Below are 72,089 nucleotides of genomic sequence, written 5' to 3'. Positions count from 1 at the left end.
TTGTGGTTTGCAAAATAGGAGTTTATACGTGCAAGATTCAGAGCTCTTTGGTGGCAAGATGCAACTTTGAAAGCGCATGGAACTTTACAGAAGTATTGCTTTCAGGACTCATTAAAATGGCAGTGTGGCAGCCTTGAATGCTGCTCTAAAATGAAATCATAATAAAATGGTTAAGTCTGATGTTGTGATTAGCATCAGTAACAATCATTAAACTGGGTAATGAGGAATGATAGTGGGAGCTCAGGAAATCCATGCCTTGAGGAAATACGTAGCACTTGGGTGGAAACTGCCAAGTTCTCAAGTTCTTTGAGCTTTCCTGCTGGTGACTGTATGCCTGGTCTCTGCTGGGCTAGGGAAGCTGGGAAGCTGCTTCTTGCTTTGCGTGGAGGCAGACATGGCAGAAGGGGGCTTCTGTGCATCATGTCATTTGGAAATAGTCATGTTAGCTAGTGTCAGTGGGACTGTGGCCGGGTTTTCATTTAGTTCTTTCACAGTCCACCCACTGGAAACAGCATGTATCCACATCTGGAAGCACCCTGCTCACTCTTGTTTTCCACCTTTTTTTTTTTTTTTTTTTTTTTTTTTTTTTTTTTTTTTTTTTTTTTTTTTTTTGGAGAAGGGTAGAAGCAAATAATACCCCATCTCTTTTCATGCAGAAAAGTGTTGCTTGGTTCTGTTAATTAAAGACAAGTAACGAAAAGCAACTGTATCTAAGTCCGCTTACTCATCTGAGCTATTTTTTTCCTCTGTAGCAGCAAAGGTAGTTTAAACAACAGGAGAAAGATAAATGGGAGTTTCTTTCAGAGCAGACAACCATTATGACTTCACTGTACACATTCAGTTGTAATCTAAGGAGTCAGACAGTTCAGTCAACAATCAAAAATTCCACATTAGGAAGAAAAAGTTTTTTCCTATCTAGACTGGACAAGCAGCTCATTAGCAGAAATATTGTGTGGTTTAGATATTTACTCTTAAATGAAGAAATAGAAATATTATTTAGACTTTATTATTAATGTTAAATAAAAAATTCCGTACTGTGAAAATGTAGAAAAGCCTACTAAAACAAATCCAAATATATTTTAAACTTTCAATTAGAATATCAGGTTTGCATTTTTCAGTGGCTAAAGTATAGATCAGGTGTTAGTTTCCTTTACATGCTGACATCCTTTCTTTTCTATGTTTTCCATTTTCTACACACAGAGGCAAATGTCCATGCACACACACACGCTCACATAATGATGTTTAGCCACCAACAATATTTGATCTGGTCACAACTGCTGGGAGTGTTCACTTGTGACTTGCCTGGCTGCACTGCCTGCACACTTACTTGCTCCGTCCACACTTGCTCCATGGCCATCAGTACAAGCTGAACTGTTAGTGGAGGAGAGGACTTTCTCTTTTTTGTGTGTGTTTAGATCATAAGTAATTATTCATTATAAAAAGACCTTCAGTAGAAAATTAAGAATTTTAAGTGCTTGATCTAGAACCCAAAATACTTTGTCTTAAAAAGAAATTTGCCCTCTAAAAATTGAATCTGGTGTATTTAACTTTATGTCAGCTGGTCATGAGGAAAACCTATGGTAAGAAGTCATTTTGGCTGATGAGCAGCTGCTTCGCTTAGAACACAGTGTTTGGTGTTACAAAGCAGTGTAACATTGTAAAATCGTATTCTAGTATGACTTAGTGGAGACAAGTCTCAAGTGCGTAGGTAGAGCTCCAGATAGACAGAAGCATACTTTTCTACCTGCTTGGGTCTTCTAAAAGATTGTGATGTTTGGTGATAGGAAAGCACCTATTTAATGATTTTATTTAAGGATGAGTATTGCCCTGTCATTGGCTCATTGCCAGCCGTGGTTTCTTAGGATATTGATAACCCAGGTCTCCTGCCTGGATGCCCAGGTTTCTCAAACCAGTGTTTATTATTCATTGGTCTCCAATGGATCCTTTCTGTCAGAAAGATGATAATAATACTTACTGTCCTGGTTTGGGCTAAATCAGAACTAATTCTGCTTTAGTGCTTTAACTTTTCAGTTAAGTCTCCTCTAACTAACGGCACTTTCTGAAACAGCAGCATGTTTTTCCAGACAGTGACTGCTTCTAGCAGTGATAAGGCCTGATGTTTATAGTTCGTACCGAGGAATGGTGTACAGAGAGGCCCTTGCTTATACTTGTTCTTGTAGTGACCAAGGGCACTGCTAAATCTTGTACTCCATGTTGGGGTGCTGGGAGTGAAAAGGGTCACAAGCACAAAAAAGGTCATACCCACAGGGAGGAGCGAACTGGACAGGTGACCCAAACCTGACCAACAGAGTATTCCATCCCATAGACGTCATATTCAGTATAAAGCTGAGAGATCACGAGGGTCTCTCTCTCTTCTTCGATGGCCGACATCTGAGGAGGACTCTGTCTGTTCTTCTGTTGTCGATCCCAATCTGTGCATCCCTGAATCCAGTGCCTGAGTCCAGCTCCTGCATCCCGTCCCTGTCTGCTGCCGAGTCCAGCCTGGGACTGCCCCAGTGCCAGCCCTGCAGTGTGGTGGTGACGTATCATCATCAGGGTGGGGGGAGTTGGGTTCGGTATTGCTTTTGTATATATTTGTACATATTGTATATATTTCATTATTTCCTTATTCTTATTATTAGCTTTTCTTTTATTGTTATTATTTCATTAAAGATGTTTTAGTTTTCTTTTCCAAACTGTAAAGTCTCTCTCCCTTGTTCTCTCTCCTTTTCCTTTTTGGGAGGGGAGAGGCGTTGACAGAAAGTGTCTGTCATTTGTTAGTGGCCAGCCCAGCCTCAAACCGTGACACTTACTCATAAGTACTTTCATCATTCAAAAAATGTGCTGATTAATATGAATATGCTATTCACTGTCACGATTTTCCAAAGAGCAGTGTGGCTGGCTGTGAGTGCCTTGCCTTCCAAGACTGGTCCTGTAATTACTGCTTTTGAAATATGACTGGAGAGTGGAAACTAAACAAACTATAGGAACAGTTTTTATACTTACAGTAGTTCCACTGCCTGTAGTTGTCAACCCAGTCAGAATAACCATTAGGATAGGTAATAGCATCTTCTACTATATTGTGTTATGCTCAGTTGTGATCTATGCTGGTTTTATATTACCAGCTAGACTGAGGGACATTGATGTTGTTTTGTTTCAAATATAGGAAAGCATTTAAGAGTGTGCTTAGAAAAAAGTCCATTTTCAAGTGTCTGTCTGACTAAGTGTGTTTTTCTGAATCGTAGTCTTTAAAGAGTTCAGCCTAAGGCTGCAAACAGGACTGGTATTTTTGGATTCTAAATTATTTTTCAGAAAAAAAGAGCACTGTGAAAATCATTGTTTATCCCACTTGATGGAGTGTTATACTCATAAATCATGATTATTTTCAAACTCTTGGTTGAGACTATTTTGTTTTCACAGCCAGAAGCAGTAAAATAATCAATCATGTAATAATGCCATGGATAATTATCATATTGCTTGGTGTTCTTTGAGCTACTGCAGGTGTGTTCAAAGCCTCTATTGGTTGTGTTTAAACTGTGATTTTACAGCTGAGGTGGTGAAGAGCTTTGGAATGTACCCACAATTGCTTTACTTTTTTTTTTTTTAGCCTAATGCATTACCAACAAAGACCAGTTGTTATGAAATCCAAAATGACTTGTGTTTTTTCTATGGTTCGAGGCTTTTATATGCTCCTCAATACATTGCCTTGGACTGCTCAACATATAGTTGTACAGAAAAGCTGTGTTTGTGATAGCTTGTAGACTTAGTTCCATTGTTGCTAAATAAGAAAGGACATTGAAATGCATTTGTGGTGTAAAAAGCCTAAAGTATATTACACTGTAAATACCATGGAATTAATTCTTATTTATTAAACATTCAGACCAGTTTTATTGGCATAATTACATCTTAATTTGTTTCCAAATAGTGGTTTAATTTCCGCCTGTCTTTATTAGGAGCAAAGCTAGCGCTTTGCAGTGACAATAGGGTGTCTCTGCCACAGTGTGTGGGAATAAGGTTTAAGTCTGGAATTCCATGATTGGTAGAAAGTGGCATAAATCACTGCAGTCATCAAAAAACTCCCTCCTACCTTTTCTCTGCCCCAGCTTCTTGCTTCCATGCTGCTCCCTTACTTGTGCTGACGCAAACACTCATGCAGCTGCACTGGGAACCACATCAGGGAGCTAACCTTTCCCCCTCCCAGCCCCTGGGCAACTGAGGTACAAAAGATTAAGGGATTTTTACTGCAGACATGAGACTTGGGTGCCCACATACTTTTGAAAATCCTGGTAGACATCTGTCTGCATCTTTTGGCCTCAGATGCTTTTAGCAATCTGGCCTAAGGTGACTTGGCCAGGACTTTGCAGGAAGTTCCAAAATTTGAGAATAGGATTGGGATATTCCTTTGTGCAGGCTGGGTTCCTGTTTAATGATCTCCACTCTGTGTTGTAAATTAAGAGGAGCTGGACTTTATTGCAACTTTATCAAATGAGTGTTTTTGCTGTTAATTAATGTAATACAAAGCTTATCACCTGCCGAACTTGGTTGTGCACTGAAAATGGTGATGTAAAATGAGTATCTTCTTTTCCATGGGTGCTCTTTGTTTTACTGCACTGTTGCAACAGCTGTCAGTGAGGGTTCCTCTGTGAATGAAATCTGAATAAAACTTTACCTTTGGTTTGTCTCACTAACATTTCTGTGGCAAATATGTGCATTTTTAAGTGGTAAATATGAGTTGCAAGAGGAAGAATCTAAGTTATTTAATAGCTAAGCTCAGTGATGAAGGTTGTATAATGAAAGGGTAGAGGGTGACGGTGTAATTGAAAATGTAGCCCTCTGGTTAATGTAAAATATGCATTAATAGTACAAGGCATTAAAGTTAATCGAAGTATTTAACAAAGTCTGTGTTTGAATCCATGCTAATAATACTTTAAATTACTTACCTGATTTTGTTCTTTTCACACTGACTTCATAGTACTTGGTGAGGTGCTTAGCTGATGACTAAAAAGATAAACTGCGTCTTCAGTATACTTTTTTCTGTTTTGGAGGTACGTTGCAGCTCTGTGTGGAATTCAGGAATCATTCCTTTTCTGCAGTTTTTTGCTGATCCAAGCTGATTTCTTTTACTGTGTTTTAGAGTGGTTTGATGGTAGGTTAAAAAGGTTTGCTTTATTAAATGAGGAAGTTCCTGCAGGAATCTTGTGAAATTTGTAAAGCAGTTTTTCATCATGCACTTGACTACTAGTTTTCCAAAACAGACAACTAGTCTGTCCTGGATTGATCTGTGAACACAAACATTCATAGTAACAGAGATTAATGCAATATGCAGATTCCCTGTTTATATATTTAACTGACAAAAGGATGTCAAAGTATAGGATTTTGAATCTCTGTTAAGATGTGTTTGAGAAATGAGGTCTCACTGTGCAGAATAAAGGTGGTTTAACATTTGTGTTGTTTAGAATTTTATTTTAAATCAATGATAAATTTTCTGTCCAAAGCAAATAATGAAGCCCTTTTCCTTGCTGCAGATCGTAAACTTCAGATCTGCCTTTGTCCCCTAGTCTAGTTCCCACATTTTGCAACAGAATGTTTTTCCTGATACTGACTGAAATGAAACCATTAAATATAGCTGTTAGGTAAAATAGAAAAAAATCTAGAAGGAAAAAGTCACACTAATGGCAGAAGAGGTTTGCTTCAGCAAGAAGTGCTTATAAATTGTGGAGATTTATTCTGTAAAACTCAACGCTGGCTTTTGTAAAAACTTTCTTATCTGTGTTTTCTACCGGCTTTCTGAAGGTTCTGTGACTTGGAGGCTTTTGTTGGTTTTGCTTTAAATATACTTGTTTAATGTGATTTTGATGTTATACCAGAGCAGGCTTAGAAAAGCTTACTCCCTTTCTAATGGTCTCATGGTGAGTGCTTTTTATTACTATGAATTTAGCTGAAAGTAATTTTAAAGAATTTTGGATGGCTAAAGAATAAATTTAAATTAACTAGTTAACATACTACCCTGTGAATAGTATGCTTTGCGAGCTGACAGCAAGCTAGGAAGCGTCTGTTTTTCAGACTTCACAGTTGTCCAAGAAGAGCAACTGCAACAAAAAGTGCAGATTATTTCCCCCATCTTCAGGTATTTTTATGTGAAGCTGCAGCAGTTAAGCAAGTATGTGCTGTGGAGGTTCTAATATGCCATCACTGTGAAAGGGGCGCACTGATTTTATGCTACAAACTGCATCTTTTGTAGACTGTTCACCAGCCTTTACAGGTCTGCCAAGCCCACTCTGCAATTGGTTGCCAGGGGCTGCAGATGTTGGAAAAGAAATCTCAATGAAAGGCCCTGATTCAGCAACCCAAGCAGCCTCCCTCCCCCAGCCAAAGTAATCAGATTGGCAGCTGAATCAAAGGGTACAGTGGGCCCTTTGTTTGGCAGCTCCAGAGGTTAGTAATTGACAGAAGGTCAACAAAGTTTTATGAAGAAAAGAACAGAATATTAGAGGGTATTAAGCTGAAGAGAGAGAGTTTGGGAGTTTTATGTTATTGGAAGAAAGTTAGAACCCGAGTCAAAGGTCACAGCCGCAGGAAGCGAAGGCTGCATATTGCTGTTTAAATCTGAAAATAGTTTCAGCTCCAGAAACAGGATTATTGATGAATGGAAGGAATGGCTGAACAAAAATCTGCAGTTTCCCTAATAGTAGCTATGTGCAACTGTTAGTGTTGAACGATTTATTTGTAAGCTTTGGGATTTAACATACAATGGTAGAAGGATGGTTGTTTTCCTCATAGAATCATGAGACTGGAAAAGATCTTAAGAGGTCCTGTTTCACCCTGGGAGAAGCATTAGCTGTATCTGTGCAGTATCATATGCAACAGATGCTTGCCTAATCTGCCACCCTGGAAAATTTCATTCACTGAGACCTGTACATTTGAAGAATGCTAGCTCTCAGTCCATGCCTAAACTCCTTCAGACTAAGCAGGAGTAGTAGTCATTAATTTTTTCTTTTTGTTGGTCATGGTTTGCGGACCATCCTCATGGCACTAGTTGTAGTATTTCAGTTTTACCCACATCCATCTTGAAATGGAACACAAAAAACTGGAGAAAGCACTCCAGGGCCTTACTAGTGTTGAGTAGACTGGAAGGATTACTACTATTTATGTGTACCAGTATGATGTTTTCAATAGCTTCAGACTGTTGACTTCTGTTCAATTCCAATCCATGTAAGCCAAGTCAGTGTTGGCTTCTATACTAGTTATTACTCATTTCTCTGCTTTATTGTAAATGCTTAAAAATTACCTCTTTGTTGCATTATTTTTCCAGGAATTGAAGTTAAGCTGGTGGGTCTATAATTCTCTGTCACTCCTTTTTACTCTTTTTAATAAATAATAGGAACTACGTGTGCAGTTTCCCATCTTTTAAGATCTCATCTGTGCTCTGCAAGAACTGAAAGACAGTTATTAACACTGCAAAGCATTGCATCAGCCAGCCCTTAACTACTTGAAATTAGTCAGGCACACTCCTGTTGAAAATACCTGACTTTGTTACTTTCTTCCTGTGTGAGGCTGAGGCCTTGGTTTGTCCCTGGTATCAATTATGATAACTGGCTCCTTGTGACTAGCTTTTGATGAAGATTAATGCATTGTTTTGATGTCTGCTTATGGCCATGAGCATTTTGAAATCTGCTTATTGCAATTACCTCTCAAGTAATGAATGATCTGTGAACTCATAACAATTTCAGAGGGAAAAATTTAGCTCTTTTACAATGAATGGTGTATGTCCTATGAGTTGACATTGTGATCAGTTGGGCGATTTAGTTTTCAAATATCAGAAAGGGCATTCCTGTCTCAATAATACAGGATGTTTGCTTCTGTATTTTGTTGGTCATTGGTGCCTAAAATGGAGGAGTGACGCTGCCTGCACTGGATGTTGTCAGTAAGCAGATTTTCCTCATATTTTCAGGAGAAGGTAACTGACAAAAGAATAGGTAATTATTTATATTCGATTTAAGAGAAGGATCTTCTATACTGCTTGCTTTCTTGCTGTGGTTTGCTATAGTAAGTCAAAGGAAAAGAGTGTAGTTTGTACATCAGGAATACGGAACACTGACTTTAAATATGGTTTCTTTTTCTTAGTTGAGATTTTCCTTAAATTGAAATAGCTTCCCTTATTGCCCTGAAAAGTTAAGAAATCCTTTTCATGTGGGCGAGCAGTTTAAAAGAGTTACTATTTACAGTATCTGCATTTCACTTGACTGTGTGGTCCATGAAAAAATGGATATTCCTGTGGATCTGACACATGGCACATCCATTGGCCCATACGGGTGATTGGCATTCAGGCTGAGTTCTGGTTTTGTTGAAATCTTATCTGGTCATGCAATGGACAAGGAGGACAGACACTGGCGATCTTTCCTACCTGACACTTTCGCTGCACATGTAAGTTGCAGAAGTGGGTGTTCAGAAATAAGCCGTGATACATTTAACGTCTGAGCAAGTGAAAAATGTGAGTAACCACACTGGAGCAGATGAGAGATCTGTGCAACTCTGTGTCTTGGCTCTGCTGGCAGCAAAAAAGGAGTTGCTGAGGTAAAAGTGTAAGAAGAGGTCTGGCATACATAGTACTACCTTATGCTGGGTATTTACCTAGCCTCCAGGCATTTTGAGCTCAAGGACTTTGTTGTCCATGAATTAGTTAGGTCTGAATGGCTTTTTCTCCATGAACTTGCCCAGTCTCACCTGTAGCCCATGTGAACTCTGCTCACAGCCTAACTTCATCATGTTTGAGAAAACTTGATCTTGTTTTAGCTTTGTTTTGAAATAGCTTTTTGCTTTTTTTCCCTGATGCTGCCATTTCTTTTAATGAGAGATTGGCCTATCCTCTCTTAAGATTATCATGATTCCATAGACCTTTACTATCATTGACCTCAGCCATCTCTTTCCCAGTTCAACAAATCCTAGCGGCTGTACAAAATCTAGTTTACAACTTCAGTTATTCTCACTGCTCTTCTCTGAAACTCTTCGAACTCTTCTGAACCCTTTTTGAAAGAAGAGGACCTGAAGAGCATGCAATGTTCAATGTATGGGAGCAAGCCATTGATTTACACAGCACCATACTGATGCTTTCAGTTTTACCCTTTATTCCTTTCCTAGAAATGCCCAATACTGGCTGGATTTGCTTTTCTTACTGCTTCTGAGAACAGAGCTCAATTTTGATGGCACTAACTATTTTGAGCCCAAGACCGTAGTCACAGTCAGTTCTGAACGAATCTTATATTAAGAATAAGCTTTCCCCACGTGCAGCTCTTTCCATTTGTCTCTATTATTCTCAGTCAGGTCTTTACTCCAATTCCCTGTCTGCTTCACTTTTTTTGGTAGCCTTGAATAAGAGAGTTTGATAGCCCGTATACCCTTTAGCCATTTCTTTTTTTGTCTTCATTCCAGGAACATCTGGGCCACCCAAAGCCCTCTGCCAGGAACTCTTTCAGTCTTGGATTGTAGAAGCCTGTGCAGCTAGCTGTTTTCTGTACATACCTGCAGAGTTGTCCAGTCTGCTATGGGGGTTCCTCATACACTAATGTTCATTGATAAACTTTCCAGACACCGTGGTGATTGATTTGTCTTCACTTAGCTTCATATTTATGTAGAAGCATGCTAGTTAGCATTGTTCTTGTCTGTGTGAGTTGATAATATCACATGTAAGGTTCAAATATTGAGCATTTCTCTTCTGAGCAGTTTTTAATTACAACTTTTTTTGTGGGTTGCTGTTCTGCCGGTTTTGTGTTTTGCAAGTCTACCTTTTTTCTTAGTAGGACAATCCTGTATTTGTAATATATATGAAAAAAAGATATGACTATCTAATATCTTTGCTGCATCTAAAATCAGTTTAATGAACAATTATATCTTTTCTAGTAGTAGCTGCTTACTGATCAAGACTGACAGTTAAAGTTGAACACCTAAAATTACATCGTGGATTTTTCTCGCCTTGAGGCAGTGTAACATCACGTAAAAATGCTGCCAGAAAAAAGATACAGAAAGTAGGAAGAAGAAAAGCAAAATGGAATACCTTCACTGAAATATTTAATAAACAAAGTGGGAAAAGGGACATAACTTAAAAATCAGAAGTGGACAGGAGCATAGCTGTGTAGGGGTCTTCAAACAAGAATAAGACTGCAGAGTTGGTGATGGCACATGATGAACAGTGCATCTGCACTACAGTGAGAGGAATTGAAGAAAAAATGACAACAAGAATTATTATCTGTGAAGAAAACACCATGACTTTACTCCTAGCAGGAAAAATGTACTAAGTTATTAATGCAAAATCAGAAAGCACTGAGAATGATATTCAACAGGAATACACAGCTTTTTACTTGAAGTTCTTGGCTGTAGGATTTTAAAATTTTGTTTAACACAAGAGGAAAAGGTTTTATTTGGTTGTAGTGACTTGTTGGTCATCTGATCCAGAGGCATTTGTAGTGTAAAAAAACTTAATTTTTCATATTGATAATAAATTTTTGGTGTTTTAAGCTGTGAAACTTTAGGGTTAAAGCTTGGAATTCATAATAAATGTGGTCCAAGTGGAATTTTGCAGATTGCAGAAAATAAACGTTTCTTTCATAACAGCAGGTTTAAGTGACAGATCTGTTTTGTTTTCATAATTTACAAAGTACACAAATGATTTTCAATTTTAAATTTTCCTAGTTATGGAGACTTTACTGGTCGGTGCTGTCTATGGTTTATAGTTTTTCTCTGGTAAAGGACATCTGGAGATTAATGTTTTTTCCAGACCTAAACATATCAAGCACAAGAGTAAATCACACAAAACTATTATTGAAGCATTTTTAAATCAGAAAATGCTTTTGTTTCTTTCCATCTTTGTTTTGTAAAGCTTTAAAAAGTTAAGAGATGCGGGTCTGGGAAGGAGGGAAGATATTTCCATGCTCATTTGTCCGAGCTTCCAGTGTTTTTTCCTGTTGTGAATCTCACTAAATGACTGAAGAAATGTAAACAACTATTTTAAAGTTGAACACGGGGTATTAAACAAAAAGTGCCACTCAGATCTTGGGCAGTCTGGAGTTTAGGGGTCTGAGTGTTAAGCAACCAAGTGTCTCTAAGAATGGGCTTCTACAAATAAAGTTTTCTCCTGTGAATACTGGTGAATTATGATCACCAGAACTAGCCAAGTGCAGGTGCTTGTGGACTGAAGGAACAGTTACTTTTACCGCTCTTTTTTTACTCTAATGTCTTGTCTTGGATTTATTTTCTTTGCGGCCAGCAAATGTTGCTGTCTTGTTCTGAACTCATTGTGCAACATAGAGGAGGTCAAGCAGAAGCAAAGGGAAGAGAGGTGAATTTGCCTTGCTGCCACTTGGTAGAAATAATGTGTGATGTACCTCTGCTGAAATTTGACGTGCATTCATCAGTTCACACTGAATCAAACAAATCGACAAAACTTCTGTACAGTAAAAAGTCAGGCACTGAGTTTGTAAGGTGCCCTCAGGGGTGTGGAGACACACTGGGATAGGATTTACAGTGGCAGTTTAAGATGCCACCACCTTGGCCACCCATTTCCATTTCTCCCACCAGTCTGCAGGTGAAGACTGTGTATCATTTCCATTAGTCAGTGCTGGGAGTGGCAGAAGATGATGTCTGCCCAAGCCTTAGCTGTTCAGGTTTGAAAGAGTGTCTTACCAGGGGTACAGCACTGGCTTCACCGTCACTCTTAATTGGGGTGTCTCGGAATGAGCACACAACTCAAGTGGAATCAGTAGTACTGACAGGCTAGGATCCTCAAGCGGTAGGAGATGGAGAGATGAAGTAGTGACAAGGTGGCAGTATTGTGACAAAACAAATAGTTTCAGACCCTGAGGTAGAGGATGTCTCTGCTGTGTTTCACATGGTAAACTTAAAGGCAAATTAGCTAAATCTTCTGGTTTCAAATAACGGGCAAAAGCCTAAAGGAAAAATAAAAATTAATGACAGTCTTGATTATTTTCTTCTCTCACAATGTGGTGGAAGATAGGGATAGGGTTACTTGTTTTTCACCACTGTGACTAGCAGTCAAAGTAGTGCTGTAGAATTTAGTCTAAAGGAAGGAGAATGGGGACAAAAGGAAGAGGGAGAGGCCTTTCCCTAGTATCATTCTACCCAAAACATTACCTTCGACACTCCTAACAAATCTACAGCAAAATCCAGATCTTTCAGTTTAGATCATAATGACCTTAGATTCCAGTACTCTCTTGGTGATATGCTGAGGTGATCAGGAATTTGGATGACAATGTAAATCAGGAAGTACAAAAATATAGGGGATGTAATTTGAGAAGTTGTTTTAACAAAAGCACCCCTGTAGCTTTATCTGATTTATGAGTTCAGCTCTGTTTCTTACAGCATCATATTTTCGAAAATGAGAGCAGAAAGGTGAACCCCTGTTTTATATGGTCAGGGTTTTCTAAGACATGCAATAGCAAAGGAATGTGGAAATGCGGTCTGCAGCAACTGCTGGCTAAACATTGTTTCTAGCTTGTTGTGATATATGTTAGACACAAAGAGGGAGGGCACACAAAAGGATGTCCATCTGTTTTGTCCCCCTTTGGAATACTTGGGTAGTGGTTATTGTATTTTCAGTTCTGGGAGATAGCTTTTAGGGACATGGCTGAGCATAGGATAAGAAAGTCAGCAGAGCTGATGAGTCTGACCTCTGGAAATAGAATCTGAATTACTGTAATTTAACTTCAAAAGCAGATTCATGCCATTTTTTAACTGAGATTGTCAGTAAAGCTCAGGTACTGCTTAATTTGCTGGGCCAGCACTGCTTTTGGGAAATGTTTGCGTTCTTTGTAGAACTGTGAATTTTATTCTGGTAAAAACTGGAAAGTCATTTTTAATGCTAGCTATATTTGCCAAGCACGAGGTAAATCTACAAGGTAAATTATTGTGAAGTTTTCTAATCTGCGATGGATAAATCCTGACCTTGTTAACAAGTGTTTCCTATGTGCTACTCTGGAAGCAGATTCTGGATTGAATGAGTTTGCTGAACTTACTGTTGCGATGCTGTTTAAGTGAAAGATTAACTCAGAACCTCAGTTCAACAAAATTATTTTTTTGTCCTAGGTGAAATGGAAATTCCAGATTCACATGACCCCTTAGGTCATGCAGATGGACTTGAGAGACCAATTCCAACACCTAAAGGTAAAATTAATTGTAGTTACTTTTTCTCCCCCCCCCCCCCCCCGTCCAAATGTAAGCATACTTTAGAAGGGATCAGAAAAATCCTGTTATTATATGTTCACTTGATTTACCTGTGCATATAAGTCTGTTAGAAAGGCAGCCTTGTGTGACTTAATAGTTGTGATTCTAAGCAGGGATAGCAAGGTTACAGGGGTTTAGAAAAATTAATTTTTAAGCATGTTCAGTCCACTCACACTGAGGGATTAGATGTTTGACCTAAACACAGAGGGCTATTATTACTTTCCTAGCACATTCTCTGTCACAGTGGTGCCATGAAAATGATTTAATTTTGTACAGTGACACGCTTGGCATCTATAGGTAAATCTTAAGTATTGGTATCTTTAAATATCTTTGGTTTGCGATAATTAAGTCTAGCCCATGGCAACAGAAGAATACTTACTTTTTAAGTAGCTCTGAGCATTAGTGGTTTTTTTTAAAAAATAGACTGTAATGGCAGAATTTCTAGTAACTTGTTAATTAGCATAAATTTTTATGATACTTTATCACTTAAACTGCAGATCCAAATGCTATTCTGGGATGTGAAAATGCACGTATTTACTGCAAATTGTGATTCCAATTTCAGTTTGGTGCAGCTTCCTAAAGCAGGGCATTTTCAGTGTTCTATGTGAAGAAACATGTTTTCTCGGTTGTAGTACAGGTTTTTTTCTTTGTATGGATGCACTGCTGTAGTAAAGTCAACCCTTATGCTTAGAAAAAATGTCAGATAATCTTGAGCATGAAGAGCTCAGTCTGTTTTCAGCCTTATCGTTAGCATTCTCAGCAAGATGAGCACATGTTGAAGCCTACAAAGCTCTGAGGAGCTGGTCAGATGTTCTTCTTGGAGCTTCTCTTTCAGAGGAGCATAGGTTTTGAGCGTAACTTGGAATATAGTCTCTGTTGTCACAGATATCCAATGTAGTCTAATCCTTACTGTGCTTCACCTGAACACTAGTTAGATTTCTTACCTTGACTATGCTTATTAGAAGCTTTTTTTTCAGAATCTTCCATTAATTTCTGTCCTTACTTGGATAAAAAAGGACATGTTTATATTTGCACATCACTAATCATGTTCTACTGATCCATCAGTGTGGGACTGTGTCCCTCCCATTTGGGCAGAAGACTTGGTGTACTCCTCAACCCTTTTCCACTTAGTGAAGCTCACAAATTATTTTAGACAATGAAACTTTGTCCTCCGTGATAGGAATAAGTTTCAGTAACAGTCATTTGTGTCAGCAGCACTGCATACTACAGTTGTTTTTTTCACTCCATAGTTACGTACCCACTCCTTTCAATGAGAAAAGGTCTGTGTTTAACCTTTAACTGTATCTGACAGACTTGTTTACTTGGCAAGTTGGTCCCAATTTGCTCTTTTGTTATCTCTGAGCTTTTAAAGTTACAGACATAAAAAGAATTTTTTTTAATGTGGCATTACTTGGTTAAATTCTTGCTGAGGAAGGAGTTGCAGTTACTTCCTTTTTTTGCAGGGCCACAGGCAATACCTGTCTAAGGAAGTAATTAATCACATCTCAAACCTTTCTACATCATAAGAATTTTGTATTTCCTTCAGGAAAAAAAAAAAAAAAAGAGACCTTTATTCTTATATGACTTATTGGAATAGAATCAGTTGTTAGTTTCCAGCATGCCTGGTCTGGAAATGGCCTCATTTTGCTCCCCTTTTATTTTTGTGGCTACAAAATTCTTCAAATAAGCAAAAACCCCTTGGTTGAAATTTTTTGTTTCTTTGGTTGGAATGTTAACCCATATGTTTCTGTGTCATAGTGAGGTAGCAGGTTTTGTTTAAAAAAAATCATTGGGCAGTTCTACTTCAGAGTTGAGACCATTAGAAAGAGTCCTTCAGCTTCTTCCATCACATCAACCTTCTTTTCTTCCTTGAGAAATGTTTAGTTATTCTAATTTGGTTATGACCTCTATTTTTTCTGATTGTAGAATAGACCCACATCAGGCCTGAAAATAATAGTAAATAGGCTTTAATGATGCCCAAAGTTAAAGCCACTTTAGAATTACTAAGCATATTGTTCACCCTCTCCATTAAATGCTCCAGAAGTCTTGAAAAATGGTTCTGTCTCCAGAGTAGTAACCAGATTAAGCAAGGTATTATTAATAACGCGCCTTTTAAAAAATGTTGCAAGTCTCTTTCCTACAAGTGAAGCTCACCTTCTGATAGTTGATGGGATAGGACCATGACGCTGAGAAGGCTTTGATGAGAATTTTATCTTCCCCTCCCTTTGAGTAAGCACCTGAACCACCAGAAGAACGCTTCCTCTGAGCAATGTTTCACTGAAAACCAGAACAGAACAGTGAGCCTTTGCTGCAGAAGAATTCAGGTCTGCTTTGGAATAAGATCAAAACATTTGAACATATCTCCTCCCAGTCCAGTAAGTCTTTGCAAAGATGATCGTTTCTCCAATGTTTATTTCAATCGATCGTCTCTTGATGTCTTTCTGTTTTGCAGCAAACATCTAACAAACTTTCCCTTTTTCCTGAAAAGTCTCTTTCCCCTGGTCAAGAGGCAGAACACCGTCAGCTCCATGCTCCTCTCCAGCAACACCCAGGATTGCTGCCTGCTGGGTCTTGTGCAGCTCACTGCCCACTTTCCCGCTCTTGGGCAGCTTTTCCTGGAGGTGATGCTGGGGAAGGAGCTAAGTTCCCTCTCTCTCTTTCACTGCAGCACATGGTTGGCCAGGACAAGGCCAATAGGGAGCTTTCCTTTCTGAAGCCCAGAAGAGAAAAAGTATGTATCTGTTAATCACAAATGAATGCAGGAGTTGTGACACAAGCTGAAAACATGTTTTTCCTTAGTGATGAGCCCTGTTGGTGCATCATCACATAGGGCTTACTGCTTACAATTTTGAACTCTTAAAACAAGCCTGGGAAAGGTATAAAAGGCTAAAATACAAACTCTTCATGCATAGATGAGCTGCCAGTAAAATCTTACATCATAAATAATGTCTGGTGGTGGGAATGTTAGAGGAATACGCTTTAACAGTTAAAAAAATGCATGAGTAAGGGCAGCCTGCAATAGCTGAGACATTGACTTGAGTTGCTCCAGGAGACATGATGCCTCAAGCCTCTGACCTTAACTGTGGTTTCTGCACAAGTCCATCTGGGAACTTAATCTGGTTCATGAGGTACCTATATGATAAATCCAAGTTAGGACTGAACTATCCTGGTTGCTTTGAGTTGACATAAGGTAACATGTCAGAAATAATTCATATGTATTCCAAAAGTGGTGGCTTTCTATCTACACAACTGGTGACCACAGTCCACATCCTAACTGCACTGTTGTGTACCCCAGAGGTCTGCTCCTAAACAGGCAGTGGCCTAGGACAGGTGGTGCCTGCCTCTTCACGGTCTCATCTGGACTTCAGAAAATAAAAATCCAAAACCATTCCACCCTGTAGAATTGGATTCCTGGGCTAGATAAGATCTTCAGTCCTTCAACTATGAGAAAATACTGCTCAAAAATAGGTTTCCTTCTGCTAATAAGAGAGCTTGAGCCCACTGATTTTGGTGTGGGGGACAATGTGCAGACTGTGGCAATATTTCAATGCTAATTCCACTTCATTCTTAAATTTGCTATAATTTGTTCCGAAGTACATTTGAAGTGCATGTGATCCAAATCACTGTAAATGCTTTTGGCTGCACTATTGTCCATTGAGATGACAAATGGTATGGAAGATGGGGCGCAAATAATGGAATTAAATTAGGCTGTAAATTCATCTGGAACTATTATGCAGCAGTATATAACTGTGTCGTTTCCTTAACTGCTCGTGTGTATTTTCGGAGAGCTCCCAACATCCCTTCCATTTCCTAACCTGGCTCCAATATGTTGTAGATCATGTACCTTCGTATTGTAGTTAAATAAAGCAGAGGAGTAAAGAATTGGGAAAACTGCTTTGTATTTAGGAAAATGCAAAGAAATCATGAGTCTTGGACTTCTATTTCCCCTCCTTATTAGGATGGTGTTTCTCAGTGTACTTTCAGTCCTGATTTAGTTGTGGAGTCACTTTACTGGACTTCCACTATCTGCTAGGGTGTGATGGTGTGATCCATGTCCCCTAAACTCTTGTCCTGACAGCACCATTGCTTTGAATTTCAGCAGCTTTCATGTTTATTTTCTTTTATGATAGTGTTAATTTCTTTTATAAGTCCAGAACACTGCAACTCTGATATTCTTTATAGGTTACCTGTCAATTCTGTGAACACTTCATACTTACTACTGTATTCATAGCACAGTAAATTCGGGAACAGTGTTGTCTTTCTCAAGTAATTTGTTCTTAAAAATCTATCAGCCATTCCATAAGCTAAAGTATGCTTTCTACGTGAAAAATTGTGTCTTATTGTTGGAATTTATGAATTCACTTCTAATAGAAATATCATTAGATTAATTACTCAAAATGTTTTTGCAAAAAATCTTCTGGATATAAGATTATATTAGTCTTAAAATGCCATTGCAGAAGGTTGTAATTTGAAAGAGTTGTGGTGAGAGAGACCATGTTCTTTTATTTATATCTAACAAAAATGAACAAAGACTTATTTGAAGACAAAAATGAAAAAATGCGGGGAGGGAGAAAAAAAGAAAAAGCAAGGAGCTGAGGGAAAAAAAAAATCTCACTTTGCTTTTAAAACAAATCGTAATATATGTGTTTGTTAGTGGTTTTGAACATTGGAAGGTTTTATGCCATGAACCTGAAAATGCTCTTGTATGCAGTTATGCAAACAAACAGTATTTGCTTTTTTTTAAAACAGCTGATTTTAAATTTTGAATATCTAAAGCCAACACTGCTGTAAGTTGTGGTGTGTTCTGTAATACCAAACAGATGGGTCTATGGGCTTTTCTGACTGTTGGATCTAAAGTTAATTAAATACATATACATGTCTTATCAAGAAATAATAATCACTAAAAAGTGACAAAACATACATGTAATTAATAGTGCTTGTTCTGGAGAAATTATTGTATCTTCAGGTATCTAGCAATTTGTGACTCAAACTTTCCTTTCTTTTTCTCAGAAACTGGACATTCAGTGTTTATTTCCCTTGTACAATGCAGAAAGAGAAGGGAATCAACTGTTCCACAAAAATGGATGGTTATCTCATTATCACATATCCTCATTATCTTAGGAGCACAGAAAGATGTAAAATTCAGTACAGTATCATACATATTACCACTTAGTCTATATGTGAATTTGGGAAGTCACTTAAACTGCCCTTGCTTTAGTTTCCGCATTTAGATAGTAAGGTTGGTGATATCTTCCCATCTCATGAGACTTCAATATTCATAAATGATTTAGAAGTTCTGAGATAAAAAGAGATGCAAATTTTTAATAATTGCTATCCATGGAGGCCATCATGAAGCTGGTTTGAAAATTATGAATGCGTAATTATTTAAAAAGTCATATAGGGAAAAAGGAGCAGCAACAACAAAAATTAACAGAAACCAAAACTCAAATTGAAACCAGCTAAGCAGAATTAACTTGATCTAAAGTAACTAAAGAGATTGGAAATATTTTTTTAGAAGTAACTTCAAAATCGCAGCTAAGATCTTAAGAGAAGCAGAGCAATCATTTTATATTGAATTTATGCCAAGAATAGCTCATGTGGTTTGAGCCAATAATTTGGACATCTAAGTGCCAGAATAATATAAATAAAACTAAAAAAATAGTCTGCATGTGAGGTCTCAGTGATAGTTGCACTCTATGTTTTTAGCTTAGTATCTGTTCTTGTGCATATCTTGAGAATGATTTGACATATGCAGGAAAAGTTTATTTTTATATTCTTGCCAAAACTTGTAAAATAGACCTGTCATCTTAATTTTGATTTGCTCTGGGATTCTGTTTGATATATTTATACCAAATTTATTCCATTTAAAAATATGAAGTGCTGGCAACCTAACAAAGGCATTTCAAAATGTGAAAGAGTTTTGCTAGAATTCATGTCAGTCATTTCCCCAAGCTACTTTATTCATAGGGTACACAGAGTATGGTACTATATCATAATATATAGATGAAGTTGCATTATCCTCTCATAGCTTCTTGACAGTTTTTACTCTGTTCAAGCAAAATAAATACTAGTATTGGTTGTACACTGTTAGAAATCATAATAAAAGAGAATTATAATTTAGAGCATCTTTGCCTACACCAAATGCAAAAATATACACCAAATACCTTTTCCTTTTGAAGTACTTTAAGCCAAGCCAAAGACCACTGAGGGCAAAGGAAGCATTTTCCTTCATTTCAATGACCCTTGGAACCAAACCAGAGTATAGAAAATCATATATAACAACAGTCGTTTTATAACACAGAAAATTGCTGGCCATTTTTCTCAGATTTTTAATAAATTCCTTTTGATATCCATATCCCAAATGAAATACAATTGTTTATAATATGACATTTACAAATTTAGTAATGCTGTTTCTACATGGCAAGCCCAAAATACTTTATAGAGAGTATTATTCTTTGTTTCAAATGTATGTCAGTATTAAAACATTATCAAACCTGTTCCAAGTTTAAAAAAATTCCAGTTGACTGATGCATAACACAAAATACAGGATACAAGTTAAATACAAGTTCTAGTGCCTTCACATTTCGTTTTCCTCCATACCTGTACAAATGAGTATTAAGAGAGGAAGAGAACTACATTGGAAAAAATTTGGTTTGCACATTGTTGAGGTCCCAGTTTATCCTGGGAAATGGCTTGTTTTTTTCCCAAACCATTGCATCAAACTGACATTCACACAGTGTTTGTGGTGTGACATACATCACAAAAAAAACCCCCACTGATTACCACCACAGAAATTAAATGAGGAAAACGTTCTTAAGAACATGGTTAAATTTTCCACTTTGAAAGATTTGCAGTTATGGGTTATCTGAAGTGGACAAAAAATGGCTGTCCACCCTGTCATATGATTATTTCAGATTCAGTAAGTACATAAACAGCAGACTTCAGCACCATTTCTCAAAGAGGAAATTAAACTAGCAAATAGTGTGCAGTTCAGGGTATGGACAGAGGCAGTGGATAGGCAGTGAGTTGCCCTACTGCTCCTAAGATGCTCGGCAGAATTTTGAAGAAAACACAAGTGCTTCAAAGTTCAGTAGGTTAAAATATTTATTACTTGATTTGTAATAACAGGGTAATATAAAACACGGCAGAAAATGCCTGTAAAATTGGCGGGAGAAATAATGAACTAAAGCCAAATTCTGACCTGCTGGAAATGGATTCAGTTACACTGACTTCAGGGGAAGTGTATCTAATAACACTGAGTCTGAATTCATCTATAAATCTTTGGCATTGCTTTTAGTGGTAATAGTTTTGTTCTAGTTATTAATAGGATCTGATTCATAAATTCATATGAAATATTTTGGATTGCTTAAAAGCTATGAGCCAGATTGCTTCCTGCAGTAACTCTGGTTTAATTAGTAAAACAGAAAGGTCTAACATGGATTTAATATTGAGTTAATAACGTTTGTTAGTCCTCGTAAGTAAATTTAGTATCTTTTTTCATCCAAATTTTTTTGAATGTAATGTCCATGACTAACCTGAGGGGAAGACTCAACCCAGCTCACTTTAAATCAGGAAAAGTGAAATAGTGGTGTTTGAGCAAGCTATAAGTTGACCAGTAGCACAAAAGCTAACCAGTGGCACAAGAACAATGTAGACCTCTCTTGTGCTTCTGTGTTAACAACAAAAAGTATGCTGAAGAGGTAAAAGAACCACACTCCCTGGCTGTCAACTTAGAGCACTTGAATTGGCGCCACCCTTACAGAAAGCATCTTCTCTGCCTCTGTCATTTCTTAGGAATCAGGAGCATCTCTGAGCCAGATGATGGTACCTCTGTGCTGGCTCTATGCTGGAAGTGGCCCAGCTTCTCAAAAAAGACCTTAAACCGTCTCTTTTGCCTCCTTTGTGTAGGCACATTCAGGCCGCCCCCACGACCGCTGAATCATACACCCTATTGATGGTTCGGTGTCTGGCGGGGTTTTGGTAGGGGGGAGGGGGCTACAGAGGTGCCTCCTTTAAGAGGCTTCCAGAAGCTCCCCCGGCTCCAATTTCGGACCCACCTCTGGCCAAGGCCAAACCAATGGCGCCTCTGCGAATAACTATTTAAGAGTGAAAGAAGGGCTTGATTGCTGTCTGTCTTTGTGTGTTTGTGTTGGTGAGCGAAGGGGGACAGGAGAGAGACAGCCCTGCGGACACCCGGTCGGTGAGGCAGGGGAGGGGCAGCTGTGCCGCTGCAGAGGTTCCCCTGCGGCCCGCGGTGGGGTGGCGGCTGAGCCCCTGCAGCCCCTGGAGCCCAGCGGTGGCCCAGAGGTCGCCCTGCAGCCCGCGGAGGGCCCCGGCCCGGGCCCGGAGCAGAGCGCGACTGCGGCCGCGCTGGAGCCGCCCGTCGGTGGGAGGGCGGCAGCCCCGGGAGGGCCCCGCGCTGGGGGGTTCTGGGGAGCTGCGGCCCCGCGGGAAGGACTCGCGTTGGGGCAGTTCCTGGAGGGCTGTCTGCCGGGAGAGGGACCCCGCGGTGGGGCAGGGGAGGGCTGCGAGGGCCCCTCTCCCTGAGGGGGAAGGAGCAGCGGGGACACCTTGTGCCGGACGGACTGTGACCCCCATTCCCTGCCCCCTGCGCTGCTGGGGGGGAAGAGGGAGCAGAGCTGAGCCCGGGGAGACCGGAGCGGGGGAGGGGCAGGAAGGTGTGTTGTATTTAAGACCTGGTTGTATCTCTCGTTATCCTTGATTGTGGTGGTTGTTTGTATTAAATGTGTGTTGTTATCCCCAAGTTGAGTCTGTCTGTTGCCGGTGACCATGACTGGTGAGTGAGCCCTCCCTGTCCTTTGTCTCGACCCTCAAGACTTTTTGGTTGCATTTTCTCTTCCTCATCCCTCAGGGGATGGGGTAGTGGCTTCATAGGGCCTTTGTTGCCAGCTGGGTAGGCTCAAACCACAACAGACCCTTAGAACCATAGAAGAGCTAAGGTTGGAAAGGACCTCAAAAGGTCACCTGGTCCAACATTTTTTTGTGAAAAGGAGCCTAGGGCCTTTGTTGCCAGCTGGGTAGGCTCAAACCACAACAGACCCTTAGAACCATAGAAGAGCTAAGGTTGGAAAGAACCTCAAAAGGTCACCTGGTCCAACATTTTTTTGTGAAAAGGAGCCTAGACAATATCATCTAGCACCCTGTCCAGTCACAGCTTGAAAATCTCCAATCATGGAGACTCCACCACATCTCTGGGGAGGTTGTTTTCCAGTGAGTGATTGTTCTCACTGCAAAAAATTTCTTTCTTTTACTGCTGTGAAATCTCTCCTGATGCAACTTGCACCCATTGCCCCTTGTCTTCTCTATGTGGCTCCTTCTGAAGAAGAAGTCTCCATCCTCTTTGTGGATGCTCTTTAAATACTGGAAAACTGTGAAGAGCCCCCCTGAGCCTTCTTTTCTCCAGGGAGAAGAGACCTGAACCCTTCAGTTTTTCCCCACAGTGCGGGTTCTCCATCTGTTTGGTCGTCTTTGTGGCCCTCCTTTGGATTGTCTCTAGTCTGTCCTTGTCTTTCCTCAATTGTGGGGATTAGAAGTGGACTCGAGGTGTGGCCTGACAAGCACTGAGTAGAGTGGGATGATCATGTCTCTATCTCTGCTAGTAATGCCCCTGTGGATGCAGACGAGGATCCGATTCGCCTTTGTTGCTGCAGCCGTGCTCTGCTGACTCCTGTTGAGTTTGTTGAGCACCAAGACACCAGCTTCCTTTCAGCAAGACTGCTCTTCAGGCACACAGATCCTAGCCTGTACTGGGCTCTTTGGTTATTCTGACACAGGTTCAGGAATTTGGCGGTGTTTGTGTTGAACTCTATGCAGTTCTTGCTTGCCCCCTATTTGAGCCTGTGCAGGTCTCTAAGTTGGCTCTCCCTTCCATTTACTTCACCACCTGGTTTGGTGTCATCACCAGACTTGGTGAGCGTACTTTCAGTCTCATCTTCAAAGACATTTGTGGAGGTGTTGAACAGTGTCGGACTCGATATCAATGCCTGGAGGACTGCACTTGTGACAGGCTGCCAGCCTGAGAAAAAAATCGTTGATCACTACCCTCTGAGTGTGGCCTGTGAGACAATTTCTTACCCATCTTGCAGACTACACATCCAACCTGTATCTTGCCAGAACTGTTCCTTGAGTTGGTGCTTTCGTGGTGCCACATTGTGGCTCCTCTCCTCTTCCACCCAACAGCTCAACACCATTACCATGACCAGATGTCCTTGCACTTCCTCAGTGCCCCAGCTGCTTTGCTAGAATTAGAAGAAGTTTTCAGCTTTTCCACTTTTCTACCTCTTTTTGTAAATTGATTCTTCTGACTTGTGCAATATTATTGGGTATGACAACTCTTTTTTGAACGTATTTCAAATAAGTGCAAACTTACTTCTCTTCCTGACTGTGTACTCTGCCTCAGTGGTGCTGATGAGAATAAACTACATACAGAGTATGAAAAAGTGGCAATATAAGTTGTGGTGCTCTCTAAATAATGAGCTAAGAGTGAAATAGCCATGGAAATTCCTTTTCTAACTTGCGGTAGGATTGTTCATGCTTGCTTTGTTGCTGGTAGAAATGCTTATATATGTAAGATATTGGCTTAAGTAATACTTTTAATCAATTGCTTCTATTCCCTATGTCAACAAGGTAATTTGCTGTTTCTCTGTTCCCTGACAGAATGTCATCCTAGTAAGTCTAACTCTGCAGGTATGAATTGTAACTGGAAACTACAACAAATTGTATTGTTGTGGCATGGCATTGCAGAAAGCATTCATGTACTTTTTCCCCTTTTTTATCAGGTGTTTGAAACTGAATATTTTTTGTGTTCTGTCAAAACTTTTGGTGAAGTCTACTGAAGATTTGTAGGCTAACAATAGGGAAAACTAATGTAAAATTGCATACAGAGTGATTTATTATTTTTGAGGAAAAAGGATGACAATTTTTTTTTTTTTTCTGTAAGTTTGCAATGTCATGTGGAGATGACATATTTTGGGTTTACTTAGTTTTCTGTTTAGTGACATACTAAATATACACTTGCCTACATTGTGTTTTTGTATTATTCATTAAAGAAGGATTTCTTTTGAAAAGCCAAAGGTAGAGAACAGTGTAATACCCAGGAAAGCTCAGTTTTCCCACAAACTTGGGCTTTGCAAATTCATTGTATTCTGATGTTTCTACTGCTCCCCTCTCCAGTGCTATACCTAAGCATTACAGAGGAACTGATTTTCGTGGTCATGTCAAACGTCAATCAATGCAGACCATCAATTTTCTTAAAGTATTTCAGCAATTAGAATGCAAATGTTGATCGTTGCATTAGTGGTGTTAGATTCCCTCACATATAGGCTATTTCCTAATTAAACAATAGCAAAATAATCTAACCAATAGGAAATGGTACATGTGGACGTCCGTCAAGGTTATTTGATATTTGGATCCAGCTGACATAAAAATGTAATTTAATATGAAGTATTCTTAATGCTGTATCTCTAGATCATATAAATTCAAAACAAACATATGAGGATGACAACTAGATACTTTTCTTACTTGTTTTGACAATCACATTATTATTTCAGTGAAATTACATGCTTTCAAGCTTTCAGTGTGGGATGTGTGTCAGCTGCAGGACTCCTAACGCTGAATTAAATTTTAAAATAAAAACCTGCAGAAGTTTTGATTGTTACATTTTTACAGTGTTCTTCCATCAATTCTTTCTTTTTTTAATCACTTGAGATCACCAGTGCAGCATACGTGCTTCTTGAAAAGCCCTTTGCTTTCAGCAAATGACAGATTAGAGCTTTTAGTTTCCATTTATAAAACTAAACCCATGAAACCTGATTACTCAATATCCATACAGACCTTTCTTTGTCCAATTCTTTGTCCAACTATATTAGGACTTGATGTAAAAAATGGCAGTCTGTAATCAATTTAAAAGTGCCCTTTGTGTCACAGGTTACTTCTGCAATTGAGACATCCTTTCTTCAAATTGAATGTGAGACTTATCATCTTTAAAATTCAATTGTAAGATAAACCTGTCCAAATCAGGCTCATTTTAAGATTTTCTTGTAAGGTTAGTATCCTGCAAGTCAAATTAATACCTAAAAGTAGCTTTTCCAGGTTTAGTTATTTTAAGACAAATACATGATCATGTAAGAAGATTAAATATTAAAGTTATAATGATATTCTAATATGGTTGAAACTGATATTACTCTTCTATGTAATCAGGGTGTATTTTTCTGTTACAGCAATGACTGTTTTCCAAGAGACGTAGAAACTAACCAGAAGAAATCACGATTGCTTCAGAAAACATGTCCACAAAGGCAGTTAGGATTGTAATGTTATTAATTCATGCTTGACCTTCTAATCTGCATACCTACTTGCAGACAAACATGAAGTCAATCACGAAAGACAAACTGGAGTGTGATTCTATAGTGTCTGGGGGATAGTGAATTGCTTTTTTTTGGAATATATGCTTGAAAGAAAAATAAAACTGTTTCCAAGATGCTGTCTTAAAAATGTGCCTTTGGGCAGTCTTTTATCGCAACCCAAGTGAAGTTTGATCTCTTCTGACCTTTTACCCTCTTAGGTTACTTCCTGACCTTTTTGGAACCAGTAAACAATATCACTATAGTCCAGGGGCAAACAGCAATCCTCCACTGCAAGGTTGCAGGAAATCCATCTCCAAATGTCAGATGGTTAAAAAACGATGCTCCAGTGGTTCAGGAGCCAAGGCGGATCATCATCAGAAAAACAGATTATGGTTCACGTCTGAGAATCCAGGATCTGGATACCACAGACACAGGATACTACCAGTGTGTGGCTTCGAATGGGATGAAGACCATAACTGCAACAGGAGTGTTGTTTGTAAGGCTTGGTGAGTTCCTGGCTTTTATAAGTACTCAGACTGCTTTATAGACTAGGTATTAGTTTTTGCAATAGCAAAACGAGAAATGAATTTGATGTTTTAAGAAGAATTCTTAACATGAAAGGAAGTAAATAAAGTCATTGCCTGGGGCCTCTCCCCCAGTGCAGAAATTCTTGGTCGAACTTGATACCCGTTTACTGGTAATAAAAGAAAGTAAATACAGATGGAAAGGTCTGTAAATATATAGTGAAGAAAAAATACTAAAGTGCCAGTAGAAAGTACAAAAATGTAATGTTTCATTGCCTGGAGTTTTCACTCTACTGCTGAACTCAGTCTGTAAAAAAACACTGAAGAGGAGAATGAGAAGCAGTTTTCTATATGATGTTCGTAGTACTGGGCCTATCCTTGTGAAATGTCGTGTCTGTTCTGCTGTATGAAGCTTGGCCTTAAATTTTGCCTGTTGATAGCTGAAGGTACATCGTATCTCTCAAGAAGTAGTTCCGTTGCGTTTTGGGGACTTAATCAATCATCTGGAAGGCAAGCTTTTATTTAGTTTCTGAAGCAATTTCTTCTAATTTTATAATGAAAATATAGTTTAGTTTGTAGTGATTCATTAAGTGCTGGGTATTGGACCTTGTTCCCTCTGTGACAAAGGTTAAGAGCATGCCCTTGCCATACCATAAACTCTGATAGTAAGGCTCAGGGGGGGCTTATTAAGTGGTAAGTGATGTGTCAAGATAACACATTGTCTTTTTAACAGCCTGTTTTTATGGTGGGAGGTATTTTCTAACAAATATTAAGTCCACTCAAGTTGCTGCCTAAGCAGACAGAAGATTCATGTGATTTTTATTTGTGGATTTGAAAATGGTAATATATAATTATGTGCAGGAGCGTAGAGGTTTTTGTTTGAATCTTGAGCCAAACCTTTCTTAAAGAGACAGGTTCCTTTAGATTGCTATTGACTTTTTCTGTGCTGTTGTCCTTGAGTCAAAGTTGCCAGCAATGTTTGTTTGTTTTATGTTTACAGGTCCAACAAACAGCCCAAATCACAATCTTCAGTAAGTACTTTTTGGAAAATTACTTAATGCACTCTGACCAATTTTGTTCTGTAAGAATTTAGTTCATAAACTCAGTAAACACTGCCTGCAACCGCAATGTGTTTGCTAAAAATATCTAATTTGTTTGAAAACTCACAGAATGGATGAAGCTTTTTCATTCAGGGATAGCATTGTGTTACAGTGGGTTTTGGTTGGATTGAATTTTCTTAAGCAACTTCTGCTTGCTTATTTCATATTTGGGATGAGAAAAATACCACAGAATCATGATGTTTGAACAGTAATTGTTTACAGGGCCAGTATGGGCTGGAAGAGTGTTTAAAAATAAATGGATAAAAGGCTTAAGTTGCTGTGTTTGTAAATTTACCCATGTTATATTATTATAACTTGAAAAGTCAGATAAAACAAGACTAGAATACTGTCTTTGAGTAGCTAGGTAAAACCTCTGTTTGTTAGTGTCATTTTGACTTTGGTGATGGTTTGGTGATTTTTGTTAGCTACCTGGGCTTGCTTGCTGATCCAGTCAGAAGGATGAAAATAGATGAGTTCTGTTTCATCATTGTTGCTTTATGTGTTAGTTTCAATTTAAATACTGTGTATTGAATAATTTCTTGAACTAGATTCTGTGGTTGTTCAATTATGGAGTGGGCAGTGCAGTCTGAGGCCTTTTTATGTACCAATATCATAAAATTTGTGTTGGTGATGGACTAATTAAAAATTAGAGTAAAACCATAGTTGTGAAGACATATGGATGCTTTTCAGAAGTACGTTATTGGTCAGTCTTTGTGATCTCTGAAGTACCAGTGGCTTGAGTGGAAATTGCAGTGGACTGATGACTAATCCATCCATCTTGCATGTACATCATTCAGTTGTCTTAAATATATAAAAATAAAACCACATGCTACACATTCTTGTATTTTATATGCACAGAAAGTATAAACAAATGTAAAGGATTTCAACATTGTATGGATCCAACAGATTTTCATATTTTTCTTAAAACTGTTTGATAACTATCAAAAGGTTAAAAACAGCAGTTAATGACAGTGTACAAAAAAGTGTGATTGTTTTTGTAACTACTGAAATCCTACTTCAGATCTTACAGCACTTTAGAAAACTGCTATGTAGCTGTTCCACAAAGGAGAAAAATAGTGAGATAGCAGGAAGTTGTCTGATCTTTTATGAGATCAGGAGGCAGAGACTGGTACAAGAGGCAGCAAACTGAAATATGCATAGTGAAGCACTGAACTGAAGTTTGAGGAACAGCTTTCAAAAGGAGTAGCAAGCTCTGAGCACAAGCTGAAAAGTTGGGAACCAAGTTTTACATTGATTTACTTTTTGTTATTGAGCAAATGATTGATCTTACTTCTTTTGGTTTCCCTAGTATTTCCCAAACTCTTCTCCTGTACTGATCGTTAACTTATTAATATATTATAAATATCAACATAAATACAATTCCAACTGATAAAATGAAAAAAAAATACTATGTGACCCATGTTTCTTAATTACGTGCCCCCAAAGGTTGAAATGCATTAAGGTCCCAACCCATCTTTCATTCTGGTTTTGCCTAGGTTTTGAATGCTTGACTGTTCAGCCTTTGCTGATTTTGAAATCTAAGTTAAAATAAAGAAAGAAGTAACAACAACAACAAATCCTGTCATTTTTGTTATGACACCATTAAATCAGTCTTATATGAATGGTATCGATGGTGGGCCTGGAAGCAGTAGTGTACCATCATTGTTTTGGACCTGTCATTAAAACATGAAGTGAAGAGTACACTGCTGGTAGATTATTATTTTTTTAAATATCCACTAGATTGAAGAGGAAGATGAAACCTGAGAAAAGCAAGCTTTAGGTCAAAGGTCTAGTGAGGAGTCATGAGGGACTTACATGAGATCCAGGAGCTTTTGGGGACTCCAGATCTTTGCCTCATTGCATGCCTGCTCCTCTTTCAGATTTTTTTTCTCTTTTTGACTTAATCGATTTTTGCCAACTGTTCCCAAGTTCCTACCCTTCCTTTTGATACTTTCTTTTTTTTTTCTCTTCTTATGTCTCACAATTGTTCCCATATTCCTCCGTTCCATGCCTCCTACCTAGTCCTTTAAATAAAATGCCATAATTTGCCAGTATTATTTTTTTCTTTTCAGAAACTGATTATGATTTTTTTTCTGAATATTTCGTATGAAATCCTGTAGGTCAATTTATAAGCCAGAAAAGAGGAAAGGGGAAAAAGGTGACAGAAATATCTAACTGCTTGGAAGGAGCCTGCATGGAACAAAGGGCTCTTTCTGTTTGCTGGCTGCACAGCACAGTCTCATGTTGAGCCACCAGAGAGCTGTTTCTCCTGGCGTTAACACTTCCAAAAAGACACGCTTCAGTGGAAGCGCTGAAACCTAAAACCATTGTAACTTGCTTTATAACTGTACCTAATGAATTATTAAGGGATAAAAAGCATTACCTGTGTAGATACCATCTAGTAAGGTATTTTTATGCAGTCCATGTGTTCTGCTGTGGATTTCTAGAAATTATTGACAATTAAAGATTGCCGGAGATCGAATGTGCGTTATGCAGTCAGACTTACCAGTGCAAAATTGGGCCCTGACCTTCAGGTAGTGAAGTGGAGACATTTCCATAAAAATGTAAAAGTAAAAATTTTCAGCCAAATCCGTAGTCTTAAACTGGTGTGGATTTTTTTGAGAGGGTGGAGAGGTCTTGATTTTCTGTTAAGGTCAGTATGTGTAAAAATTTCTAGGGATTTTTCTGTAGCAATGGAAGAATACAATTTATACATATTATTTATCAAATGTATTAAAAGTATTAATAGCTAGTACAAATTATTTTACAAAGGAAATGAAATCAAAACACAGAAAACTAGTCTCTGACCAGCCATTGCTGTCCAAAGGACTGTGTTACTAGAGGACTGTTCTACTAGAGGACAAGCCAGCACGTTGCATCTTTCTCTCACTGCATAATGCTATTACCTTTTGTATCATGAACATTATTAGCTTTTGCCCTTCTAAAGAGAGACATCCTGTCCATTCAGAAAGGTATGAGTGTGTAGAAATAAAATAAATGGGTAGCAAATACCCAATAGTGTTTTTGTAGCATGATTTGAAATTGAACAACAGATGTTAATCTCTTAGAGTCTAAGAGCAGGAGGGCAGAAACAGTTGCCATCCCTTCTAGAGGTGTTGTTCTTACGAAGTAACGTCATTCTAAAAGACTATGTGTTCTCTAATCTACGGTATTTTTCTCTTGAATTGAACAGTTAGATTGAATTTTACCCATTGGGCAAATTCTCATTTTGAAGCTGTTTAGATTTCTCATTAAGGCTCTAACTGTAGTGGTGCCATCTTGAAGGGAACTTGGAATGGAAGGTATCTGACAGCTTTTTGCCTCAAAGGGCTTCTGGAAAATCTGATGAGGCTTTAGCAGAAATGAGGAAGGCACAAGAGAGTACAGGCAGAAAGAAGTAGCAGTCCTGGCCAAGTGTAGGTGAACAGAACTGACTGTTGTCAGTGCTGCTCTTTTCCCCACATAACCTTTCTGCACTCTGCTCAGGATGCCAGGAGGTGAAAGTCTCCTTCTAGACCCCTGCGCTGGGGACCCAGGCTTTCTAAGAAACTTTGACAAGCCCGTTTTACTGACCTCTGACTAGGATCAGTTCTGAATTTGCAGTCAGTGATGCCTGTGTGCTGGACTCTTAGAAAGAGTAATAGATGGGAAGAAACACCATCATCAAGTAGAAATTGTGATTACTTTGAGAAGAATTTTTGAGGTAATAATAAATTAGAATAAATTTGCATGTCTCATGACTTATTTTCTTCAGGTAGTTTGGGACAACAATAAAAATTGTAAGATTCAGTGCATTGAAGAAAAGTGATGAAGCAATTGTAGTTGTGAAAAAAAATAGTTGTTTCAGACAATGGAAAACAGAATGTCTTTAAAAACTAGTAACATGTCTGAGTTAAAACTCTGGTGAGAATACCTGAGGCTGGGGTGGGCAATTTATTCTCTATGGGTCTGCATATCCCATGGCTTTTATCACATAGCCAAAGCCCATCTCTTCTGTGACCCCAAACAGGACCTTCTGCAAGGTTGTCTCAACTCAGAAGTTACAGTGTTTATTCAGGCCCATGAGGACCAGGTGTTCAGTGATGGGCTTCCTCCAGAATGACATGCACACCTTTTGTTTCATCAAAATATACACTTGGCTGAGATGACCATATTTGAAATACATGTATTTTTCTAGGATATTTGTGCTAACATGTTGAAGTTACAGAATAAGTGCATACTTTGTGTTCTGGTTTCCTGTTTTAATCAAGCAAGAAGAAGGATTTTGTGATTAAAACACTGCATTGTAATCTTAGAGGTCTGGATTGAATTTCTAGCTGTGCTCCTGTCTTGATGTATGATTGCAGCAAGTTGTTTAACCTTTGTCTCTCCCTGTTTTGTACATCAAATGGAGATGGTTAATCTTGGCAATTTTTTGCCTTCCTTTATTATGGGATCAGATAATTTCAAAATGTTTAGAGTACATTCTCTCCTCATAAAGCACGGAATGTTATTCCTATTTTACGAATGAGGAACCGAGGCACAGATTATGATGGGCTGGTCTATATTAAACAACATGTGTTATTTCCTGGCTCCCTGACAGTACATTTTTGGGATCTGGCTGGAACATGCAGCAATTCCCTCTTAGTGCCTGTGAGTCAGTTTCCTTTTTTCTTTCAAGTTTGGAGGCGAGGCTGCATTTCACCCTGGTGTGGGCTTGGGGCTCCTTTCAGGGAATTTTGATCCATAGTCTCAGGTCTGCTTCTGGGTCCATCGGTTTAAATGTCCTTTGACAATCGGTCAGGCTGAGACAGGAAATTTGTAGAGGAAGGAGGGAACTGAAACCAAGGCTGCACTAAACCATTTTACATACTATTTTATCTCTTATCTATTTCTATACAGTGAATGTTTTTTTCTCTAGCTATATAGGATGCAGCCTAGTAGGGCTCGTAAGTATACTGTGTCACAAATAATATATAACCGAAAATTATACTCTGGTCTGTCTAGAGCTGTGTAGTACACTCAGAAGAAGCTGACCCTCTGTCTTGCAAATTTTTTATCCTAATCTTACTTTTGTGTTTCAAAATTTAGAATTTTTCGCATGAAAAACCCAGAATATGTGTAATTCAATGCAGAGTTAAGGAGCAGTGGAAGTACTGGTTTGTGTGACTTTGCACCACGCCAGATCACAGCTTCTTCCCACACTATGCTATTTCTTCAGCTTTAATCTTCTGGTTAAATCTTTTCTAATCACTACTAAATAAATGATGAACGATCTAATGCATTTTATCTTATTTAGTGATAAAAGCAGAAATTCGCTATGTGCTTACAAAATCAACTAATTTTAAAAGCCGGGTGTGTATTTAAACTAATACACATAGCATCTTGGAGTAGACACAACTGTCTGTATTCCTGCAACTTGTTATCTAGGAAACTATTACAAATAGGTTTTTTCCTTTCCTTCAAAGGAAGGGAAGAACAAAGGAAAGAAGCTGACAGAGGATATAGAAAAAAAGGATAATAGCTTCTTTCAGTGTGTTATGCTCACTAATCCATATTGTTCGGAAACCCTCAAAAATCAAAGGGAAGCCAAACTTATGCAAAGGTGATTAAAAACAGACCTCCAGGAAAGCTTTACCTTCTCTATGTTACCGTATAAATCAGATGTCCCTGAGACTTACAGTGTAATGCAGCTGCTTTGCACTGCTTTACTGAGACAGCCTGGTTGCAAAGACAAGAAAGCAGCCCTATAGGACTTGCCTGCTGTTTAGTAAGGTTTCCAAATACCTTAGGAAGAAGAAGCGATTTGTTACATTTCAGTCTACTCTTACAGTTAAGCTAACTTAGGGTTAAATGTGAGGAAGCACATTCCCACTTGTGATTACCAGTACTGTCCAGATACTTTTAAATGGGTTGGATCAAGCAGCTAATGAGTGTGATGCTTACCACTTTGTATTTATGTATGGGGCTACAACATGCACTACACCAAAGCACACAAACATTTTCTTACCTAAGAGTCCTGCTTTCCAAATTTAGAAAGTTAGCTTGTACGAGATTAAAGTAAGTTGATCGTTTCTGTAGGCAAGAATTTACCCACAGCCTGTGTTCTTGGAGAACCTTCTTCCTACTCTGCAGAGCGGTGGCTAGGTTTTTGATAGCCGGCAGGCTATCATATCAGGCAAGCTGTAAGCTGCCAATGTATGGCAAAGAGCGATGCATGGCTCTGACTTTCTAAATATGTGACCCCAACGTGCCCTCTTCCAGCAAATTCCAGATCAGTAGCAGGTGCTTAGGTTTGGGCAGTTCAGAGAAACAATTTGTATTAAACTGCCAAAAGAAGCTACAAGCAAAATAAGACATTTGTTAATCTGTTTAAGGATATATGTAAATTGATATTCAAAGTAGTAATGGCCCTTGGGCTTTTGGCAAGTAGCAACTGCAGCTGTTGGATACCACTGATATAACCGGTGATCTTTAGTTTGTTTTGATTTTACTTCCTCCCTCTCTTCCTCCCCTTCTCTCCTTCGTTCAGTAGCTCAAATGGCTTTCAAAGTATTTATTGTATGTCCTAATAAAGGACAGTTATATGTCCCTGAGACTTCCTGTCAGCATTTGATGCCACATGGAGTTTAACTAGAGTTCCTTAGGTTGCTGAATAGCCTCTAAGTGCATACAAGGAAAGGGTAAGTGTTGTAGTTAGGCACAAAGATAAAGGAACACTATTGTAATGAAAAGTAGGTAATTTAACAAGATGAGATAATGTTGTAACACCACACAATAAATCATCCTTTCAATTTTTATGGCTTTATGGCTAAGTACGTCTCATCATCAGTCTCTCTCATGCTCCTCAGAAAGGTCAATCATAAGTGTCCCATCTCTCATTTTTTCAATCTGACAATAATACAGAAGAGGCAAAGGATTACTTTAGGTGGGACACAAGCAATATTTGATATATCGCAGAAACTTTGATTTTATACGTATGTGTGCACACACATACACATACTTCCCCCCTCTCCCCAAGCCTAACAAGTCAATTTGCAGGCCAGAAAGCACATTTATCCTGCCTCACCATGCTTTCCTTCAAGTTATGAATTCAGTCTCTTTAGTTCAGTGGGACACTGTCAGCAGGCTGAACTGTGTATAGAAATCCTGATACTTTCATCTGACTCAGTTTTGCAAAATTGCCTTGAAAAAACTCCATTTTTTCGCCTGCCTAATGCTAATAAAGTAGTTCCAGATTGCAAAACAATGAGAAGAGGGGTAAAGGAACAGGATAGGATAGGATAGGATAGGATAGGATAGGATAGGATAGGATAGGATAGGATAGGATAGGATAGGATAGGATAGGATAGGATAGGATAGGATAGGATAGGACAGACTAGACTAGACTAGACTAGACTAGAGTAGCTTAGTTCTAGCTGGCAGGGATCTACAACAATCATCTAGTCCAGCTGCCTGATCACTCCACAGCTCATCAAAAGTTAAAGCCCATTATGAAGGGCATAGTCCAAATGACTCTTTTTAAGGCACTGACAGGCATGGGGCATCGACCACCTTTCTAGAGATCCTGTTCCAGTGCTTGTTTGACTGCTCTCTTGGTGAAGAAGTGGTTCCTAATATCTAGTCTGAACCTCCCCTGATGCAGCTTTGAACCATTCCCACACGTCATGTTACTGGGTCCCATGGAGAAGAGATCAGCACTTCCCTCTCCCCTTCCCCACCTCAGGAAGCTGTAGAGAGCAATGAGGTCTCCCCTCAGCCTCCTTCTCTCCAAACTAGACAAACCTAGAGTCCTTCCAGCCCTTCCACCAGCTTTGTTGCCCTCATCTGGATGAATTCAAGTACCTCAACATCCTTTTTAAATTGTGGGGCCCAGAACTGTACCTCAAGGTAAGGCTGTACCAATGCTGAATACAGTGGGATAATCACCTCTTTTGACCGGCTGGTTATGCTGTCTTTGGTGCACGCCGGGATGACGTTTGCCCTCCTGGCTGCCAGGGCACACTTGTGACTCCTGTTGATCCTGTAGTCAACCAGCACCCCTAGATCCCTTTCTGCAGGGCTGCTCTCCAGCTGCTCCTCTCCCAATTTATACTTGTGCCCAGTGTTACTCTGTCCCATGTGCTGAATCTGGTATTTGTTCTTGTTAAATTTCATTACATTGATGACTGCCCAGTGCTGCAATACATCCACATCCCTCTGCAAGGCCTCTTGACCCTCAAGACAGTCAACAGCATCTCCCAGTTTAGTATCATCAGCAAACTTACCAACTGTGCTTCTACATCATTGATAAAAACATTGATCAGAACTGTCCCTAGAACTGAGCCCTGAGGAACACCACTGGTAACTAGCCACCAGCCAGATGTTGCCCCATTCACTACAACCCCTTTAACCTTGCTGTTCAGCCAGTTCTTCACCCAGTGCACATGCAATGCAAGGAACACATGCAATGATACCTCAGTAATGAAAATAGAAAGAGTTTGTCTTTCCCCCAAAATAAGAAGAGTCTGTCTCAGCAGCCAGCAGTATAAGAAAATAATTGATTCACACAAGAACAAATCTTCTGTGCTTTCAACAGGAGGCGTGCAGACTCTTTTTATTTTCTTCTGTAATGGATGATAGTTTATTACATAAAATCATAGAGTCATTTAGGTAGGAAAAGACCCTTAAGATCATTGAGTCCAATCGTAAAATATTACATGTTAGTTAAAAACATATTCTTAACTGTAAGATCTGCTAAATTACACTGGAATCTGAAACTTAGAACAAATGCATGCTTGTGGGTACACTGTGTTAACAAAACTTAAACTGTAGCCACTTTTTGACTCTGAGCTGCTGTGGTGATATTCCCCATTTATCGTTTGTAGCTGCAAGGTAGCATGTTCATACTGGGTTTGGCAATTAATGCGGAAAAGACAACCTCAGTGGGTAACAGAGTTTAGCTGCATATTTTTTATTTCAGTATTGGGTTGAGGAGAAGAGAGAAAAGCAAAAACCTATTGCAAAATCAGTATTTCCAAGGCTCAGGCACTCCATCAAGAATGTATAATAGGTGATCACTGTACTTTTAAATTCTCTGTCATTCAGACTGACAGATATATCAATATATACAGGATCTTAGTTTTCAAGCATTAAGAATTAAATGCTGAAATGCTCAACTTGGAGAAGCATTTGATTTCCTTACTGAGTTTTCTACATTGGTTCATGAAGAGTTTATTAATGTAAGACTGATTAGATTAATTTACAGAGCTGTGGTGCTGGTACAATTGCTCCTCACAGCTTATCAAGCTAATAATTTTTGCATAGCATCACGTGTATGGCATCTGAAAATAAATTGTAACTCTGACTGTGGAATGTGAACTGTTTTGCTTTGCCTGAGATACAATGCAGTATCCACTATTATGTTGTGGGAAGGCTTAAATGAAAAAATGTGACATTGAGGCGTTAATTGGAAAAAAAAAAGAAGAGAGGAGTCTTTGGAAATAACATCTGATAAACATTCAGTAAGTTGTTTTAAGTTGAAGAAAAGTAAGGGGAAATTCTCGTTTGGGATTACATGAGGGCTGGATAGATAGCCAGTCCTCCCAGCAGTGTTGGGTGATTCAGGGTGCTGTGCCCCCAGCCCCAACAAAGGGTAGCTGCAGAGACAAAGGTTGTTCATTTCTACCCTCTTACAGTGGCTGAAGTAGAAGAGTGTCTTTTTATTTTTAATACTTGGGAACTCTGGAGGCTTTGATTGAAACTGTGCAGAAAAAGCTGATTTTCCTAATTTGGAAAAAGTGAACAATGCTGTTATGTGGAATTACGATGACACACCAGAATTATTTCATGAGTTCTGGATTCCTTAGCCGTACCACCCAGACATCAGTCACTGGAGCCAGCCAACAAATGGATAGTGCTAATAATAAACTTCTGTCTTCAGTACAGACCAGCCCTGAAGAGGAGACATGTACTTACTCGTCTGTTGACAGAAAGAAGTGGTGAGACACAGAAAGGTATTAGGCTTTGCCCTAGATTTTGGAGGACTGTGTGCTTTTCTTGTGGAAGCCTCTTTAACCGTCCCTGACCCGCCCTTTTCTCTCACTTCCACAGCCCCTGTCCTCCTGGGCCCTCAGCAAGCTTCTCATACCATTGCCTCAATTGACCTTAGGCACTAGCCCTGATAAGGGTGCCAAGCAGTTTTATTTTCTCACACACATCTGTAAAGCTTGCTGTAGACAAGGTGTTGGGAGAATGTATCAGCTACACTCTCGTAGGCTGGGCTGAGTCCATGAAGATGGAAATGACATAAAGGCTGGGCAAATTTGGGCAGTGTTTCATGGGAACAGGAAAAGGTATGTCCAGCAATGCAACATGATAGCATCACAACCAAATGGCTGCTTGTTTTCCTGGTAGCAGTTTTTGTTTGGTTTTTGATTATATATATTTTCTAAAGAGAAAAATAGTAATTTTCTCTGGCCTCATTTTTTGAAACACCTTAACCATTTCTTCTGAAGTAAAACAATAAAAAATTAAAAAATGTGGACTGTTAAAATGTCACTTCAAGTAAGTTCTGCAAAATTAAGAGCAGCTATGAAAACAGCCTCTAACACTGGGAATTATTCACAGACTGTAACTTCCTGCAACATCGACTAGAATAAGTAGTTCATACTGTATCCACAAAAGTAACAGAGAGGCTAACAAGTATTTTATACTTAGATGTTGCTTAGATGTTTTTAAAGAAGTAATTTAGTTGATGTTGGGGTTTTCTGATAAACAAAATGTGCTAATTTTCCCTTAAGACTGGAAAAATTACTGTGAAACAGTGTTATATGGTTATAAATAGTTTATGTTTCTCTAGTTTTAATAAAAATGTTCTGTGAAAGACTTTGAAGATGAACACTTGTATGTACATATAATTATGTAACCAGTTTATAGCTGATGCTATGATAATTTCTGGCTGTTTTACAAAGCTCTCTGCTATCAGATGTATAATCTCTGTGTTCGCTGAAATAGAAAAGCCACCTTTGTTATGTTTAAGAAAAGAAGAAAGAAGAAAAAAATGATACCAGTACAGTAATTTTCATTTTTTCATTTGCTTAGGTACTTTCATAAGTTACCACATTTTTAATAGCATGGTCAGTTAAAACATTTTTAATTCTGAAAAAATTTTTAATTAATAATGGGTTTTATCCGTCTCTTTTTTTACAAAAAATGTCTTGACTTTTTAACCTCTACTAAAAAGCTCAGAGGCATTTTGCAGAAAACTTGTATTTCCCATCATTCAAGGAAAAACAAACAAACAAATAAACAAAACAAAATGAAAAGCTTGAGGCATATCCATGGGATTTCATTTTTTATTTTAAATTATTCCTTTGTCTTTCTTGTAACCTCCCTTTTTCTTTGGATTTATACAACTGGCTATTTTTGACCATGCTTCCTTAGTCTTTTCTCTCCAGACTTTCTACTTCCTACCTGTCTTCCTGGCATATGCATAAAATTTCATCAATGGATTTTAATGAACTGAACAATAATATAAAATTTCTATTTGTGCATAAAATCTGCCTGTGTACATAAATCACAATGCATGAATATCTACCTGAAAATTTTAAGGATTTCTTCTAAAAAGAATTTATTATATCATGCTTATCCCTGATAGCTGTTATGGAGTGGGGTGAGGATTGCGCTAGGCAAAGTCAGAGGAGGTAGGCCAGGAGGGAGGTAGGCTGCCCTTTTCTCAGTCACTCCCAGAGGTGATAAGGGACCCCTATCCACAGACCAGTCACCTTGGTGAGGCCTGATACCCCTCCCTCCCTCCTTCCCATGGCACCACAGCTATCAAAGATGCCCTTTGCTCCTTTTTTCTCCCCTTGACAGCTTTCCCATCCCCCCTGGGCAGCCAACACAGCCTCTTAGCTCTGCCCTCTCAGTTGCAGCCCTCCTTCAGTGCAGCACTGCAGCCCAGGTGAAGCCTTCCGTCCATTGCGCTGACCCCAAGGCACTGGCAGCCCCATTGCTGAAGCCCCCTCTGAGCTGCCTGGAATGCCCCCTACCAGTTTTGTTGCTACCTGGATACAGCAGCAATTATAATGACGTTTTCAGCTGGTTGACTCTCAAGACCTTTTTGAAGCTGACCCATGCCATGTGTGCTAGAGGAAAGCAAAACTCTTTGCTTTTATCCTTCCCCCTCCTGCTATGCCACCCTGACTAAGCACACACAGGTCAGGGTGGCATGGCAAGATGGAGAAGGATAAAAGCAAAGCAGAGTTTTGACTTCCTCTAGGAGTGGGAGGAATGGGAAGCTGCTTGTTAGAGGCTCTTCAGAGGGCTTGTTGGTCCTGCTGCTTTTCCGTGGGGATGTCAGAGGGAAACAATTTATTAGACAGTCATAATACACTGAGTGGGATAACTTGTCTTAAAAAAAAGGGGTGGGGAGGGACTCTTATAACGAGTTCTTTGGTGAACGAGAAGCTGGAATGCTGCATGGGCAGGTCCATGTTGCCATATGTTTAAATTAGTTATCTGAAGGGTTTTTTCCCCAGTTCTTCAGTAATCCTGGTTGTAACAGAGATGTTTCCGTTAAAAATGTCTTGACACTCAGCAAGCCTTCCTTGGATTGCCAGTTGACTCATCTGATTTCAAGATTTCATACCAACATGCTGACGCCTATGAAAGCAGAGGGAGAACTTACAAAAATGTCATTTGAGTAAACTGAAAGAGGGAGTTTGTAGGTAGAATTAATATTAGATCATCTGTTCGAAGTTACGTGTGGTAATCAGAGGATTATGGCTGGTTATACCTCCAGGGGCAATCCTCTGTTCCTTATGGAAATTTACGATGTAGATGTTCTTGTTAAGTTTTGCTTCTTTGACTGTTTTACCCAGGTTACTGTAGTAAAATCCATCCTGCCACCCATGTCTATACTTCTATATGTGATTACTGTACTTGGGAACAGCAACAGTGTTTGGTACACTGAAACCTTTCCTAAATATGTAAAGTAAGAATAAATATGTGAATGCCTGTGACACTGTCAAACCACAGCAGCATGTAGTGTTACCTAGTGAGGCATCCTGCCATAATTTTATATGTCTGGTTCTTTCCTATATCTTTTCTAGTGAGGGCTGTGTGTTTTTCGTGTTCTAGGAGTGATGGAGGATGACACTGTGAAAGAAAGGAAGGAAATACCATTTCTTTTGGTTTTATACACCTAAGTAATTGGAAGTTTTAGTAAGATCATGGCTCAGCTACAAGTGCTGACACCCACTGAAGGCAATGCCTAGTGAGGCATATGCTTAAACCCTACTGATGTCCTCTCCCTTTCTTGTGCTTAAATGCTTTTTAAATACAGAACCACAGAATCACAGAATGTCAGGGCTTGGAAGGGACCTCTGGAGATCATCTCATCCAACCCCCCTGCCAGACCAGATTCACCTACAGCAGGTTGCACAGGATTGCATCCAAGCAGGTTTTGAATTATCTCTAGAGAAGGAGACTCCACAACCTCCCTGGGCAGCCTGTTCCAGTGCTCTGTCACCTTCACAGTAAAGAGGTTTTTGTTCATGTTCAGGTGGAACTTCTGTGTTCCAGAGTGTGCCCATTGCCCCTTGTTCTGTCACTGGGCACCACTGAAAAGAGCCTGGCCCCGTCTTCTGACACCCACCGTTTCGATATTTATAAGCATTGATAAGGTCCTCTCTCAGTCTGTTCTTTTCCAGGCTAAACAGACACAGGTCTCTCAGCCTTTCCTCGTAACAGAGATGCTCCAGTCCCCTAATCATCTTTGTAGCCCTCTGCTGGACTCTCTCCAGTAGCTCTCTGTCCCTCTTGAACTGGGAAGCCCAGAACTGGACACAGCACTCCAGACATGGCCTCACCAGGACAGCAGAGGGGAGGATAACCTGCCTTGATCTGCTGGCCACACTCCTCTTAATGCATCACAGGACACCATTGGACTTCTTGGCCACAAGGGCACACTGCTGGTTCATGGTCAACTTGCTGTCCAGCAGCCTCCCAGGTCTTTCTCCGCAGAGGTGCTCTCCAGCAGGTTGATCCCCAGCCTGTACTGGTGTGTGGGGTTATTCCTCCGCAAGTGCAGGACCCTACAGTTGACTTTACTGAACCTCAGTAGGTTCCTCTCTGCCCAGCTCTCCAGCCTGCCCAGGTATCTCTGAATGGCAGCACAGCCTTCTTGTGTGTCAGCCACTCTTCCCAGTTTTGGGTCATCAGCAAACTTGCTGAGGGTATACTGTCCCTTCATCCAGGTCATTGATGAACATGTTGAACAAGACCAGACCCAGTACTAGGGAACACCACTAGCTATAGACCTCCAACTAGACTCAGCACTGCTGACATCAACCCTCTGAGCTCTGTCCTTCAGCCAGTTCTGAATCCACCTCACTGTCCACTCATCTAACCCACACTTCCTAAGCTTGCCTATGAGGATGTGATGGGAGACAGTGTCAAAAGCCTTGCTGAAGTTGAGGTAGACAACATCCACTGTTCTCCCCTCATGTACCCAGCCAATCATGCCATCATAGGAGGGTATCAGGTTGGTCAGGCATGATTTCCCTTTGGTGAATCCGTGTTGACTACTCCTGATAACTTTCTTTTCCTTCACATGTTTAGAGATGACATCCAGGATGAGCTGTTCCATCACCTTTCCAGGGATGGACGTGAGGCTGCTTGGTCTGTAGTTTCCTGGGCCCTCCTTGCCCTTTATGAAGGTAGGGGTGACATTGGCTTTCCTCCAGTCCTCAGGCACCTCTCATGTTCGCCATGACCTTTCAAAGATGATGGAGAGTGGCTTAGCAATAACATCTGCCAGCTCCCTCAGCACTCGCTGGTGCATCCCATTGATGCCCATGGATTTGTGAGTATCCAGTTTGCTGAAATGATCTCTAACCCAATCCTCCTTGACCAAGGGGCAGTCTTCTTTTCTCCAGACTTCTTCCCTGCCTCCAGGGTCTGGGATTCCTGACAGCCAGCCTTAGCAGTAAAGACTGAAGCAAAGAAGGCATTTGGTATCTCCCCCTTCTCCATATCCTCAGTCAGCAGGGCACCCTCCTGTCTTGGTTTGAAAGACAGGTGTCTGCAGAGGAAGGCAGGAGCCTCCCTTGAAATGGAAAGTGCAACCCCCTTCCCTCCAAATTATTATAATTTTGAAATTAACGGGCCTTCAGGCAAAGATATGGGGAATAGGAATAACAGTTCTTTACTTATATATATATATATATATATATATAAAAAAAAACCACAAGGCAGGGAAAAACAAACAACCCACTGGTTTACACTGACAGAGTCAGGAATACAACCTGACACCCTGTTAGGGTGGCAGTAGCAGTCCGATAAGATGATGGCTGCAGTCCTCCTGAAGCGATGGATGTAGTTCTGTTGAAGCAGCGATCAGGGAAAAGAGTCTGGTCTTCCTCCGAAGGTCCAGCGGTAGGTAAGTAGCTCTTGTCCTCTGGAACTCCAGTAGAGGGAAAAACTCCTCTGGGAATCCAGTGGAAGAAGGCTGCTAGGGTGTTCGAAATCTCAGTTTTTATTTGGCATAGACTGCTTGGCTCCTTCCCCCCGGGCAGAGCATCTCACAATGGGATGGGGAGTCGTGAGGCAGTTCCTTGATGGGCCATTAACAGGAGATAGTCCAGGATCGAGTTATCTGTGGGTGATGGGATAAGGCATTGTTGTGCCCATTAGCAGAAGATAGTCCAGAGGGGGAAGGCAGGGAGCACTGCCCCACCTGGTCTCAACAGCTCCTGAAGGTGGTAATAGAATACTTTTTTTTCTTTTGGAATATTTTACACTGTAACCTAGGACACCTCCTCATTCAGCTGTGGGCCCCTGTTTTCCCTAGTCTTCTTTTTGCTACCGATGTGTTTGAAGAAGCCCTTCTTGTTGTCCTTGACATCCCTTGCCAGCTTTCATTCCAAGTGGGCCTTAGCCTTCCTCGTTGCATCCCTGCATACTCTGAAAACGTTCCTGTATTCCTCCCAAGTGGCCAGTCCCTTTTTCCAAATTCTCTAAACTTCATTATTCCCTTTGAGTTTTTCCAGAAGCTCCTTGCTCATCCAGGTAGACCTCCTGCCTCCTTTGCTTGATTTCTTCCCCATAGGGATGCACTGATCTTGAGCTTGCAGGAAGTGGTGCTTGAATATTAACCAGCTCTCTTGGATCCCCATACCTTCTAGAGCCCTAACCCATGAGATACCTTGCATTAAAAGGATCTTCCTTTTATGGTAACATTGGAGTATATGTTTAAAACTATGTTTTAGAGACAGGCTTTGGAGGCTGAGTTTTGTGTTTAAAAATACTGATTTTATAATCCGTTGTGGTAATAACTGCAATAGGCTAAAAATAAGGTGGTTGTTTACAAGTTACTGTTTGACAAACAGCTTGCTTTTCTCTAGTTTGTCACAAACACAAGTCCATTTGCAGCTGTGTTTTTATTGATGACATTTCAATGATTTGCATTATCTATTACCTGGCTTAAAATATTGTCTCAAATTCTATGATGAAGATTTAACAAATTCATCATTTAGTAGAATCAGTAGGATAAAGATCAACTGTTATTTTTGTACATTGAATCTAGAGTTTCAGTTCACAATGTCATAAATGTATTTTTTTTTTAAACTAGCAGATAAATACTCAAATCAAACGCAGCACAATTGCTCTGTTCCGTAAATGTGACTTTAAGTACATTTTTTTTAGGGATTCTGTAATGTACTGCTTTTCAGATAAAAAGCACAAAAATAAATGCTATTAATATTTATCTAGGTTGTATGCTAGACATAAGGGAGTCTTGCTTTTGAGATCTGTTGTCACACTCAATGAGCATCTGGTAGGAAAGTTCATGGGCCATGTCCCTGGTGAGTGTAAATTGTCATAGGTCCGGTGACTTCAACTGAGCTATGACTATACAAATTCCCCTGCCGGTTAGTTTTTTACTTTTTAACACTAGACTCCCCTTCTTTTCTGATGCTATTTATTACATTCCTTTAGTATATGGGAAATGTTTTTACATCCCTCTTGTATTTTAGTGAGGTCTTGGTGGTGTTAACTACTTTGATGGGTATTTTCTGAGATTCCAGGAGTGCTGTTCTTCTTTAGACACAGGTGAAGATCATAGAATCACAGAATCATAGAATGGTTTGGGTTGGAAAGAACCTCAAAAATCATCTAGTTCCACTCCCTGCCATGGCCGGGGCATCTCCCACTAGACCAGGTTGCTCAAGGCTCCATCCAACCTGGTCTTGAACACTTCCAGGGATGGAGCATCAACAACTTCCTTAGGCAATCTGTTCCAGCGTCTCACCACCCTCAGGGTGATGAAGTTCTTCCTTGTATCTAGTCTAAACCTGCCCTCTCCCAGCTTCCAACCATTACCCCTCATCCCATCACTGCAGCCCCTTGTAAAAAGTCCCTCCCCATCCTTCTTGTAGGCCCCCTCTAGGTACTGGAAGGCCACTATAAGGTCATCCCGAAGCCTTCTCTTTTCCAGGCTGAACAAGCCCAACTCTCTCAGCTTGTGCTTGCAGGAAAGGTGTTCCAAACCCCTGACCATCTTGTTAGCCCTTCTCTGGACTCGCTCCAACAGCTCCATGTCTTTCTTGTGTTGGGGGCTCCAGAGCTGGACACAGTATTCCAGGTGGGGTCTCATGAGGACAGAGTAGAGGGGCAGAATCGCCTCCCTCGACCTGCTGGTGACACTTCTTTTGATGCAGCTCAGGATACGGTTGGCTTTCTGGGCTGCAAACGCGCACTGTTGGCTTATGTTCATCCTATCATCCACCAGCCCGCCCAAGTCCTTCTCCCCAGGACTGCTCTCTATCCACTCATCGTCCAGCTTGTATCTGTGCTTGGGATTGCCTTGACCCAGGTGCAGGACCTTGTACTTGTCCTTGTTAAACTTCATGAGGTTGACCTGGGCCCATGTCTCCAGCCTGTCAAGGTCCCTCTGGATGGCCTGCCTTCCCTCCAGTGTGTCAACCTCACCACACAGGTTGGTGTTGTCGGCAAACTTGCTGAGGGTGCACTCGATGCCACTGCCCGTGTTGCCAACAAAGATGTTAAATAGCAGCAGTCCCAGTACTGATCCCTGAGGAACACCACTTGTCACTGGTCTCCACTCTGACGTCGAGCCATTGATCACAACTCTCTGAGTGCGACCTTCCAGCCAGTTTCTTATCCACCAAGTGGTCCATCTGTCAAATCCATATCTTTCCAATTTTGAGACCAGAGTGTCGTGTGGGACAGTGTCGAAGGCTTTGCACAAGTCCGGATAGATGATATCAGTTGTTCTTCCCTTATCAGTTGGTGCTGTGACTGCATCATAAAAGGCCACCAGATTTGTCAGGCAGGATTTTCCCTTGATGAAGCCATGTTGGTTGCCACCAATCGCCTCCATAGTGCCATAGCAGAGCCTTCAGGAGGATCTGCTCCATGATCTTGACAGGCACAGAGGTGAGACTGACTGGCCTGTAGTTGCCTGGGTCTTCCTTTTTTCCCTTTTTGAAAATGGGGGTGATGTTTCCCCTTTTCCAGTCATCGGGCACTTCACCAGGCTGCCATGACTTCTCAAATACTATGGAAAGTGGCCTAGCAACTTGGTCTGCTAGTTAAGATGTGCAAACAATGATTTTATGTGCCGGAAAGGTGGATTATTTGCAGATAAACCTTTGGTCAGAGAATAAAACTGTTTGTTCAGGGCATGGAAACAGGTAGGGCAGGAATCCTGCTCCCTTATCAATTGATGTGGGTGCAGGGTGCCTCCATCCAGGGAGGGGCATGATGCAGCAGTGATGTGTCCTGCCATCCTTCCACTTCTCAGCCTCAGCAGGTGGGACATAGATGTGTAGATGTAGGGGTTTTGGTGTTTTGTGTTTTGTATGGTTTTGGGAGTTTTTTGTGGGTTTTTTTGGTTGGGTGTTTCTTTTTTTTTTTAAGTTTTCCGGTACACCTGGGTTTTGGAAACTTCATTAAAACCTCCAGCCCATTTGTGCATGTTACTGAATTTCTGTCCTGTATGGGCAGAAGTTACAGGTGATGTCAGGAGCACCTGGCAGTAGTCCAGCCCTTCCTAATGGATGAATAGTAATAGTTCAGGCAATACTGCTTTTGAAAAATCCCATTCTTTTCTTCCATCAAATATTTATACCCCTGTCCTGTTGCCTTGAATGTCAGGTTCCTTTGGTCTCCTGTACACAACAGGAGGCCTATGAGAAGGAGCAATTTTAGAGCCTGTTGTCACTGTTACTTTAAAAGACAACACTCTTGACAATTTTCAGTTCATGGTTAAACAAGAATTGAATGTATTACTTGATATTTTCCCTGAAAGGTAAATAAATAAACCTGAGAGGAAAGAACCCAGTATTTCTCTACAGTAACATTAATATAAATTCACTGTGCTTTTGACAGGAGGCAAATTTTGTAGATGTGATACAGTACATGACAGGGGTAGTACGTTTCTCTTCTCTCAGATCTTCTCTGTGACCTGTTTCAGTTGGAAGGAGTGGATATTTGGAGATGTGAACTCATTTTAGCCATTGAAAAATGATCCTCTTGCGAGTCAGGTTTGCTCCCCGGCTCTATGGTATGATACATGTCAAAAGTAAGGGTAAGAAATTACAAGGGCTATAGTGCCAGATTCTAAGAGGTCCTGATTTTCAGATGCGGTATAAACAAACCATGATTACATATGTGTATTAAAAACATAAATCCCTGATTTTTTACTGCGGCCCTTTATAATGCCCTTCCCACAAGTCAGAGTGAATTGCCTCTCTAATTAAATATAATCCCTTTATTCCTTTAATTCTTTATATTGCAGGTCATTTAATGTATGTGCTTTATGTTTATGAAGTAGCCACACACCAGGCTAAGTAAACTCATAGTCTGAAATATGATGCTTGTCCTTTTCCCTCTGATTTTACTGTCAGTCATAATCGTGCTCTTTACACAGCTTCTGCCATCAGTTTTCAAGCTGTAGCTATGAAAAACTCATGAGACTTTCCCACAAGATGAGTGACTGTATGCAAAATGTTGTATTTCTCTACTTATAGCAAATAGAATGACTTTAATAATTTGTCCTTTCCTTCATCTCTCACTGTCTAACTGTGGGTTTCTGTGCATTTGTCCTTGCTTTGTCACTCCACTTGTAATGGAATATGAGGAGGACACATAATATCCTCTCTTAGTATTTAAGAGTTTTTAATTAAAAGCTATTCAGTCTCTGGACAATATAAAAGAGGGTCAAAACTTCAGGTTTGTTACTTGTGGGAAAATCTATAGGAAGTTTTAACTGCACTTCATTTGCTTGTGGGAAACTGCTGTAACAAAGTTTTGACTATTTTTTTAAAGACTAATCTCTGTTATATTCCATGAATTGGCTTAGTGTCGTTTACTTTGGTAAAGTGTAAGCTGAGGATGTATCCCTCCAAATAACTTCTAAGTAAGTTCATTATTTGAATATATTAAAATAAATTGTTCTCAAATTATGGTTTTAAATAACATTTTTGTGCATTTTATTACAAGGGTAGGTTGGTAGGGTATTATTAACTTAGTTGGGATTTTTAAGTATTTAGTCAAAAAAGTTTTTGTTCTGAAGGGTTTCTGAGTTTCTTTTTGTGGCTGATACAGTGTTGTGCCTCTTCTGTTTTCAGGAAAACAGACTTTACTTACAAGTTTCTATTGTCTTTCAAAGTTAAATTTGTGGGATGCAATCAGAAAAAAAGTATCTTACTAGCAAATAAAAATCAGAAAAAAGGTGTCTTACTAGCAAATAAATATTTAGTACCTCTAAACTCTGCTTTCAGAATTCCCTTTTTGAACCCTTGCTAAGGATTGTTATCCCTTCATGTGTTTTCTCTATTTTTCAGCAAAACCACTAGGTCTGCACTCACTGTGTTTTCAGGGGCACCAGATACATGCTGAAAGCTCACATCAGAATTATGTGTTTCACAAGGTGATATTAGAAATTGAACAGGGTTTCTGTGATTGCCTTGTATTTACTGGGACTTTTTTTTGTTTCATATGCCCTCTGGACTGTTCAGTTGTGACAGTTGCATATGATAGGTTGTGTTACATAGATATTGTACAGTGTGTTGTGCCCAGATGTATTCTTTCAGCATTTCAGATTTTCTGTTAAGAAAAGCCTCTTTGTTTCCTGGATATTTTCTTTTGTAGTCGTTTGTTCAGTGTTCTTTCTGTGTCACGTGTGAAATTAAAGTAATGCTTAATGTGAGGGTGGGAGTGGCGATCTTCAGTGTGGTTTTGGAGCACACGCAGTATGCCTAGAAATCTCTCCATTTACTTCTAAAGCATGTATCTACCTTATGGAAGTCTCGCATGACCTCCATCTAGAGAGATTCCTGTTCATGCATGGTGGGGTTTATTCCTATTCAGAGGCACCTTATTCTTCCAGTGCTTCCTTTATAGACCCAGGTGTGCCTGAAAGTTATGATTTTTGTCAGTGAGAGGAGATTCAACTGGCACTATGCCACTGAACATGCATCTTTCTTCTACACTGTTTGTTTGGTTGATTATCTATTTCATACAGACTTCAGCCTACAAACCTGAAGGCAGATTGTGTTTAATCAGGTGGTGCAGTGCATGTGTGATAAGGAACTTGTAAGTATCTTAGCAGTGCTTGATTCTTCAATATGTTTCCAGACCTGGTAGGCCTGCCTGGTCAATCTTAGAGACAGCCCATAGAGGACATAAAAGTAGTATCAGTGTTTTGGTGTTATTTGTGCATGCCCAAAATAAAGGGTTCTCCTGCTTTAGCTTTATATTAGAAAGGCTAGTTCTTAACTTTATTGTTCTGGCAGATCACCTTATGGGCCTGAAAAACTAATGGCATTCATCCTAAGATGGGGTTGGGGTTTTAGGAATAGAGGGTCTGTTCAGTCAGATTCTTTACAGTTTTATTTTTAAATTGAAACTCTGGTCAAACATGTGACAAGTAGTTGGGTGGAGAGTTCTTTTGGTAGGAGAATATACCTTACCTCCACTGTAATTGAGTGCTGAGAAAATTCATGTTCCAGGTGCACTGTCTTCGAGACTGCCCTCCAGAAAAGGTGAAAAAAGAAGGTCAACACTTAGGATGTTGCCAACTCTGTTTTGTAAAAAAAAAAAAGTTATGTAAAAATGGAAGAAAATCACTAGTGAGAAAAGGTAACGCCGTCTTGAAACATTCAGAAAGAAACAATAAAGAACAAAGGTAAAAAAGTACCTATGGCAGTTAGCTTGTAAGATTTCTGCAAGTGGAACAAAATAAACTCTTCTGGATTCCTCTTGTGCAGTCAGATTTCTACTTTTACCAGGGTTCTTGATCAGAGGAGACTTTACAGCTCAGGCAGCAGGAAAGTGAAGATTCAGTACTTCTGCCTATTTTCAGCAGCTTTTAACTCTTGCTGTGATCAGCAACTGAATTGCTGGCATATGGTTTGGAGCACAAATCAAAGCTGCACGTGGTTCCAAAGACTCCTGTTTGAACTGAGCATGATGCCACTCCTGCACCGTTTTATCACATTCCCCCCCAGGTTGCTTTTTGCTGCGGATGTTTTGCCATGTGCTGAGAGTACGTGTAGCCAAGGGAAAGGGTAGTCTGTAAGGAAACTCTTAAGTGCTGCCACTTCTGCAGCTTTGTTGAAGTCAACTGTTTTCCTAAGAAAACTAATGTAATTTTGTCCCCTTGATCACTAGTACTGGTTAAACTGTATACACTGAGTTTCCTGACCTGACAAAGATGCATGTAGAATGACAGACCAGCTTCTATCAGAGTATCTGACATCAGGTTACTGTTTACTTTTGCTTGCATCCATGGTAATAGTCATATCCAGTTTAGTTTAATCAGCAGTTGACTATAACATGGGAGAGAGGTGCATATGTGTGTATATATAGTATCTAAGCTGTATTTAGAAGTTCTTGACAGAAATAAATAAACTGAGCTAAGTAAGAGATCGCATTGCTTTTGTCACCAAACCCATGCTGTTTGGAGTGCTATTTTTTATAGATTTTTTTTTTTTTAGTTCTATCATGAGAGTCTTGCATTGAAAGTTGAAGTGTGAGGTACAGTTTCAGTTATATACATTGCAGACATTGTTCTGCAGGATAGGGGTATGAATTTACTCTTGAAAAAGAGGTCAAATAGAGGTTTCATATTCATTCAGCTCCTTTTGGGAATTGCTGACTTCCTACCGAGGTGGTCAAGGATCATAAAACAGGCACAGACAAAATGCTTTGATATTTTTGTCCTTTCAGGCATGATGCAATTGTTGAGGTTTTGTTATGAGAGTGAAAGAATTTCACTGCAGAAATTAACTGATCCTGAAAGACTCCTCCTCAATCAAACCATAATCAAAAACTTACATATCTTTGTTGAAGAAAAACATGTTTCAGAATTTGTAGACAAAATGTTGCTCTACGAATATTTAGCAATCATACTGTGATAGGAAATAAAGGCCAGATCTGGGCAACAACTGCATGAGAGACTTCGTATCGCCATGGTTTATCTAGCAGCTGTGTGATGGCTCAGGTTCTGTTAAGTCATTGTCTTTCTGGGAGGAAAGGGAGAAATGCTGCTCAAGTGCCGATTGATGGTTCCAGCTTTTGTCTACACTGTACAGACAGTCCTGCTCAACCTTCCACTGCTGAAGATTTTATAGTTTAAGAAACAGTGGTAACATTTCCCTGAAGACATGAGCTTTATCAGGGAGACACAGCAGAGGAAAAATCAAAAGAAGTTCCTAAGACAGAATAAGATATCGGAAATACAGGGCTGCATTCTGCACTGCATGGTGTTGGGTGATGTGCTCATCATGAATAGCTGTTATCAGGCAGAAGGTTTTCATGCTGATTTGGCCCAGCTGAAGTTATGTGCTTTTACACGTATTCACTGACAGTTTTGCCCTGCTCATGTGGCACCTTAAGGAAGGGTGAAGGTCTAAGTGAAGTGGAAGCATAGGTGACCAAATAAGGTGCTGATATCCAAAGGTAGTGAAATACAAAGTGCAAAAGGGTATTGAAGTGGTACTTCAAAAATTGATGGTCTTGGAGAAGTACATCAGAGTTTTGAACTGACTGCTTAGTTATGAAAGCTGATTAAGCTTTTGAGTGTCCTAAGATTACTCTAGAGTCATGGTTTTCTAGATTATTTTTTATGCCTCTTTTGGTCCATCATGCAGTGAATGTCATGATGTGAATCTATCAGGCGGATGAGTCCTAGCACAGACCTGTGCTGTGCCAGAGGAAACACCTGGCATACTGGATATTAACTCTGAGAGCACTCTCACTCTGAAGTCCCTTTTCAGTGCTTGGATAGTTATGATCTACAGATCAGCTCTGTATTATTCACTGGAGCTTTGGGGATGATGTGTTGAACGACTGGGCCTTTAGGCTAGTGCTTTTATGCCAAAAAAATTATGATGATGTGAGTAAAATTTGGCCCAAAGCCTCATTGAATTGAAAAACGTATTAAAATGTATGTTGGAAGAGGAATTTGGCATTGACTCGATCTAGAGAAGAGGAAAAGAGGTTAAAACCTTGATTACTTTTTATTCTGTTTACCTAATTCAGAGTTCTAAATTATTCCATCTTTTAATTAAAGCTTGGGAAGATGTCTTCTGCTGTTCACTACAGGAAATGAAGAAAGGGAGAGAGAGGTGGGAGAAGAGAACGAACTGTTTATTTAATTGTACTGGGTGCAGCTAGGTGCCAAAAATGCGCAAGGACATGTGACAAGACCTGTGTTGCTGTCTCAGTCTGAAGGCTTTTTAATAGATTAATCTGTCAAATCCCATTACTATTAGTGTATGATTTTTAAATTAATCTTGGGGTTTGGTTTACTTCTTTTCTCTAATGAACTATTTACAGGGTTCCTCATTAATACTTCTAAGGTAGTGTAGAGACAATTGGAGGAGAAAGCTGCACCTGGGGAATGGAACAATTTCAGATTTACAGTCTTTTGGGGTTTTCTCCTTTTATGAGGATATGTTTTGTTAAAATTAATTGGGGACAGCTAGACATCTGCTTATAAAATCCCACCTGTGTTTTGCAGAGAAGATTACCATGAAGATGGGTTCTGTCAGCCATACAGGGGAATTGCGTGTGCACGGATCATTGGAAACAGGACCATTTATGTTGACTCCCTCCAGATGCAAGGGGAAATAGAAAATCGAATTACTGGTAAGCTTATACATCTCTGTAGCAGGGCAAAAAATGTTTGTGAAAGTATCCAATTCAGTTATAAATAGTGCTGTCAGTTTTATCAGTTAATGATGAAGATATCCTTATATTGAGGTTTAGAGATGAGCCAGTTTCACACCTGTGCAGTTAGCAAAATTTGGAGCAAGAAAGATTAATATCTGCTATCATGTGTGGAAGATTCTTCCATGTATTAAGTAAAATGTCAAAGCATTGACTTTTTAACAGGTTGTAGTTTATACTGGAGCTTTTTGCATCATGGTTTCAAATAGAAGTTTTTTATTAAAAAAAAAAGTGATATAATAAAAAATGACTGGGTTTTGATTTTCTTACAAAATGTATGGTGGGGTTTCCTCCTGTATTGTGTAATCCTGGCAGAGTCTGGATTTCACACTGATTTATATAAAACAAGAGTCAACCTTCCTGTGCTCTGCTCCTGATGATCATCGTTTTGGTACAGAGTCACAAACATCTTATCCAAAACCTTAATGACTTTTAGTGGGCTGTACATCAATATGGGTTTTCTTCACTGGACCTCAGTTACCTGACATTAGCAGCTGTGACTCTGATGTACACAAGTAGAGCAAGCAAATGAATCCTTGGAGTAGAGCAAACTGTTTATTGTAATAGATGGCCAATTAACATGGTCCAGCACGAGCTTATTTGTACATGGACAGATAAGGCTAACTAATTAAATCTTTCAATTTTAACATAACTAGTTGTCAAAAATAGTTTGTCCACTCTGTCTCCTTAAGGATACTACCTTAAAGGCTCATTGTCAAGCCAGAAATCCAGGTCAGGTTTTTTTCTGTCCTTGAGATGGTGATCAGATTCTGAGACTGGTGAAATCCGGGTGCTGACTTTTCCTTGTGCTGCTATGACTCATTGCCCTCCCTCCTTTCGCCTGTACTGTGTTGTAATTCCAGCCTCTTTTACTATTATGTCATTAATTAATACATACTACTGATACAGGTTTTTTTCTATGACATAATCTTTATCCTGTTTAGATGTTTTTCAGCAATGAGGAAATGTTCAGCTATCTGAAATTATTAAATCTGTAACTCCGTGAATTAGGTTCAGAATGTCCTTTAAAAAAAACCCCACAAACCAAAAACCAGACCCCAAAAAATAGCCCCAAAAAACCACAACCAAAAACTTGTGATATCTTCCCAGAAAATGTTTATTGGTAAGTTACACTTGTTTCAGGAATATGCAACATGGACATTTATGACCTGGCTGCTGGATCCCTAATACCAGTGATAATCAGTTAGATTTTGGAGGCTGGGATTCTCTGTCCTGGAGTTGAGGAGAATTTCTGATGGAACCTTTCTTTTTTAAGAAAACTATGTGAACCACCATGTAGAACTGCCCAGTGCCTAGCTAGGCAGTAATGATAATCCATTAATAGTATGGCATTTTCAAACTGTATATATCCAAAGGACATACCAAATGCCTTACGCAAAATAACCCTGAGGATTTCACAGCATACTTGGTTCTTTCGGCTCTTCTTATATGTAAAACAAGTATTGCAAGACTGGGTGTTCTCTGTCCAAATTGTAGGGTATTTTTGAAATTGCAATAGCTTATTAGATAAATATAAAATCTGCTGAATAACTGCTGCTGAGGTTTTGCTTATACTTTTGCCCGTACTTCCCAAGTGTAGTTCTTGGTGGAAGGTCTTTGTGCTCGAGCTGTAGACTGTCCAGAGGAGGCTGTGCGTGGGAAACGGTGACACCTACTGCTCGACGCCAAGAACATTTAATAAGGTTACAGGCAACATCTATGGGGAATTTTCATTCCAGGTTTTCATTTCCCTGCTGTGCTGATGTGTGAAATACATTCCCTTTGTCTCCATGGTCCCTGGTGCTGTTTGGTCCTGGCCATGTGGTTAGGTGAGAATTGCAGCCTTCTATTAAAAAAAGAAGGACGTTTATGGAGAAAAACTTGAGACATGACTTGAAAGGCTGGAAGGCCAACAATAAAGAGTGCATGAACCTGACCCCTGATCTGTGGATATGTGTGGTTAGCAATGTCTTTGCTGTGCCATTTAATATCTGTATAATAACTAAAAAAACAAACCTCTTAGATGCCACTGCACAGTCCTTTTGGCTTTTGCACCACCCATCAAAATACGGACATGATTGTGAATTGCACACTCTTCACTCATGTCGATCTAAACTTTTAACACCTTCACAAAAATTAATGTGGTGTTTCAAATAGACATCAGTGACTGCTTCACTCCTCCATGTTTATTTTTTCCCTGTTAGTCTTTCAGACAAGCACATGTCACAGCTGTGTGTGAGGCCTGATACTGTGCTTGCATGCAGTGTTCCTTACGTGACTGATAAATTATTATATTCCTGCATTGATATTTCTATATTAAAATAAGCAAAGGTGTAAAAGGCTGAAGCTGGGGCTGCTTGCTGCATGTGTGGTGTTTAGGAAACAACATGAGAGTCTCTGATAGCAGGTGACAGCAGGAAGTAGATGGTTGAAAGGAATGAGCTGGACAAGAGGGAAATAATTGATTTGTAGGTTGTAAATAGACTGCTGAGTGACTTAAACTGCTCATTTCCTCTCCTTTTACAGTGTGTGTTGGTGAAACTGCAGTCTTGCAAGCCTCACTCACAAATGATGCTTTCCAGTGTGGGAATGAGCATTCCTACATTTAAAGCTTCATTCATCCCCAGATACATGATGCATATGCACATTTGTCTTTGCAATGTGCAAGAAAACTCTCAGATAAGTGTTAGTGTGTAGGTACTGAGCGCTGGAGGGGAGGAGTAAGTTCCTAATTCATTCTGACATTCATCTTAATTTGATCAGTATGCTGAGATTGATTACATTCATTTTTCCCAAAACTGCTGCCTGTTACACTTCTGATGTCTATTAATATCAGTATCTCCCCAAATATCACTTCCTTTTGCCTGTCAAGACTTGAAAAACACTTGTCTTGTTTATTGATCAAAATGTCTACAGGAGGAATGTCGTGGTCTGAGCCCACCCAGCCAGCTACAAAGCCCCACGCAGCCGCTCGCTCACCCTTACCAGGTCCCCGAGGGATGGGGAGGAGAAAAATACGACCAAAAAGTCTTGAGGGTCGAGACAAAGGACAGGGAGGGCTCACTCACCAGTCATGGTCACGGGCAACAGACAGACTCAACTTGGGGATAACAACACACATTTAATACAAACAACCACCACAATCAAGGATAACGAGAGATACAACCAGGTCTTAAATACAACACACCTTCCTGCCCCTCCCCCGCTCCGGTCTCCCCGGGCTCAGCTCTGCTCCCTCTTCCCCCCCAGCAGCGCAGGGGGCAGGGAATGGGGGTCACAGTCCGTCCGGCACAAGGTGTCTCCGCTGCTCCTTCCCCCTCAGGGAGAGGGGCCCTCGCAGCCCTCCCCTGCCCCACCGCGGGGTCCCTCTCCCGGCAGACAGCCCTCCAGGAACTGCCCCAACGCGAGTCCTTCCCGCGGGGACGCAGCTCCCCAGAACCCCCCAGCGCGGGGCCCTCCCGGGGCTGCCGCCCTCCCACCGACGGGCGGCTCCAGCGCGGCCGCAGTCGCGCTCTGCTCCGGGCCCGGACCCTGCTCCTCCGGCCCGGGGCCCTCCGCGGGCTGCAGGGCGACCTCTGGGCCACCGCTGGGCTCCAGGGGCTGCAGGGGCTCAGCCGCTACCCCACCGCGGGCCGCAGGGGAACCTCTGCAGCGGCACAGCTCCCCCTCCCCTTCCTCACCGACCGGGTGTCCGCAGGGCTGTCTCTCTCCCATCCCCTCCTCTCCTCCACTCACCTACAAAGAAACACGAACAAAGAACTCGATCAACGGCTTCTTTCACTCTTAAATAGAGTTACTTGCAGAGGCGCCATTAGTCTGGCCTTGGCCAGAGGTGGGTCCAAAATCGGAGCCAGGGGGGCTTCTGGAAGCCTCTTAAAGGAGGCACCTCTGTAGCCCACTCCCCCACTATCAAACCGCTGCCAGACACCAAACCACCACAAGGAAGAAGCTGGTTGATCCTCATTCAGATTTTACCAAATTAGGAACTTTGGAAATACATGTTGGCATCCTGGCAGACATATCTTGCCTTCGGTCTTTATCCTTTCAAGTTGAAAATAGTCAAGCACCAACGATTTGCTCAATGCTAGTCACTTGGGTAAATTCTGATGAACTGAGGTCCTACAAGCTTGCAGACGTCAGAGGGACACTGAGATGCTATGCTTGCTTTCTGCATTTGTCAGCGCTCTTTTATAGCAGCAGTTGCCTGATTTCCTCACTGCTCAGTAGGCTTTCAGATCCTCAAGAAAAGACAGAAGTTGTGAAGGGCAAATGACATGAAAATTATGTTGTTTCTTATGCTTTTCATGAATGTAATACTTAAGCAATATTTTTGTTCCTTTTCAGCTGCATTTACTATGATTGGCACTTCCACGCATTTGTCCGATCAGTGCTCACAGTTTGCTATACCATCCTTCTGCCACTTTGTGTTTCCCCTGTGTGACGAGCGCTCTCGGACCCCTAAGCCACGGGAACTGTGCCGGGATGAATGTGAAGTTCTGGAGAACGATCTCTGTAAGCAGGAGTACAACATCGCTAGGTCAAACCCCCTCATCTTGATGCAGCTACAGTTGCCTAAGTGTGAGGATCTCCCACGACCTGACACCTTGGAAGCTGCCAACTGCATAAGGATTGGGATCCCCGTGGAAAGACTCAGCCAATGTAAGTTCGGGTGCTATATCACTGGGAAAAAGTAGGGCTTGTGGCTTCCTCAGGTTGGGTCTGAGAGACAATATTTTTATCAGCCATTCTTTTTGTAAAGAAAGTACTGCTGTACTGGATGCTGCTACTTTTTATTATAATGTGACTGACCATAATCTTGCACTGTTATAAGATATAGTTAAGATGGTGATGAAGTTTAAAGGATGCTGCTTAGTACTGAAAAGGGTTGTATCAACCACCCTGGACACTAAAATTCTGTGTTCACACAACTGATTTGACTCAGATTTGCAAGGGGAAGCAGTGCGTTGCAGGCTTCCCTTCCCACATGCCAGCCCCCGCCTCTGACTCAGTCTTTGCCTTTCTGGATGAGTCCCCCATACAGCTATTTGTGAGTTCTGTTTACCTATCAGTAAACCTCAGATAGGCTGTGGAAGCTTCACTGGAAAAAACCTGTTGAGAAATTAAGCATTCAATGTTCATTATTTCTGTATGGATATCCACAAGAATATTAGTCCTGTAGATCAGTCATGGAGTGTATTGTCTTTCTTCAGCCACACAGGATGGGTGAAAACATCTATCTCACTTCCATGAGTTTATATTTGCATTCAAGAGTAGAAGGGCTGTTACATTGTCAGTAATTATGTGCTGCCTATTTTTGTGCCTACTCCATTTCCTAGCAATTAATCACCACCTCTACAATGTTCAGTAAGGAAGCTCCAAGAGACTAAAGGTGTTTAGAGTTCACAGTGTGGTAAGATTATTCTGAATATCCACTGTCTGAACCCACAGTCAGAAGCAGGGCTCATGGCATAGCGGTGGGCGTGGAAGACGAGCTGTGTGCTAGTGTGATAGGTAGAGACACGGACAATTTAAAGTGTCAAAATCCAATGCGAATTTTATTATATTAGCAAGCGAACAAGAGCAAAGGCAGCACTGGGCGGCCGGGGAGTCTGCGCTCCGCCAACGGCTCGCAACTCCCCGCCTCGTGTAAGCACATTATATACAGTCTCATTTCCTGCATTCGTGATGTCGCAATCAGGTCGATACTCTGCGCATGTTCCTTCTGTTGCTGGGGGGTCTTTCTCTGCCTCCTGGTGATCGTAAGGATGAAGGCTGAAGGTCTTCTTCGTTGCCCTGTGGGTGGACTTATGCAAGAATGTGACTACTCAACCCCCTCAGCTACGGGTCCTGTTGACTTGTGCAAGAATGTCCTTCGGTTGGGCTATCAAGCCTTGCGGGCACATAAATCTTCCATCCATACCTTCCCATACAGGTTTAATGAACAAAGCACAATATGTTACTTGTTACACTAGGAAGGCAGAAATGTAGTGTAGCTGGGAAGCAGAAATAACTGAAAAAACAATGGCAGAACCAAATCATCCAGGGAAGAGGTATCAAGCAAAAGGGATGAGAATAAAAACAGCAGAAAGTCTGGCAAAAGTATTCCATGATTCTCAGAGCCAGTGGTGCTCGCTCTGTTGGAACAGCTGTGATGTGAGTACCCTGTGGGTTTGGAGGGAAGGACTTTGAGAGAGCTGGATTCCTGAGGGCTGGGGAGGGGGACTCGGAAAACTGAAGAAGGTAGTGTTGCAAATATGCAGAAAAATGCATGATTCAGTTCAGGTGACACATGGGAGACAAGCACTCAAAAAGTATGGAGAGAGGATAGCAGCACAACAGAGAGAGAATAAAGATACGAGTTCAGCAGATACGAAAATGATGTATCTAAAGAGAAGAAAAGCCTGAATTCCATTTTTCTAAAGAAGAAAAGAAGGAAAAATTGGTGAGGTATCAAAAAATGCAGGACTAATTTCTCTAGGAATTGAACGGTGTGAGGAAGACAGGAAGATTACAAGAAATAAAAGCGGCGGGAAGTTTGCACTGTTGGCATCTGAGACTTGTCCTGAAGTGAAACTAATAGCTCTAATTTAGTTTATCTAAATCTGTATCTAAAAGTCCATACATGCCTCTTAGTACCAACTTGCATTCAGGGTTACCAAATACTGGTGTGAATAGCTATAGAGCTGAGACACTCCAGGGCAGAATCCAGAAATAACTGGGTGTAAGAGCACAGATACCCACAGAACTGAATTTTCAAAACCTACAGCTTTCATTTAAATCCTGAAGTACCTAAATTCAAGTACTTTTGCATGCATGGTCAATGCACTTCAACCCTTTCAGTCTTGCTGGCCCTTGATTGTTTTGTTGTTTAACAATGTTTTCTCAAACCCTATGTTGCAGATCATCAGTGCTACAATGGTTCTGGAGCAGACTACAGAGGGACAGTCAGTGTTACCAAGTCTGGACACACTTGCCAGCTCTGGGACTCGCAGACTCCCCACAACCATGATCTCACAAGCATTCAGTTTCCAGAGCTAGGTGGAGGACATGCATATTGCCGAAATCCTGGAGGTCAGATGGATGGGCCCTGGTGTTTTACAAAGAATAAAAACGTACGCATGGAACTGTGTGACATACCTTCTTGTAGTATGTATTCTCTTTCTTTTTTCCCCTACTACTGCCCTGAATCCTTTGTAATTTTGAATGTTCCCTATTTTTAAAAGTATAATTCACTTAAGAGGGTCATGCTTTCGAATGTTTCACTTGCTGTAGTGTGGCACCCTTGTTTTGTGTTGTAGGCATGTAGTATTTTCTGGAGATCAGAGCTTATAACAGATATTGTGACGCTTTTTTATTATATATCGGGTGCTTAAGCTGAGATAATAATTAATGGTACTGCTGTATCTAGTAGTTTGTGGTCTAACGTCAATTGACAAACTTGACATACTTATCACCTGTATGTGTTTCGTTTGCTTGCACTACTCAATGGTACATTGCTTTTGCTCTATATGGCATCTTGCAGGCAGCAAGGATATTCAGATCCTGTAGAGGGAGGTATAGCATCATGCTTGGCTGTAAGGAAACCGTGTGAAGTGCAGAAGCAGAGATGTCACATGTAAAACAGACGATCGTATCAGAAAAGCCCTACACCTACAGTAGCCACTGCTAGTTGCTCTGTACTGCACAACTGGTAGCAAAAATAAAAAGCACAGGTCTCACAGCTTAATTCTGTCTCACTTATTTCCCTGTATTGGAATAGCCTTCAGTCTAAAGCTGATAGAGTGTTAACAGTATTTGGACACGACAAACCAACTTAGTACTGTGCTTCATTAGGAAGAAAAGCATTTTCCCTGCAGCGACAGGTGTATCATGGAAGCCATAAAAGTGGTTTTCTTACAAATTGCCTGGATATTTAAAAGCGCTCAAAATTTATATGAAATGTAACATGATTTGACATTTATAATAAATGTCTGTTGCATGTAACGTAGTGTAAATATAACACTGGGATGTGGTTGTGGTGAAAGCAAAACCATGGATTGCAGAAAACATCCCAGGCAGTTCCAGTGAACTTTTTGAACATCACTGTGCTTTCCTGGAGTCTCTAAGTATCAATAAAAAAGCATTTTAAGAAGGTTCCGGAACAGTCTTACTAAGTGTATTGATGGCTCTTCCATGTCTGTCTCACTGTAACTTAAAAACACTTTAGTTAATTATTAAATATAGAACAAATAAGATGTCTCCCAGTGAGACGTGAGATTTATTTTATTCTGAGATTTATTTTATTTACCAGTGGAGGTAAAAAGTGGGCAAAGTGGTGATGAAATGGCTGAAGCTGTGGGAGAAGACCAGACTGCAATGTTGTGCTGTGGTGTGTCACATTGAGTTCATTGCTTTATACACTGTAATGGAGACTACTGACTTGTTTTTTTATCCCCTGAACATGATAATGTGATGTTTTGCAGTTTCCACAACCAGAAGCCTCAAAAATAAAGCGAAATAAACCACATACTGTTACAGTCAACAGATTAAATGTGGGGCTCCTAGTTTATCTTCATACTGCTAGTTGCTATGTCCATTCAAACTTTGAAATATTTAATGGAAAATTATGGAGAAGCAGGAGGGGGTAATATGACCTCTGTTTTCAAGCTGTGGGAATTTACTTTTTGTTTAAAATGTAGTATTAATAATAATACCATAGTTCTTTTTTTTTCTTTACTATTGAATGCATTAAAAATACTTATTGTAAACAATGAACATTTCTGTGCGTGACAGGTCCACGTGACAACAGTAAAATGGGAATCCTTTACATCCTGGTTCCCAGCATAGCCATCCCTCTGGTTATCGCCTGCCTTTTCTTCCTGGTCTGTATGTGCAGAAACAAACAGAAGGCATCTGCTGCTACACCACAGCGCCGCCAGCTGATGGCATCTCCTAGCCAGGACATGGAAATGCCGCTCATTAATCAACACAAACAGGTATTTTTTCCACAAGTTGCTTAGGCCACGTATTTCCAAAGTGTCACGATTTTCAGTGCCTCAGGTTGTCGGTGTTCAAATTTAGCTGTGCTGTAAGGGATCTATTTTTCCTACTGTGCTAGCCATCTACTTTAGTGAAAACCTGGTCTTGCACCTGCTAGCTGTATCTAGAAATCCTGGCCTCATGCAACAGGTTTCAGGACAAAGTATTTTATGACATTTGTCATTACCCGTCAATACCCATTCTGCTTGTTGTCTTAGTGACCAGAAATGTTTTATTTCTGATCCAGTCTTCAGCCAGCAGCTGTTTTTCTCTCTTGGTGATGACGCGGCCAGTTTGCTTGTCTAAAGCAAGATGCACAGTGGGGTTTCTTGTCTAATCAGTCAGCTCAGTCCCCTGCTATTCTGGATTGCCACCGAGCCAGGGTGCAACATGTTTCTAGGGCTGTATATCACAAAGGACAGTGAAACAAAAATGGCTTTGAACTCCTGTCTACAGATCTCATCTCCTGCATACAGTTTTCTAGCTCAACTAACTGATATCTGCGCTAAAATCTGGTTCAGAGCTGATGTTGAATTTTTAATGACAGCATTTACAAGATGCATTCTCTAAAGAACAATGCTCAATTTGTTACAATTGGCAACATCTGTTCAGGAAACTGTAGAATATTTGCAGGATATTACCAATTGTAACAAATTGCATCGATTTTTTGTGGTAAGGGGGAGGTTTAATGGCTGAGTGTGGGCTGTGCTGGAAACTGTCTGGTCCAGTCCACGGTCTGTTGGCCACTAAAATCAGAGCTTGTTCCCAAATCACCTGTTAAAGCCTCTTTCCAGCCTGCCATGCTCCCTCCTGCTGTGGTGCCCCATCTGTGAAACTGTACCATCCAGTCAGGGACTCCTCAAGCCCGCACCAGTCAGGACCCATTAGATCACTGTCATAAACTCCCTTGCTTTCCCTGCCAGTTGCAACAGGGAGGCTCTGGGAATTTCCGACTCTTGGGTTTGCACCACCTTTCCCTTCGTGTACCAGAGAGAAATTCCTTCTTCTGCTCGTCTTCCACTCCCCTCTTCATCAGAGCTAGTGTGAGGTTTCTCAGCAGGGGTACTGTGTGCTACTACCCACAGGCAGGGGCTATTCCTGTAGTGCAACAGAGGATAAAGGGCATATCTGCTACTGCAGAACTGAAAGAGAGAGATTTTGTTCCTCCTTGCTGGAAGAGATGTTTCAGATTACCACAGGGCTGCCGCCTCCTCAGCCAGTGCCCACAAGTTTTCTGATAGATCTCCAGTGGGCACCTCTAGCCAATCTGTAGGGCAAGTGCAGCTGCAGTTAATAGATGTCATCATTATTGATGCCAGATTTACTCTGAACCAATTACTCGTTTAGCTTGCAGGAAATATGGGTGCTCTTTTGTAAAAATAATTATGCTCATCATCTTGCAGCATAATTCAATTTACACTTCTGATAATAGTATAACTCATTTCAAGGTTAACGGTAAAATCAATACACTGATGTGAATATACAAAAAGCTGAAAAGTCGTTTTGGCCCAATTTGTCTTCCATTTGAAGCATCTAACCACTGGGAGCTTTTCGTTGATAAGAGAGTCTGTTGTTTAGAAAACATTGTGATTTTTTACTGACTTACTTTCTTTACTTCATTTCAGGCCAAGCTTAAAGAAATCAATCTATCCACTGTGCGGTTTATGGAGGAACTAGGAGAGGAGAGATTTGGCAAAGTCTACAAGGGGCATCTTTTTGGTACAGCACCAGGTGAACAAACACAAGCTGTTGCTATCAAGACACTTAAAGACAAAGCAGAACTGGCTCTTCGGGAAGAATTCAAACATGAGGCAATGATGAGATCACGATTACAGCACCCAAACATTGTTTGTTTGCTGGGAATAGTGACAAAGGAACAACCCATAAGCATGATATTTAGTTATTGTTCCCACAGTGACCTCCATGAGTTCTTGGTGATGAGATCTCCACATTCAGATGTTGGCAGCACTGATGATGACAAGACAGTAAAATCCACTCTGGAACCAGCAGACTTTTTCCATATTGTCACTCAGATAGCTGCAGGAATGGAATATCTTTCAAGCCACCATGTTGTCCACAAGGACTTGGCCACTAGAAATATACTGGTGTTTGATAAACTGAATGTGAAAATATCTGATTTAGGCCTTTTCAGGGAAGTATATGCTGCTGATTACTACAAACTGATGGGAAATTCCCTTCTTCCTATCCGGTGGATGTCCCCTGAGGCTATTATGTATGGCAAGTTTTCTATTGATTCGGATATATGGTCATATGGAGTTGTGTTGTGGGAAGTTTTCAGCTATGGCCTGCAGCCTTACTGTGGTTATTCTAACCAGGATGTCATTGAGATGATCAGGAACCGACAGGTTTTGCCATGTCCTGATGACTGCCCCACATGGATATACACTTTGATGTTGGAGTGTTGGAATGAATTTCCCAACAGACGACCAAGATTTAAAGATATACACAACAGACTAAGAACATGGGGAAACCTTTCTAATTACAACAGCTCAGCGCAAACCTCTGGGGCAAGCAACACCACGCAAACAAGTTCTCTCAGCACAAGCCCTGTTAGCAACATCAGCAATGCTAGGTACATTGGACCAAAGCAGAAAACTCCAGCTTTCCCTCAACCACAGTTCATACAAATGAAAGGGCAGATTACACCGATGGTCCCTCCTCCTCAGCTCTACATTCCAGTCAATGGTTACCAGCCAATGCCTGCCTATGGCGCTTACTTGCCAAATTTTTATCCTGTCCAAATTCCGATGCAAATGGCTCCTCAGCAAATGCCTCCCCAGATCATTCCCAAACCAGGCTCCCATCATAGTGGGAGTGGATCCACCAGCACTGGCTATGTAACAACGGCGCCTTCCAACACGTCGGTGGCCGACAGGGCTGCTCTGCTCTCAGAGGGCACAGATGACACACACAATATAGCAGAAGACGTCGCCCAGAATCCTGTCCAGGAGGAGGAGGAAGAGGAGGGGTCTGTGCCTGAAACAGAATTGCTGGGCGATAATGATACACTTCAGATGGACGAAGCAGAAATTCAATTGGAAGCCTAAGTAATTTGGCCTCATTACTAAGAATTTCACATCACTTCCATGCATGGAGACTGTAGATCCTTAAGCTTAATAGAGTGATTTTGATTTGACTAAAAGAAAGAAAACTAAAAAACCTACACCCATGTAAAGTGCAGCAGTAATGATATACGGGGTTTATTGACCATTGCCACCATCAGATTTTGCAAATATGGTGGTATAGAATTTCTGGGTTTAATCTTTTTTATTGTCCTACAGTTCTTGAGGGAAGCTGCTTTTCCGTTACGTACTGTTGCTGTGCAACATATTGCAGAGTAGCATTGCACATCATGTATATCATGATATGTGAGTGTAATGTTAGTGAATTATGCTTAAACCGGTAACACAAAAAGGAATCCAACTATGGTTTCAGAATTGCTCTGAGCATAAGGAAGTGCCCTGGATGTGATGGACAGCTTAGTTTATAGTATTTATCTCTTTGATATAATGGACACGAGATTGTTGTTTGCTTTTTGAGTCTGAAAAAATAACAAGTTGAGAATACTGATCCGTGTTTGTACTATCATAGCCGGAAAAGTAGGGAAACTGAACATTAAATTGACGGTGCTGAGTCAGACCATGGAGTCTGTCCAGCCCAGTAGCCTGTCTCAAAAGGCCATCGATAATGTCTGCCCAGGGAAGACTGCAAGGACAATTTCCCTTGTAGAATTTCCCCAGGCTATTTCCCCAGCCTCCAGCAATTTGTGGCTTAGGGACTTCCCAAGCCAGAAGTGGAATTTTTTTCTGTTTAATAGCCCTCAATGGAATTTTCTACCATGAATTTATCCAAATGATTTTGAACCCACACAAACAGAGCATCCACAACATCCTGTGGAATAACATGAGAGGAAAAAGGATGGCTTGCTTTCATCATTCCCAATGAATGACTGTGACAGAAGCTTCCAAATGAGATCATCTGACTGCATTTGTGGATGAAAGTATTCCTTCTCTGCTGTGTATTTTCAGCAGCAAGCAGCCTTAATACACTGTTAACCAAAAATGGGGATATTGTAGGGGATATTGTAGGTGTGCACTAACTTAACAATCCAACTTTAATTGCGTATTGGTTATCAAGTATAGAAGAGGGCTCCACATCTTTATTCCTACATTGTAGAAGTGTTGGGGTTTGTGTGGGGTTGTAGACTTACTTGATTTGCCACAATTACTGCTGGATTGCATGTGAAACCATGTTTTTTCCTGCATCTTTAGTGAAAACGAATCTTTGAACTTTAGAAGACCGAAATAAGCAATAATGTACGAAGTGCTGGTTTTGTGCTTCTATTTGCAGGATGAATCATGTACAGACCTTTAAATGTAATTTATGTTTTATTACATTTTATATACCTTTTTTCATTGAAATAGTTGGATTTTTGAATTAATGACTTCATAACTTAACCATTTACAATATTCACATGTGGTGCGGTTTTATTGTATTGCTGTTTCATTTCGTTAAACATGCGGACAGGTCCATACATTTCATGACCCTTTCTGTTATACAAGCAATATACATTCTCATTGTAGCATTGTAGCCAACACACACTATAGCTATAAGTTGTACATCCAACGTGGGAGTATTCAATAAAGTGATGCAAAAAGTATGAGTAAGTATGTTATCTTAATAGTTTCTACAGCCATTGTTTTGTTATGGTACTCTGTGGAAATAGAAATGGCCACAGTTCCTTAGGTCACAGGTTTCATACCTAAACTACAGCATTTTATTTTATTACATTTGGATTCACTTGTAAGTTGTGCATCATGTGATCTACACCCTGTGTTCATGGTATGGCAGCATTACTTATTTTCAGCATTTCACCTGGATTTGGAAATGCACTGATAGGAATAAAATATGAAAGCTTTATAACTTGTGTTAATATAATGCAGCTTTGGGTGCTATTACTAAATAAAGGATAAAAAAGTAAATAAATGTGAAGTTTATTTACATTAAGTTCTTTGTTTCCTAGGTTTCATGTTCTCAGAGTAGTAAATTTCATTAATCAACTACATTGGCTTCCTTTGCTAACTCACTGCCTGAAAAAATGGAAAGTAAGTGGTCCATTTATACCACAGATGTGTCAGTGAGAGAAGAGATATGATAAATGAATGAGTGGCAGTCAATAGAAGCTTCTGTACAGCACTATCTGAAGTTCAGGCCATTTCTGACAGTCAAAGAGCATTACAACTTTGGGTGCTTTGGACGCAGTTTGGGAAACTCCTAATTCCTTTCTTCAAGCCTCATAAATTCAATCCTATAAATCACTATCATCAGAAAAAATAAGACAGACTCCTGTGCTAACTCACCACTAACATGTGGATGCAGTCTCAAAGTGACAGTAGAGGAGTGGTATACAATTCTCTAGGCCAGCCTTGGTGATGCACACAGTACCACAGAGGGGCTTTCTCCCCTCTTTTGATGTAATGTACTTTCCTGAGCTGCCATGATTGGAGCCATGACAGCATGCAAACACTTCATCTACAGCTCAGGTGAGCACCTCTACACAAGTAGTTACCACTACTAACACATTAGTGGCTACTGTAAGTCGTATGGGTTGGCAGTAACTTCTTGCTCTGTAACTCCCCAGGCTACTCCTGCTGTGATGTCTGCTGCAAAGATCCAGCCAGAATCAGGATCTGCCTTTGCTCCTCAATTTTTGGAAGCAAGGCCAAGGAAGAGCAGGGAAGGGATGTGGCAGTAAACGGATTGGACAACATGGTAAGGTGGGAATAGGGGAGGGAAGGGTTGGGGCTGGGGCCCAGCAGAGCTAGCACAATGCTGCTCACTAGGGCATGCAAAGTTAACTTCTTCCTGCCAGGGCTAGCAAAGCTGGGGTTTGTCCTGGTGGCAGAACAACTTTTCTGGGTAACAGATATATGTCTGGATGGCCAGGAGAGGGCAAGGTGTTTTTAAGAAGACTGTGGGATGTTTCAAAAGTTTTCTGTTGCCTCTTGCTACTCCCCCACTCTGATTCGGTCAATGTGATCATTCCTAAGAAGACAGGGACTAACCTTGGGAAAACTGGATAGAACATTGGTAGTGTCCACAGCAGCCCACTGACAAGGCAGGAGGCTATGGCTGACAGAGACTGCCTCTTCCCCATCTCCAGTGGTATATGACACTGGACCTGGTGCATGCCCTCCCCGTGGCCCATACCAACTGGTTTAGCTGTTCTCACTCAAGCCAAGTTCTCCGATACAGTGCAGGTGTGTTATGTTGGCTCAGACTGTTGTGATAAAAGAGCTGTTGGAGAAAGAGGTGGAAGGAGCCCTGGTATCATCAGCCCCTTCTCTTATGTGCAGCTTATGCCTGCAAAGCATGAAAATGCTCTTGGGATTCACCTCAGGGTAGGGCAAAGCACCCCTGTGCTGAACAGGTCCCTGGCAGGGCTGGAGATCAACCTAGCATCAGCCAGCCTGAAGCTCTGCACTGCTGATATTCATGAGTCCTGATGAGGAAGAGATGAGAAGGGACAAGCTGAAACTTGAAGCAGGAGTGCTTTGGGTATAGCACAGTCACAAGTGCCTAGGCGAAGCCTTGACCCATGACAGGACTGTCTTAGGGTTTGTGTGCCCCAGAGCATAAAAGAACCAGGGGCCTATAGGATCCAATAATGCCTTGGTCAACCGGGCATCTGCCTGTGCCTGAAAACAAGTTTGTGTCCCTGTTTGTAAAAGCATCTGGGGTAGATGGGGAATGAATATGCATTCTGAGGGCAGGGAAGATGGGGGAAGTCTGAGCAGGGAAACTTAAGTGACTGTAGATGTGTGCACCTCCTCCACCATGCTAGTGCAGCCTGGCAAGAGCACCAATCTGAATCTCGTTCTGATGCGGTCTGAGATGTGGGTTATGGCAGGATGTTTTCTTCTGTTTCGTCTATTGGGACCACAGAGAAGACAAAACTATAAACAGTGTGGTATAAACAGCTGTGTAAGAACTGTGAATTCACCCACAGTGCGAATTGATAAGTACAAATAGGCCTTACTACACAAGTTGTGATGGGCAGCTTTGTTCCTTCACCTCCATCTGAATGTCACTACTCTGTTTCATTGAATGATTTCTCTAAAGACATCCCGAAATAAGAGGTCCCTGTGAAGATGTGAATCCTTTGCTTCCTGTATCTGCCATGACTATGAACATCATAGTAAGTCAAAGGGAAATTACATCACGGTAACAGTATCTCAAAATTTTATTATAGATATGAATTTGAATTTATTTCTCACTTATTATCTAAGCAGTTCATTAAATGTCATTTGCTTCTGTGTTCAGAGAAATCATCTCAGTTTGACCATGTGGGAATGAAGGGAAGAGCTCAGGGACATTTGCTGAGTTGGAGCACTCTCAAAAGACATCAGACCTCCTTGAGGTGTTTGCCAAAACAAATGTGAAGATGAAACACCCAGCTAAAAGCATGGTTACATCTTCAAGTTAAGCCATGCTTTAATGGTTTTAAGCCATAGTTTGACCCTGTGATATGGTGCAGGTGTCTCGTCTTGACTCAGACTCTGTTTCTAGACCAGCAAACTCTAACACAAACTGTTCTCAAAAACAGCATTTCAGTTACCCAAAATCTGAAGGAAAGATCCACCAGCAAAGCCATCCTCTATTTGAGGAAAGGGGCTAAATTAAATATTGTACGGAACGATGTGTGTTCCTGTTCTACAAATAAATCTATGAAATGTTAGTGGAATGGCAGGAATCAAGTTTTGGGATTTTCTCAGACACTGGGAAAGGGGTGTTAGAAGATTAGAAGAGTAGTAGCACACAGCATGAACAATGACATGGCTCAGTGAACAAGGCTTAGTTACGTCTTATTAGAAAACTGAATTTTGTTTTAATTTTTTTCAAACGTGTCCTTGTGTAATCTTTCAGTTTTGCCCAGCTTGCATATATGAGAGGTTGTTGGCTCCTTCAATCAACAATATGAGAATGAGCAATCTAGGGACTGTCAAGCAATACTAAATGTGGTCTGTTGGCAAGATAAACCAAGTCCATCATATCCCGGTCAGGCAGAACTTTGTCTAGACCAAAATGTACTGTATCTACTGTGATAAAATGTACATGTTGTCACTGTCAGAGTTAATGCTCATGCTCCTCCTCCAGTGCTCACACTGAGGGCCTCGGAGTTGTCCCCAACCCAAGCCCTGTCCGGTTGCTCTAAATGAAGAAATGGCTTCTAAATCTTAGCTGAATACTGGAAGATTGCACAAGCAGGGGGAAGTAATGTAACTGAGGTTATGGCAGGAGCTGGAAATAGTATGGGTTCATAGGGCTGTAAATCTCCAGGAGACTCGGAATTTAAAATAATACAATACCGAGTGAACACAGAATCCGATGTAGCTACTTCTCATTTCTATTTATCTGAAAGAGGAACTTTACTTTATCTCAATTGCAGTGTACCTGATGGTTTAACTGTCCTTTTTAAGACCTGTATCTAAAACTGAAAATAACTCATCTGTTCAGTCGGTTCTTTTTTTAACTCTAAAAGTGGTGGAATTAAGGGGGGAAAGTAGTTTAAAATTACCATATTCGTTTAATTGAACGTTTGTTTCCATACACCAAGTAATAAATAATCATCATGGAGATTTACAGAAAGTGCTTTTCTTGTCACATACTTTATATTTTTTACTGAAGAAGATTTTTTTTTTAGGAGCCACCCTCTACATAGACTTCTTGCAAATTTCAGACTACTAAAGTAGTCACTGGAGATGTTGGGAGCTGTTGCAATTTTGAGTCATAGCAATCAGTTTTAACAGTCTTATGAAGAAATCCAACTCTAATTCTTAGTCTGCTTTAGAGGTAAGTGCTTGATATACACCACTATTAACAAATGAAAGGAATTCCTTTCAGTACCACAAGAGACATTGTAATTAACAAATGGGATGGTAGGTAGGAAAATACGCAGCAAAGTAAAGAAGTAATTGACCACATAGGGACTGTCTCTTAAGTCATTTGAAAACAAACATTTCAGGTGCATAGCCTTAATTTAATTTAGATGTAGTATGATTTCATCTGAGGCTGATTATTCCCAAATGTAGTCTGAGGTTTTACAGCTATGGTAAAGATCTTTGTCTTGCTCTGTTGTTAATCCTATGAATATGTTTTTCATAACTTGATGTGCTTTGACATTTAATTATTTAGATGAAATGTATATAGGAGATGTAACCTGAAATGGTGGGAGAAATATCTTGTAAAAGAGCTGATAGCCATGTGCTTTTCATACTGAGGGGATGTTGTGTTTTTCTCACTGTCTTGTTTCCACACCAAATGCATGTCTTGTCAGTATATGCTCAGTTTGGTGATCATTTTGGTCCAAATTACTGAGGAAGCATTTCAAATTATAGACTGTTAACACTGAGAGAACAGGGAATAATGAATTTATTTCTTTATGAAGAAAGGTATTTCATGCTGTCTTTGCTTCCTCTGTTCCTTGTTCCTGTAATATATTCCTCACCCTTGCCCTCTGTTATATGTTTCTCAGAGGACAACCACGGCATTCAGTAATGCACTTCGTCTACTTGAAATACTGTTCTCTAAAGACAGACTAAAAGATGTAGTTTATGTATTTATAAATAGATATGTTTATGAACAAACTCAGTCTTGGTGTTGAAAAGCATGCTGCTCTAAAAGTGTGAGGATTTTGTTGTTCACTAACTTGCAAACCCAAACGTTACCAAACAAAAGGGTGTATGGAAGCAAGGTCTTTGGTTTTCAGTACAAGTTTGTGGCTAACTTTGCTGTGGCTTGCACTTTCACATCCTATAAAACATAAGCACTGGCTTTTCATCAACATTTTGCAGTATTTTTGCTTATAATTAGTGAATACTTTTGTAATTTCTTTGCCCATTCTATTATCCAGGTGTCTGCTGTAAGCAGTTCAACTCTTAGTCTTCTGCTGTTGGTGTATGTTAAGGCTGCTTTTTGTGGAAAGCGCTACCTCGTATTAAAAGGGGCAAATCCACCCAAACCAATGCAGAATTCACTTGCAACACAGGCAGGGTACTCTAAGCTCAGGCCTCCTGCTAGCTCTGGGGCAACCGTCAAAAGCCACAGCAGGGAACAGTTACAGTCCTACTTACCTGCCTCAACCTCAATCTGGTCATTTTGGTGCTGTTGAAGGTAGTAGTCTTCTAAACTGTCCTAAGTAGACTTAAAACTGCAGGCCTAGTTAGGCTGAGTGTTTTTCCTAACTGTGTTTTTCTGAGGAGTAGCTTTCATTCTGGACTGAGTGCCCACATCTGGCACTGACACTGTGTGGGACCCTGTGTAAGTTATCTAGGTTTCTGTGTTTCTCCAGTAAAAGCAAAATTGCTGGTGCTTCGTACAGATATCATGAGGGGAAACTCATGAGTTACTAAGGGATTTGTACTGTACAGAAGCTTAGCAGCCTGATGATAGATGTCTAGCCTTCATGCTAGACACAGCACAAATGCGTTACAAAAAGGCATCTTCTGCTCCCCAGAAAGTTATTGTAGTAACTGTCTGCGGGGTTCTTGGGCTTGGTGCAGGCTCTCTGACTATAGACATACTGTGTGCAAATGTGGCACTTCTGTGCG

The 72,089-nt window shown here is 40.5% G+C and overlaps 1 protein-coding gene across 1 annotated transcript; it reads left to right on the top strand.

Moving 5' to 3' along the window:
* Positions 1 to 13,100: 13,100 nt before the first annotated feature.
* On the top strand, positions 13,101 to 64,526 carry ROR2 (ROR family WNT receptor 2). The gene is made up of 8 exons (XM_086479738.1): positions 13,101 to 13,173; positions 25,814 to 26,101; positions 27,120 to 27,150; positions 52,232 to 52,359; positions 56,785 to 57,099; positions 59,341 to 59,586; positions 61,213 to 61,415; positions 63,084 to 64,526. The coding sequence occupies exons 1-8, from the start codon at positions 13,101 to 13,103 to the stop codon at positions 64,524 to 64,526; spliced, it is 2,727 nt and encodes a 908-aa protein (XP_086335864.1).
* Positions 64,527 to 72,089: the final 7,563 nt, after the last annotated feature.

This window comes from Leptosomus discolor, chromosome Z, assembly GCF_034619465.1.
Source record: "Leptosomus discolor isolate bLepDis1 chromosome Z, bLepDis1.hap2, whole genome shotgun sequence".
In the NCBI taxonomy this organism is placed as follows: domain Eukaryota; kingdom Metazoa; phylum Chordata; class Aves; order Leptosomiformes; family Leptosomidae; genus Leptosomus; species Leptosomus discolor.
This window is presented reverse-complemented; position numbering and strand designations above follow the sequence as displayed.

Bases quoted from the DNA above. Each gene is read 5' to 3' on its own strand.
- ROR2 (XM_086479738.1), top strand. From the start codon at position 13,101: ATGGAAATTCCAGATTCACATGACCCCTTAGGTCATGCAGATGGACTT. The intron at 26,102-27,119 runs GTGAGTTCCTGG...TTATGTTTACAG, and splicing joins AGTGTTGTTTGTAAGGCTTG to GTCCAACAAACAGCCCAAAT. The intron at 57,100-59,340 runs GTAAGTTCGGGT...CCTATGTTGCAG, and splicing joins CGTGGAAAGACTCAGCCAAT to ATCATCAGTGCTACAATGGT.